The 71,870-nt window shown below is 28.7% G+C and overlaps 6 protein-coding genes across 15 annotated transcripts; 5 read left to right on the top strand and 1 right to left on the bottom strand.

Annotated features, from left to right (window-relative positions):
• The first annotated feature begins 8,116 nt into the window (after window positions 1-8,116).
• LOC114177412 (putative glycosyltransferase At5g20260) lies at window positions 8,117-11,205 on the top strand. Of its 2 annotated transcripts, none has more exons than XM_028062739.2 (4): window positions 8,117-8,554; window positions 8,644-8,807; window positions 9,824-10,175; window positions 10,270-11,205. In XM_028062739.2, exons 1-4 carry the CDS (start codon window positions 8,312-8,314, stop codon window positions 10,936-10,938), a joined length of 1,428 nt encoding a protein of 475 aa, XP_027918540.2. In that variant the 5' UTR covers window positions 8,117-8,311; the 3' UTR covers window positions 10,939-11,205. The 2 variants fall into 2 exon arrangements, with proteins under 2 accessions (XP_027918540.2, XP_027918539.2); XM_028062738.2 differs by having other exon boundaries at window positions 8,118-8,554; window positions 9,821-10,175.
• Window positions 11,206-16,227: 5,022 nt separating this feature from the next.
• On the top strand, window positions 16,228-19,278 carry LOC146887994 (uncharacterized). 3 transcript variants are annotated; one of them, XM_085671030.1, is made up of 6 exons: window positions 16,228-16,601; window positions 16,778-16,900; window positions 17,116-17,271; window positions 17,738-17,905; window positions 18,380-18,530; window positions 19,064-19,278. In XM_085671030.1, the coding sequence occupies exons 1-6, from the start codon at window positions 16,506-16,508 to the stop codon at window positions 19,111-19,113; spliced, it is 744 nt and encodes a 247-aa protein (XP_085527156.1). In that variant the 5' UTR covers window positions 16,228-16,505; the 3' UTR covers window positions 19,114-19,278. The 3 variants fall into 3 exon arrangements, with proteins under 3 accessions (XP_085527156.1, XP_085527155.1, XP_085527157.1); XM_085671029.1 differs by lacking the exon at window positions 19,064-19,278 and having other exon boundaries at window positions 18,380-18,756; XM_085671031.1 differs by lacking the exon at window positions 19,064-19,278 and having other exon boundaries at window positions 16,234-16,601; window positions 16,833-16,900; window positions 18,380-18,756.
• Window positions 19,279-21,587: 2,309 nt separating this feature from the next.
• MAK10 (MAK10 homolog) lies at window positions 21,588-31,227 on the top strand. Of its 5 annotated transcripts, XM_028064817.2 has the most exons (17): window positions 21,589-21,947; window positions 22,179-22,246; window positions 22,332-22,381; window positions 22,462-22,617; window positions 23,084-23,251; window positions 23,726-23,876; window positions 24,612-24,691; window positions 25,265-25,534; window positions 25,612-25,755; window positions 26,548-26,682; window positions 27,318-27,416; window positions 28,655-28,711; window positions 28,877-29,084; window positions 29,280-29,398; window positions 29,673-29,741; window positions 30,660-30,758; window positions 30,835-31,227. In XM_028064817.2, the coding sequence occupies exons 4-17, from the start codon at window positions 22,465-22,467 to the stop codon at window positions 31,069-31,071; spliced, it is 1,989 nt and encodes a 662-aa protein (XP_027920618.1). In that variant the 5' UTR covers window positions 21,589-21,947; window positions 22,179-22,246; window positions 22,332-22,381; window positions 22,462-22,464; the 3' UTR covers window positions 31,072-31,227. The 5 variants fall into 5 exon arrangements, with proteins under 5 accessions (XP_027920615.1, XP_027920614.1, XP_027920613.1 ...); XM_028064814.2 differs by lacking the exon at window positions 22,332-22,381 and having other exon boundaries at window positions 21,588-21,947; XM_028064813.2 differs by lacking the exon at window positions 22,332-22,381 and having other exon boundaries at window positions 21,588-21,947; window positions 22,124-22,246; window positions 28,880-29,084.
• Window positions 31,228-46,339: 15,112 nt separating this feature from the next.
• Window positions 46,340-51,731, top strand: LOC114178249 (ENTH/ANTH/VHS superfamily protein). Of its 2 annotated transcripts, none has more exons than XM_028064052.2 (16): window positions 46,340-46,579; window positions 46,974-47,084; window positions 47,173-47,242; window positions 47,402-47,499; window positions 48,012-48,153; window positions 48,248-48,348; window positions 48,534-48,617; window positions 48,764-48,814; window positions 48,898-48,963; window positions 49,041-49,106; window positions 49,189-49,269; window positions 49,358-49,435; window positions 50,052-50,210; window positions 50,355-50,430; window positions 50,756-50,871; window positions 51,039-51,731. In XM_028064052.2, exons 2-16 carry the CDS (start codon window positions 46,989-46,991, stop codon window positions 51,393-51,395), a joined length of 1,641 nt encoding a protein of 546 aa, XP_027919853.1. In that variant the 5' UTR covers window positions 46,340-46,579; window positions 46,974-46,988; the 3' UTR covers window positions 51,396-51,731. The 2 variants fall into 2 exon arrangements, with proteins under 2 accessions (XP_027919853.1, XP_027919854.1); XM_028064053.2 differs by having other exon boundaries at window positions 46,355-46,579; window positions 46,979-47,084.
• Window positions 51,732-59,115: 7,384 nt separating this feature from the next.
• LOC114178927 (BSD domain-containing protein) lies at window positions 59,116-62,660 on the top strand. Of its 2 annotated transcripts, none has more exons than XM_028065074.2 (3): window positions 59,116-59,733; window positions 61,241-61,428; window positions 62,026-62,660. In XM_028065074.2, exons 1-3 carry the CDS (start codon window positions 59,259-59,261, stop codon window positions 62,536-62,538), a joined length of 1,176 nt encoding a protein of 391 aa, XP_027920875.1. In that variant the 5' UTR covers window positions 59,116-59,258; the 3' UTR covers window positions 62,539-62,660. The 2 variants fall into 2 exon arrangements, with proteins under 2 accessions (XP_027920875.1, XP_027920876.1); XM_028065075.2 differs by having other exon boundaries at window positions 59,117-59,733; window positions 61,244-61,428.
• A 1,703-nt stretch (window positions 62,661-64,363) lies between these two features.
• On the bottom strand, window positions 64,364-65,987 carry LOC114179783 (vesicle-associated membrane protein 711-like). The gene is made up of 4 exons (XM_028066238.2): window positions 65,181-65,987; window positions 64,909-65,099; window positions 64,663-64,826; window positions 64,364-64,585 (listed from the first exon to the last, which is right to left on the bottom strand). Exons 1-4 carry the CDS (start codon window positions 65,407-65,409, stop codon window positions 64,495-64,497), a joined length of 675 nt encoding a protein of 224 aa, XP_027922039.1. The 5' UTR covers window positions 65,410-65,987; the 3' UTR covers window positions 64,364-64,494.
• Window positions 65,988-71,870: the final 5,883 nt, after the last annotated feature.

The raw sequence follows: 71,870 nt of genomic DNA, 5'->3' as shown, positions 1-71,870 counted from the left end.
ATACAACTATATGCTTTTACATTAAAATATAATCATAACAAAATCAAATAAAACAACAAAATAAAATATTATTTTTATTAAAGATTTAAATACTCATTTGGTCCATATTTTTGTTGTTTTTATTTAATTTGATCCTCATTTTAATCTCAATTAAGTCTTAATTTTAGTCAGTTTGTTGTCAGTTTAGTTCTTTTTGCTAACGGTGTTTAAATAGTTAACATCAGTGAACAATGCATGTTACGTGTCAGCTCCGAGTTTTTATTTTTTTATTTTATTTTTATTATTTCAAATAAATTTTAAAAAAATATTTCACATGTCATGTAATCATTATGTCACGGGTCAATGTTAGTGCCATATGTCAATTTCAGATTGTGTTATTTCTTTTTGTTAAATTTAGTCTATATATTTGTTATTTTTGTTCAATTCGGTCCCTATTTTAGTTATTTTTTGTTCAATTTTGTTAATTATGCTAACGATGTTTAAATAGTTAATATCATTGAACAATTAATGTCACGTGTCAACTATGGGTTTTTTCTTTTTATTTTTTTTTAAATTAAAAAATATTCCACGTGTAATGTAATCATTGTGTCATGTGCAATGTCAGTGTCACGTGTCAGTTTGAGGTTGTGTTATTTCTATTTGTTCAATTTAGTCTCTATATTTATCATTTTTGTTCAATTCATTTCATATATTTGTTATTTTTGTTCAATTTAGATCAATTTTTTGTTAAATTGAAATAATTTTGTCTGAGACCAAATTTAATTTATTTATAAATACTATACTATTTTTTTTTCTATAATTGACATTTTTATTAGTTATTTTTAAGTTTAATTATAAATTATTAGATTTATTTATAAATTAAATAAAAATATCTAAAATATTCTTTGAATATAATTATTAAATGTTGTCTCCTAATAACTATATTCTAAAATACTAATATTTTTTAAATTAAGATTTAAATATAAAATATTTTAAATTTTAGTATCTAAACACAATAAAAATATCAATTGTTTTAGACTTAAATGTTAATTTTAGAAATGTTAATATATTTTTCCAAAACATTTAATAATTATATTATAGTATTTTAAATAATTGTATTTTATTTAACAATTGAATCTAAATATTATATTCAATTTATAATTAAATTTAGCAATTTATAATTAAACTTAGTAATTTATAATTATATTTCAAAAATAATTAATAAAATGTAAATTTTAATAAAAATATTAGTATAATATTTATAAAAAATTAAAGACAAAATTGTTTCATTTTAACTTAAATTAAGGCTAAATTAAATAAAAATAATGGATATAGAAACTAAATTGAACTAAAATAACGAATAAATAGATTAAATTGAATAATAAAAAATAACAAAATCACAAAATAACATGTGATTGTCATATGAACAATTTTAATTTTTTTATAAATTAAAAAAAAAAGCTGACACATAAAATATATTATTCAATAATATTAACTATTTAAACATTATTATAAAATGTCAAATTAACAAAAATTATAACTTATTTAATTACTAAACCACAACTGAATATCAAAAGAGTACCTCCTTGTAATTATTGACTGGTATAAATCATCGTAATAATGTTATTTTCGTAATTACATACATCAACATTCAAAATATATAAAATTATTAATCACACTCACTTTTTCAACATAATATTTTATCAATCACACACACTTTTTAATAATGTCTGACATATAGTATATCTCACATGTCTTTTATTGCACAATACATAAACATTTAAATGACTACTATCATTATAAAAGTTCAAAAAATTATGATGAAATTTAACCAACGAATTTATATTCGTTGATAAATTTAATTTATCGATGTATTCTGATAATTCAATTACCGAAAATATTATTTATATCAATAAAATTCATCGATAAATTTATAGTAATATAAATTTAAATTACTAATGAAAAAAATTATCGATAAATCCATCGATAAATATTTTATTTCTGAGTTAATTAAGTGATTTATACATTTAAATTTTACTGATAAAAATAATTTTAATCAGAAAAATGATTTACCCAAATTCTTTTTTTTTTATAGTAAAGGATATTTCTCACTCAATTTCTATTGATGAAAACTTTTATTCCAAATTTTATTTCATTTATAGTATAAGATTTTTGTCAATATTAATTATCAATATTTTATTACTCTTTTAATTTTTGTGTTATATAATTAATGCATTTAAATTTTATTTTTTAAAATAATTTTAATTATAGAAAAATATTTATTTCAAATTTTGTTTCTTTTATAGCATAAGATTTTTATTACTATTAATTATTAATTATCGATATTTTTTTGTGTTGATTAATTCATTCATTCATTTAAATATTTTTGATAAAAAAATTTAATTGTAGAAAAATATTTATTTCAATTTTTTCTTTTTATAGCATAAGATATCTTTCACCAATAATTATTAATACTTTATTACTCTTTTAATTTTTGTGTTAATTAATTCATTCATTTATTTAAATTTCATTGATAAAAAAATTAATTATAGGAAAATATTTATCTCAATTTTTTCTTTTTATAGCATAAGATTTTTCTCACCCATTATTGATATCTTATTACTCTTTTTATTTTTGTGTTAATTGATTAATTCATTTAATTTTGATGCGTAAAAATAGTTTTAATTGTAGAAAATATTTATTCGGAATTTAATTTCTTTTATAAGATAAGATTTTTATTACTATTAATTACTAACTATTGATTGATAGAGTAGAAACACATTATAAACCACGAAAAGATAATCTAAAAGTGATGTAATTTAATAAAAATAAAAAGAACAAAAAATAAGAAAATTTATATTAATTTTTTTTCTACACCTTTTTTAATCCTATATTTTCTCACTAATTTATTATATAACTGGACTGAAATGTGAGTTACTTTTGTACTTATTTATGATAATCTTTAATTATTTGTTAATTTTCAACTAACATAATTTCACTTTAACTATATTTCGTTATTTAATAGTTTTTATCTCTTTTTTATTAAGGGTCTTCAATTCAGGTAGATTTTACAATGAAGGATCTTAAAGGAAACAAATCATCAAAGAAAATGAATATTTGTCATTGTTGATCGAGAACTTGTAACTCTTGAACGTCAAAATGTCATTCTTAGTGAGAAAAACAATCTAATTTGTGGAACTACTTTATCTCAATACACGAAGGAGTAAATTTTCGAGTTATTAATAACGATCAACATTACTAATAACAACTTATTTAGACAATATTTCAACAATCCCATACAAGACGTATAATGGAACGTCGATACAATATCGTTGGAATAAATTGCTTAATTATATAAATGAAGAAGCTTTATTTTGATTGATCACAAATCATATCATATCTTCTCATATACTTATTCCTAATATCTTACATTATATTTTAAAATGATTAATTATGTCATCATGAAAAATTAACTTTGTTTCTTCACACATAACATTGTTATCACTACAATCAAAGTTTGATTCAGTATACATTGGGCTTATTGGCTTCACAATTTTATATAATTTAATCATCCCAATAGTCATTAATAATCATCCAGAAAAAGAAAAAAATAATAATAATAATAATAAAAACCATGACTTTTAAAACTACTATTAAGACAAATTAATAATACCCCATGTTAATAAATTATTTACCACAAAAATATTTAATATCTAAACATGTAATTTTTAGTGTGTTATCAAATATATTGTATTATTTATTTATTATAATAATTGTTTTCTTTTAAAATTTATTTCATTAAAAATTATTTTATAAAATAAGTATAACTCGTATTTATCATTTTATATTACTTCTAATATCAATAACAATTTGATCATCTTATTTTTTAATCCATTAAAACTTATTCTTTAATCAATCATATTAGTTAAATCATCACAAACTTTCAAGAACTTTATCTTCAAAATCATTTATTTTTACCTTTTAATATCTTAGAAAAAACAAAAGTTTATCCTCATATTGATTCACTTACTTTCTCTCATATTGATCTTAAAATTAAGAGAGCATTGTTGCACTTAATTGGAAGTCATGTTCTTCTTGATTTATAACCATTGCTTCATTTGTTTCACTTGCTTGCTCCCACATAACCTTAATTACTCCCTTTCTTGTTGTCTTATTTGTGCTTGTTTACCATTATTATTATTAAATAAGAATAATGATAAGATAATAACAAAAATTACAAAGTTACAAATAATAGTAATAAAAAAGAATAAAATATTAAAAACGACAATAAATATTTAATTATAAACTAAGAAAAAGATTATTTAATTCAAAAAACGAGCTTCGACTTTTTTTTTTTCTTTCATTTTGCACTCCTTCCTCTACCTCTTTATGGAATAAGAAAGCTTTCTATACCAAATTAATTATTTTGTCTTCAAATTATTATCACAGAATCTCAAAAAAGCATTATTTCTGTCGGCCGTACGTTCGGAACCGGAAAGACAAACAAAACTTTGCCCTACTCTTTTGTACTTTCATTCCACTCATAAAACAAGTTTTTATATATATATATATATATATATATATATATATATATATATATATATATATATTCATATTCGTAAACAAAATGAAAGTTAGCTTCGAATTTAAATAAAAGATGAAAAAGAAAATAATTTTCTTTAAAGTTAATGTTTCCTTTTGACTTTTTTATAGGAAATTTGACACATGTATTTACTCCAAAACTTTAAAAAATAATGGAATTTTAATTCAACGACATTCAATTTTATTTATAAGTATCAAACGTTCTAAAACAAATTTTAAATATTGTTTGATATATAAAAAATATTTAACACAAATTGAGTTGGTTACGATAATTATATTTATTTATTTTAAAAATTTGAAAGTCAAACTGCATTAAACTTTGAAATAAAAACGGACTGTAATTTTTTGTCAAAGAAATTAAAAACATATTTCACTCATTTTATAATTAAATAAAAATGAATCACAATTCAATTTTTTTTTAAATAATCGATTTTGATTGAGTAGTTGAAAATAAATAATAATATAGTAAAATTAAAAAAATTATCAAATTGAAAAATTTGTAAATAAAGCACGAGATTAATGTATACAATTATAATATAATTTTTTTTAAAATATTTGATATCGAATAAGCAACCCTTATTTTAATATTGAATATTTGATAATATTATGTTTCCTTTACTGTAATTTTTTATTATTTTGTAAAATTTAATTAATTAATATTGAAACAATAAGAAAACGAGTATGAGTATATATCCATTATCTGGTGGGAATGAAGATGAAACAAAAATTTTATACCCGTTGAATTTGGTATGGAGATAAGGATGAATTCTTTCAATAAAGATGAATATGGGATAGTGAAATTCGTCCTCACCCCATTCTATTCCGTCATGTTACCATCTCTAATCCTAACATGGCAAAAAAATAAATACGAACTATTTTTAGTATGAAAGAAACTTTTATCTTTGTTTTTCAAAAAATAATGTTGCATTCTTTGTGCAGCTATAACCGTCTTGATCTTAGTTAAATTCACGAGGTAGTAGTACATATAAATGAAAAAAAGAAAGATAATAAATTTATAAATATAAAAATTTCAAAATCTTACTTTTTTTAAGTAAAATTCAAAATTATCTGATTTTAAGCATTTTTTTTATAAATTTTAGAATTTAAAATATTTTTTTTACCAAAATAACATATTTTATCACAAAAAAAAGTTTAAATTATTTATAATTAAATAATTTTTTTTATTGAATTTTTTTATTCAAACACATTCCTTTTTCTCATAACTAAGTTGCCTTGAAGTAAACACTAAAACAAACTTATAATATTTTGTGTACATTAGACTTAATATTGTAATATTCTAATGTATTTATTTATACAAAATATGTTTTTCAGATAATAAAAGAAGAACATGGCATATTTTATCATTATTAGTTTTTATAGAAAAAGAAATATTTTTCCATCATAAAGATAAGAAATGAAATAAAAATCATATACAAATATGTATAATAAAAGATAAAAATGGGTACCCATTAGTGCCATTAAATTAAACAAAAGTAAAGTATCAAAATAAATATTAACTCTATTTTGAAATAATTTAAAGTAATTCAAAATTTGTTGTTTCAATGGTGTCACTAGTATAGAATCATTTTTTATATATGTTTTAAAAACCATGTAGTGCCTCAAATATAAAATCATGTTTTTAAATCAGTCCTAATCAATAATAAATAAATCATGGATTTTGTTTAGAATCAATAATGTAATACTTGGCGTTTTCCAATTATGAAAATCCTCGTACCTAAAGCTCAATCCATAGCACAAAATCCAGATTTAAGATTTTGTAGAGGTTGTGGTTTGAAGCGACTTGCCTTTACGTTATTTATTTTACGTGAAAATACAAATTAAAATATGTAAACTAAATCTTACTCTTACTTTTTTATTTAAATTACTAATATTCTATAATTTGTAATTTAGACAAATTTGTAATTCAGACAATCAAAACTAATATTCATGATTGTTAAAATTTATTTGTCTTGATTACAAAATATTTAAGTAATATTTTTGTGTTTGCTTTTGTAATTTTTATAGTAAAACCTTTATAATCTAGAGAACAACAAATATTAATAAATAACTAAGGGGTTTGTCCGAACATAAACATCAAGCAAAATGACTTAATTTAAAAAAAAAAATAGTAATTACACATAATGTATGTATGTTCAAAGAGAGGTAAGTAAACAAATTCGAATTATTTGCATGAATATGAACTGTAGAAAGTAAGTTGCGGAATGCTAAATTGTACTAAAATAACTTGCATAATTGTAAATAGTACAAAAATAAATGATAAAAAACGATAAAATAACTTCTATTGAATAACTGAACAAGTGCGATTAAGAGCAATTGTAAGGTGTTAGAGAATACTAATATAAATGAAAGATTCTTAACATAATTGAGAAATAAATGGAGAATTAGTGATAATTCAGTAGTTTGTCGTATATGTTACATAGGTATATAGTGTGTGTGAAATATGATCTTATTACTAATCCTAACTTATAAATGATGCATTTATTCTTGTATTACATTAACATTTTCAATTTACTATGTGTAACATGAAGTTTTGAAACTTGACACTTATCCAATATTTGATTATTTTTCTTTTCATGTAGCTTTTTGTCAAGTGTTTTTAAACCTTTTTGGTATGATACCCAAATACAGTATCTTTTTTTGATTTCTCATTTTGAGAAATCGATCAACCTATATTTTTGCATTCACATCAATTTTTTACTTTTTTTATCAATAACAATTATCTACTAATTTTCTTTTATTTCGTGTTACATTAATTTCTCGCATCTCTATTTCTTCAAGTATATTTAATTTTCTTTTATGGTTTTTACCATTATAGAAAAATAATAAAAATATATGTTTCTATTAAGTTTCACGTTATTTAAGAATTGGGATTAAGCAACCTTTTTTCTCTTAATCCATCAAGATATTTTTAAAGAAAAACCGTGGATCTTGAATTTGATAATTCAACCAAATAATATTAAGCTTTTAGATCAAATGTATTGCTCACGAATAAACTAATCCTTCTAATGAACACAAAAATCGTGGTAAAAACGTAAAAATACAAAACAAACAATGCTGGGTTATTCAATATTTATATATGATCAATGTAAAAAATACATTAATTTGATATTTATATAAATTTAATCTAAAAAATCTGATTTTTTTCTAGTCTAGAAAAGTAATTTACAACTAAATTGCGTTCAAGAAGAAGTAGATCTAGATAAGTAAAAACTAATAACTTTAAATTTCAAAAAACAAAACGCAGAAACACACCGAAACCGAATCATAGGTCAGCACAATTAATGTTGACAACTGTTTTATTCCTTTCCTTTTACTATCCACTCACATTTTTTTTCCCACAATCAACGTATTTCTACGAGTAAATAATACATATCCTAGTATTGTATGAAATCAGAAAAATCATACATTCACCTAAAGTATACCAAAAATAAAAAAGTATACATTCAGAAAATGTTTCATTAAACTTTGACCAACTTTTGTGAACCAAAACCACAAAAGTAAGTGTGTGTTGTCTGTAATATTGTAGGTCAACTTTTTTGTTCGACATCACTCTCCTCATGCTGTGTCTCTCCTCCCATCTCTTTTCAGTACCAAATAATGTTCATAGCGTAATCATTGATCGATCATATATATGCAAGAGTGAGATCGAAGAACAATTGAAGAAGTAACCATCCATCACCAAATCCAGAAAACTGACACCACAACCACCATGCCAACGTTCAATTCATGCCTCGTCTTCTCCCTAACGTTGTTCCTTATTCTTATCCTCCTCGCCTTCTTTGCACATCAGCGAAACGACGTAGCTCCGCTTCTACCCGCCATCAACGTTTTACCGTCCGAGGAGCATCTCAAGACTCTCGACGCCGCAAAGGAACAACATAGTACTCTTTCACTCACGCCTTCGCTAGATGTTAACGCTACCATTCTCAAAGCAACACCCCTTCTCGTTAAAGTGTGTTTTTCTTCCTTTTTTTTTTCGTGAATATTTAATTTAGGTGCCTTTTTTGTTATTACTGAGTTAATCGTGTTGAATATATGTAGAAGAAGAGGAATTTGAATAACAGTTTAATGAGAATCGAAGAAGATTTGGCTGAAGCAAGAGCAGCTATCCGTAGAGCGATACAAAGAAGAAACTTCACCTCAGAAAAAGAAGAGATTTTTGTTCCCAGAGGAAACATTTACAGAAACGCTTATGCTTTTCATCAGTAAGTAACTTTCACGGTTTAGTTTAAGTTTTCCATTTGCATAACTTCTGCTTTTTTTTTTCCGCTCTCATGCATGCCTTGCACACACACCTAATTCTTGAGGGATTTGTTACATGTATATATGTAGGTTTAAAATTAATTAGGACATTTGAAGATTAATTTTTTTTTTTTTTTGCGTTAAAGTTGAAGCTAAATGGAAGTTATATTATATATACACGAGATACGGGTTTTCTTTAATAATATTTTAAAAAAATGATGACAGATCTGTACTAAAACTTTACACAAGTTGTTCATCGGTTACTTATTGGTTGTCAATGTTTTTTAGGTTATCAAGAATAAATATGTTTTCCTAACAGTAAAAAATAGCGCATAAGATAAGCATTGTAACTGATAATCAACTTACCCACAACCAAAGTAGTCATAGGTTTAAATTGATATATTATATATGTATGTTAATTTAGTGATAGTTTTATATTGCCAAAAAAAAAAGTGATATATAACACGTTATTGTAAAATGTGTAAACCCTTGTCTTTTTATGAGCTCGTTTTGTCTTTCATGATATCCAACTAAGCATATGGTAACTTGTCAAAGAAAATATAATAATCCATACATGGTTTATTAACACTTAAGACACAGATTTTCCCGTCCGCTAATTAGATAATTTGATGAGAAAAATAAGAATGTAACCAAATATATTCATTTTTTTCTTCCTTTTTCTACACTGATGGAATCGTTTTATTGAGTAACAATCTACAATTGTAAAACAAGATACAGAGTTACCCTTTCTGAGCAAATATTGTACTCTAGAGAAAACAAAAATAAAGAATTTCAACTCATAAGAATATTGACTTAAAAAGATTCTCTGATTCAATTTCGTAACCCAAAACACACTTCATTCATGTTTCTCCTTTCGTAACCCGTTACGTGAATTTTAGTTCCGCAGTAAGTGACGGTGCCATGATTAATTTCCGTTATCGTTCCTTATTTTGGCCTGATAGAAACATTGGTGCAGAAGTCACATAGAGATGTTGAAGAGATTCAAAGTATGGACCTATAGAGAAGGTGAGACACCCTTGGTCCATGTAGGGCCCATGAGTTCGATTTACGGCATCGAGGGACACGTAATAGCTGAAATGGACAACATAACAGGCCCATTCGCGGCCCGCCATCCAGATGAGGCCCACGTGTTCATGCTACCCCTAAGTGTGGCCCAAATCGTGAGGTATTTATACAACCCTCTCACCACGTACTCTCGAGACGAACTGATGCGGGTCACCATTGATTACACCAACATCATAGCCACCAGGTACCCGTACTGGAACAGAAGCACCGGTGCAGATCATTTCTTAGCTTCTTGTCATGACTGGGTAACAATTTACACACAACATAAACAATTAGATTTTGTTTAAATTAATAATGATGTTAAATGGAAAATTTTACATGTGTTTTTGTTGGTTCCAGGCTCCAGATATTTCACGAGAGGAATCTGGGCAAGAGCTTTTCAAGAACTTGATAAGAGTGTTATGCAATGCCAACACCTCTGAAGGATTCAAGCCAGAGAAAGATGTGCCAATGCCTGAAATCAACTTACAAGGTTATAATTTGAGTTCACCGATTCCTGGTCATGATCCTAGTAATCGTTCTATACTTGCTTTCTTCGCTGGAGGGGCTCATGGTAGGATCAGGGAGATGCTACTTGAACATTGGAAAGACAAAGATGAAGAAGTTCAAGTGCATGAGTATCTTCCTGAAGGCGTGGATTATCATGGTTTAATGGGACAAAGCAGGTTTTGCCTGTGCCCTAGTGGATATGAAGTGGCGAGTCCTCGACTTGTGGAATCTATCAATGCAGGATGTGTTCCGGTAATTGTTTCAGATTACTATCAACTTCCGTTTAGTGATGTTCTTGATTGGAGGAAGTTTTCGTTGCATATTCCGTCCAAAAGGATAACTGAAATCAAAACAATACTGAAAAGTGTTCCTCGTACTAAGTACTTAAAATTGCAGAAGAGAGTGATGAAAGTTCAGAGACATTTTGTGCTGAATCGACCGGCTAAGTCATTTGATGTGCTTCATATGATTCTTCATTCTATATGGCTCAGACGACTCAACATCAGACTGCTCCATTGATATTTGAAACTTCACTTTGTACAGATTAATAAAGTGTGCATTGTGTAAACCATAGAGTAGATAGATCTGGAGTAAATTTAACATAGTTTTAAGAGCAAACTTCCCTTCTTATTTTATTAGTTTTGAAGTTATTGCCAAAGGGAAACAACATTTTATCATTTACTTTGGTTATTTTTGTCTTTTGTAATCCTTGAACTGTTGCGATTCTTATATCCTGATATTGCTTTGGGTTTCTTTTCTAGAAGTAAAACTCTTGTCCTGATGTTACCATGTTATATATGTGTACGTAAGAACTATTAATCTTGCGCTTAAATTATCATTTATTTACTAGTTTGATAGGAGAAAGCTAGATGTATAATTCGATATAAATTAAAAAAAGTTATAAATTTGTAAGTTTTTGCTATTTATTTTATCCCTCAACTTATATTTTTTTTTATTTGGGTATGACAAAAATATCTCATGGATACTTGACACTCGAGTCTAATTTTTCTATTGAGTTTTTTTTTTGTGTTGTCATCTACTGAGCATTAAAAATACACCATTTTAGTATTTTAAAGATATTTTTAATATGGTTTAAATATCTTTATGGTCCTCATTTTCGTAGTGTTTGTTGCGGATAGTCCTCATTTTGACATAATGTTTAAATGGTCCTCATATTTACCGAATGTTTAAAATGGTTCTCATTTTCGCCATTTGTATTTTATTTGGTGTTTTTTTGTAACGCTGTTTAAATCATTAACGGAGCATTGACACAATTTGTATTAAGGTGTGTTACGTGTACTATACATATGGCTAATTAACGTTAATATTTTAATTTAGGGGAAATTTTGCAATTAGGGAAATTTCTTCATCTTCGTCTTTCTTGAGCTCGGATTTGCAGAGGAAGCAGCTAATACTTGCTATTTCATCATTGGATTGCAATAGCGATTGCAGTTGCGCTCTTCATTTCAATTTTTCAGTTAATCATCATCAACGAGGTAAGTGGGTTTAGGGTTTTCTGGGTTGTGTTTGCTCGTAGAAAAAAATGTAGCATATGCTGTCAGATTGGACATAACAGAAACAATTGTCCAGATAAGCTTGTGGATGAGCAGACTACAACAACTGCTGAGATTGCACCAGATGCCCAAACTGCTGAGAATGCACCAACTGTTGAGAATGCACCAACTGTTGAAACTCAAACAACTCAAACCACCAAGGAATGAAGTGGAGAGTCAATCAGCACCACTACCAACACCAGAAGAATCATATCAGCAGTTTAGGATGAAATTACAGATTAGGAGGAGGCCATGATAGCAGCTACAAACGTCTTAGTTATTTTTTGGAATTTCTGATGTAGGATTCATTATTGATGTACTGCATTTTGACTTTCTTTCAACTTCGTTCAATTTCACTTTTGTCAAACATTGATGTAGTGCATTTTGATGAGGATGAATAATGTTATGAATTTAACTTCTTCCAGACTTAGATCAATTTAATTTTTCTCAAGCTTAGATCAATATCACTTACTTCAATGCTCAGATTAAGATGTCATTTTGAACATGTTGGGACTAATATCAACATAATCAAACTAATTCATTTCTTCATTTAACAATAGTACAAAACAGATTGAACTTTAAAATAACAGTACGAATAATACAATAACAACACAAGTGAACCCTATTACTAATTGCAGTCCCTTCTCAGCAACCTTCAATGACTTCTCCAAATCATTAATCTGCATCATTTGTGTCATGATGATGACATCCTTTTCATCAACACCACCATTTCAAAAAGTTGCAGCCCACATTATTGGAACCACCACTCTGTAAATCAATAAACCAAAAATTAAAATCAATTTATTATTAACACAAAAATAAAAGCAGATTGTACCCAAAATTTTCTACCAATATTTTTTGGAGTTCTTGTCATCTTCAAAGTTGTCATCTCTCCGCAGCTAAAAATCGGGGTTAATCCATTTCGCGTTGAACCACCAACAGTGCACGAAATGATAGAACACGGTTGCCTCCAACGATTACAACCAGAGGTAAAAGGTAAAGGAAGAATATTGGAACCGTAACATACTTATATAATGGGATTGCAGGAAGAAAAAGATTGCAGCAACAACAATTGGGAATGGAGGAAAAATATTGCCAAAACTCACCAACTGCCCAAACATTCCTTACCAAAATCCTAGCTCACTTATTTATCCTCAAATATATAATTACCACACTTGTACTGTACACGTAACACACCCTAATACTAATCGTGCCACCTATACAATACTCCGTTAATGATTTAAACGGCGTTACAGAAAAGGACCAAATAAAACACGAATTGCGAAAATGAGGATCATTTTAAACATTCTATAAAAATGAGGATCATTTTAAATATTCTGTCAAAATGAGGACCATCCGCAACAAACACTACGAACATGAAGACTAAAAAGGTATTTAAGCCTTTTAATATATTTTAAAACTTCAAAATCAGTAGTTATGAATTTATTTTGAAGGCACAACAAAGGACCAACACAGGAAAATCCAGCAGAGAATCCAAATTCATTAATACTCGCAAATATTTGTTACTCGCGGGTACCAAGTATTGTAATACCTATTTATAAATGGGTTAGGTGTAGGTATCATACTATGTGTACCTACATGTACTTGCGTTACCCGCACAAAATTAAAATTTAATTTAAGTTTTATTAAGTTAAATTTAACTTATATTTTATTATATTAAATCTAATTTAAATTGAAATGTAAATTATTTAATATAATTCATATCTTATTTTATATTTTTTGTAATTTTATTTTAAACAATTACAATTTTTTTAAAAATATTTGTAGATATCCACGGGTATCCACGAATTTTCAAAATACCCGCGAGTATTTTTTAAACCAATACTCGGTAAATAAAATGGACGAATAGCGAGGAAATTTGTTGAACAATTTTATATGTAAACTTGGAGTCGTGGACTTAATTGATAAGTTATTGAAATTGTATTGTGATGATTTTGTTATGATATTAATGACTAAAAAAAAAACGAAATCCAAAATAAGCACGTTGACATTAAATACAAGTCCATAAGAAAATTTATTAAGAAAAAAATAAAGCGTGAATGAGCATGTCAACATTGGATTGGTGGTTGCTAATCATTTAAACTCAAGTCATGTCAATAAGGGTATGTTCACGTGTGAAGATTGAATTGGGAAAGTTGAAGATGATGAATTTGAGTGGAACAAAGGCTAAATTTTGTATTGTTCACTTTAAAGAATTTGAAGGTGAAAATGAGTGGATTTAAAAATAAAGTTTTTGAATATTTATGAGTAATTTGATGGATGTGATAAATTAAAAATTAAGTTTAATTAAAAAAAATATAAAATTATCAAATTGCTCTTGATGTTGAAAGTAATCCAAAATTATATTTAGATGAATTAGATTTATTTTATAAATAATATTTAATGAATAAATTAGAAAAAAGTAATTATTTTATTAAAAACATAATAAAATACAATATATTTACATATTGTAATTTAATCAAGTAAATGATTTAGAACTTTGGGACATTAAATATTGTTGTAAGTATAATTTTAAAAGTCATATTTTTACATTATTATGCTATATTATTAATGATGATTTGTGTCATGTGTCATTAATTTTCATAAATTAAGAAAAACATGCACTTGAATCGAAATAAATTAAGAAAACAAAAAAATAAAATAATGGAAGGCATTACAATTATCTTACACAAATCAGTTTCAAATATTTGCATATGAGAGAGGATGGAAAAATAATAGAATTGCTCAATTCCTTCATTTATTTCTCTCTCAAACCCCTGCAAGTGAACACCTCACTTACCTTCAAATCATTCATCTCTCATCCCTCTAAATAGTGAATACTCTCAAGTGAACATAGTGTGTAAAAGATTTTAAGGATCATGTAACATATGAGATATAGTTTCATGTTGTAATAGTCATTGTAAGTACTTTTATTTCCTTAAAACTCTTTTTCAATTTGATATTTTCTCATTTGTCTTTGAACACATTTATTTATTTTAAAGATATTATATATAATTTTGAACCTAGAATAAATATATGAATTATTCGCTAAATTAATATATTAAGAACTATTAAAAGGACTTGTCATAATTGTTCATATATTTGATTATTTATTATATAAAATAAACAAAGTAGAAAAATGTTAAGATTTTTCTTTGATTTTCTGCATGTGAATCCAAATTTTCCAAGTATTTATTTCTTTTTTGTTTTCTTACTTATGATCAAATCTTCGATCCTAATTCAAAATAATGGAGAATCATGGTTAAATATGATATAATTTGTTCACTATATTGAACTCATTGTCATATAACTCGAGATTGTATATTTAAATTTTAAGAGGAAGAATAAAATAACTTAGTGGATAGATAAAAGGAAAATAAGGGAAAAGTTGGAAGTTTGATTTCCAAGTAATAATTTGAAAAAATAAAATTAGTTTAATGAATTTAAAAGAGAGGTAAAGAATTTATCATTCAACTTTCTCTACTAACAACTAATATTTCTAAAAGAACATTCAAATTTTAAAATAGATAAAGTTATATACATACCTTTTATTTATATATATATATATATATATATATATATATATATTTATTTATTTTATGTCACTATGAAAATGAAAATTAGAAACTAGTAAAAGATAAATATAATTACGAAAAATTATTACAATTAAATAATTTACCATCATCACACAAATTTAATTTACAAATAGAAAATACGAAATGGAATGACTATGATTTAATTTACAAATAGAAAATACGAAATGGAATGACTATGGTTGTAGATGAAAATGATGTTTTGATGAAAATGCGATGTGTTGTAAATAAAAGAGAAGAAATTTATTAAATAAATTAAGAAAAAAATGAGAGTGAACTATTATGAAAAACAGTAACAGTAAAACATTTGTTTTTATACTCTACATATGAAACTGAACTATTATGAACAACTCAAACGCCAACAATTTTACAATATTAAAACAAACTATTAACATCTCTAACTCTAAAAAACTAAAAATAAGATCCATATTTTTCTCATAAACAATATCCTAAAATTTAAAACATCAATTGAACATTCTAAAAAATTAAATTATATTCATTTTCAAACTGCACGTATTCAAGCATATTTTCAGCACATGAAGTTAAATATGATTTTTTGAGTCTGTAGGTGATTTTTATGAAATGAAAACCAGCTCATGAAAAAAAAATAAAAATTAAAGAGAATAGGAAGGAGGCGAAGAAAATGCAAAGACCTTGATTGATTGGAATTTGGATCCATTTTTCATCCCATACCCTAAACTAAACCCTTCCTCACCCCTTCACCCCTCACTCGTGTGTAGCTTTTCCAAAACTCAACCAAACAAACTTCTTCACTTCACGCCACGCTCAGAGAAAAAAAAAAAAAAAAGAAGTGTTCTTTCAGTTTTCCACAAACCAAAACAAAACCGCAGCGTGAACTCAAACCACTTCCCACTCCTTTCACAATCTCATCAACACCTTCAAGCTAAGGTTTAAGAACACATGGCAGAGGATCGCGCGTATGAACCGCCCTCTATTCCTCCACGCGCCTCCATTCCCTCCGGCGACAACACCGTTTGGACCGATGTGTCCCCGCTCCTCGACGCCGCGTGCCAAGGTCACTTCTTTCACTCAATTTCCCAACATGCTGCTCCCTCCCTTTTCGTCTTTCCCTAAAACTTCATCGCCTCTTACATAACTACGCTCTCTGAATTAAATTTATTAAACTAAATGCTAGTGTGAAACTTGTTTTGTTTGCTTAGCAAATTAAATCAACAGCACCGATTGCTGTAGTGTGGTGTGTTTGACAGAGTGGGTTTTGAAGTGACTTTCCTTGTTCCATCGGCAGATCTTCAAGAGGGAGAGCTTATTCATGGAGACAACTTCAATCTTTTTGCTGCCATGTCCGCATTGGAGGTTTTATTTTCTTGTTTGGTTTAAGCTGCATTTTCCAAGAAACAGAACCATTTAATTTTCTTATGCATAATTAGTTTTGATATAGGGTTTCGAGATTCCCTTGGTTATTTATTGCTGCGTGAGAAATGTCTGGAGGTTTGTTATGCAGAGGAGCTGTTTTCTGTATTATGTATCATTGGCTTGTACAAATTGTTTATTTATTGAATTTTTTTCAGATAATGGACCCGAAGATGGATTCTGGTATTGCTTGTACATACTATTCTCTCGATGAAGCCATTGAGAATGGCGTCGCTCCTGTTCCTCTTAGTGCTGATAAAACTACTGATGTTCAATGCGTGATTGACATCATGGATCATCTACTAGCTTGTGAGGTATTCATACCATGTTGCCTGTTGCCACTGCTTTATATGTGGTTGGTTGTATGGTGGAATCGTAATTTTCTTTTGTAGAATTACTTCCAAATAGCTGAAAATGTCTTTCTCAAAAGTCAAAATACATACAGAATCATCAATATATGCATGTTAATTTTTTCGTGAGGTTCACAATGTACAACCTTGATAGGATGCTCTGTAGTCTCTATTTATTTATATACTGTAATTTATTCTTCAATTTAATTCTGCCTACATCCAAATCTTCTTTGTTTCTTAAACTTGCGTTGGGCCCCTCTACAAATAATTGTACGATATTGATCTGAAATGCATAAATTTTAGTAGAATAGAATATTAGAATCTTTATGAACTGCTGTAACATCTGTTGTGTTCAATGCTTTGCCTGTTCTTCCCAATTCTTCAGTATGCATTTTCCTTCTTTTATGTTAGTTGTCCTTTTAATTTGCAGGCGACATGGCACAAGGGTCATTCTTTGGCACAAACTGTCTATTCTTGTCTCTATCTCCTACGACCTGAGAGGACATCGTCGCATGCCCTGCTGCACTCTTACTGTAAAGTCATACGTGCAACCTGCAAAGCAATCCTTTCAGCCGTCTCTGAAGCTCGAACACATGAAGTAAATTATTCCAACAGCACTTATTTTCACCTCCGTTATATGCCTATATTTTCTTGGTGCCTTAAATTCTTAATTTCTCCGTTGGTCTAATAAATAACGTTTTTTTTTTCTTCTTTTGGAAGATTGTGATTACAAGTCGTCTAGTTGCCACTCATTAAATTACTTTAGGATGAAAAGGAGGGGATAAAATGTTAGGATTTACAATTCTCGATGGTCAATATTTATTTATTTGTGTGGATCACCCTTTATAGATTAAACTTTGTGATGATTATGTCACTTCACTTGAACACACATCGTCATAATTGTTTGTTTTTGTAGCACATGCTTTACATATATTCTATACGTATAGTTTTTATAAGATTTGCATTTCTGTGAACATACGCCCATAAAGTATTTGTCCTTCTATTTTTAAGGTCTTATTCTTGCATATAGCTTTTTTTTGCTATTAAAATTTGTCATATTTATTCATTTCAGGAAGAGGATCTATTTACCATGGCATATGGCCTGCCCTTGAGTGGAGATGGAGATGAAAAGTGTTTATCACTGCTAAATGCTGTCGAAGAAACAATATCTCGTCAATTGCGTTCTTGTAAGGCTTCATCATCAAAGAGAAGAGTATCAGAAGGTAATTGTTTGTTTTTAGATGTGCTGTTACTGGTGTGTTCAGAGCTTTTGTTTCTAACTTTTTTATTGTAATACCCTAGCATATTTTATGCTATGCTCCTTCTTATAGTATAATAGTATATTTGATTTATACTACAATAATATATTTGACATATAGTATAACAATATATTTGACTTTTCCTATCAAAGAAACAAAGAGAAGGTAAGTGCTTTTTGAAACATAAAAAGGTTACCTTTTGTTTTGTTGGTGAAGTCTCATCAAAATTTTTGTAAGTTTCTAATAGTTTTGCGGAAGGGATTGAGGATGCCAGTTAGTAATGATGTTCTAGAGGAAAAACCTTAACCTCAAATTTAATACCCCTTGAAGATTGTCACTATTCTTCTGTTTAAAATGTTGTATGTACCTGTTTGCTTTATGCCATTCTTTAATTCTATGTAGTGTAATTGAGATATGAATGCCGTTTTGAATGTTTGATCATTTTCTTATATTTCTCTTCGAAAATTGTTTTGCTATGTGTACAATGGTGAAATCAGTGAACAATGATATATCGAAGTTTGGAGTTCAATGGCACAGGAAATTATGATTCCCATTTATTGCTCATAAGGTCCAAAATGCTAGTACAACCAATACTCGGTAAATAAAATGGACGAATAGCGAGGAAATTTGTTGAACAATTTTATATGTAAACTTGGAGTCGTGGACTTAATTGATAAGTTATTGAAATTGTATTGTGATGATTTTGTTATGATATTAATGACTAAAAAAAAAACGAAATCCAAAATAAGCACGTTGACATTAAATACAAGTCCATAAGAAAATTTATTAAGAAAAAAATAAAGCGTGAATGAGCATGTCAACATTGGATTGGTGGTTGCTAATCATTTAAACTCAAGTCATGTCAATAAGGGTATGTTCACGTGTGAAGATTGAATTGGGAAAGTTGAAGATGATGAATTTGAGTGGAACAAAGGCTAAATTTTGTATTGTTCACTTTAAAGAATTTGAAGGTGAAAATGAGTGGATTTAAAAATAAAGTTTTTGAATATTTATGAGTAATTTGATGGATGTGATAAATTAAAAATTAAGTTTAATTAAAAAAAATATAAAATTATCAAATTGCTCTTGATGTTGAAAGTAATCCAAAATTATATTTAGATGAATTAGATTTATTTTATAAATAATATTTAATGAATAAATTAGAAAAAAGTAATTATTTTATTAAAAACATAATAAAATACAATATATTTACATATTGTAATTTAATCAAGTAAATGATTTAGAACTTTGGGACATTAAATATTGTTGTAAGTATAATTTTAAAAGTCATATTTTTACATTATTATGCTATATTATTAATGATGATTTGTGTCATGTGTCATTAATTTTCATAAATTAAGAAAAACATGCACTTGAATCGAAATAAATTAAGAAAACAAAAAAATAAAATAATGGAAGGCATTACAATTATCTTACACAAATCAGTTTCAAATATTTGCATATGAGAGAGGATGGAAAAATAATAGAATTGCTCAATTCCTTCATTTATTTCTCTCTCAAACCCCTGCAAGTGAACACCTCACTTACCTTCAAATCATTCATCTCTCATCCCTCTAAATAGTGAATACTCTCAAGTGAACATAGTGTGTAAAAGATTTTAAGGATCATGTAACATATGAGATATAGTTTCATGTTGTAATAGTCATTGTAAGTACTTTTATTTCCTTAAAACTCTTTTTCAATTTGATATTTTCTCATTTGTCTTTGAACACATTTATTTATTTTAAAGATATTATATATAATTTTGAACCTAGAATAAATATATGAATTATTCGCTAAATTAATATATTAAGAACTATTAAAAGGACTTGTCATAATTGTTCATATATTTGATTATTTATTATATAAAATAAACAAAGTAGAAAAATGTTAAGATTTTTCTTTGATTTTCTGCATGTGAATCCAAATTTTCCAAGTATTTATTTCTTTTTTGTTTTCTTACTTATGATCAAATCTTCGATCCTAATTCAAAATAATGGAGAATCATGGTTAAATATGATATAATTTGTTCACTATATTGAACTCATTGTCATATAACTCGAGATTGTATATTTAAATTTTAAGAGGAAGAATAAAATAACTTAGTGGATAGATAAAAGGAAAATAAGGGAAAAGTTGGAAGTTTGATTTCCAAGTAATAATTTGAAAAAATAAAATTAGTTTAATGAATTTAAAAGAGAGGTAAAGAATTTATCATTCAACTTTCTCTACTAACAACTAATATTTCTAAAAGAACATTCAAATTTTAAAATAGATAAAGTTATATACATACCTTTTATTTATATATATATATATATATATATATATATATATATATATTTATTTATTTTATGTCACTATGAAAATGAAAATTAGAAACTAGTAAAAGATAAATATAATTACGAAAAATTATTACAATTAAATAATTTACCATCATCACACAAATTTAATTTACAAATAGAAAATACGAAATGGAATGACTATGATTTAATTTACAAATAGAAAATACGAAATGGAATGACTATGGTTGTAGATGAAAATGATGTTTTGATGAAAATGCGATGTGTTGTAAATAAAAGAGAAGAAATTTATTAAATAAATTAAGAAAAAAATGAGAGTGAACTATTATGAAAAACAGTAACAGTAAAACATTTGTTTTTATACTCTACATATGAAACTGAACTATTATGAACAACTCAAACGCCAACAATTTTACAATATTAAAACAAACTATTAACATCTCTAACTCTAAAAAACTAAAAATAAGATCCATATTTTTCTCATAAACAATATCCTAAAATTTAAAACATCAATTGAACATTCTAAAAAATTAAATTATATTCATTTTCAAACTGCACGTATTCAAGCATATTTTCAGCACATGAAGTTAAATATGATTTTTTGAGTCTGTAGGTGATTTTTATGAAATGAAAACCAGCTCATGAAAAAAAAATAAAAATTAAAGAGAATAGGAAGGAGGCGAAGAAAATGCAAAGACCTTGATTGATTGGAATTTGGATCCATTTTTCATCCCATACCCTAAACTAAACCCTTCCTCACCCCTTCACCCCTCACTCGTGTGTAGCTTTTCCAAAACTCAACCAAACAAACTTCTTCACTTCACGCCACGCTCAGAGAAAAAAAAAAAAAAAAGAAGTGTTCTTTCAGTTTTCCACAAACCAAAACAAAACCGCAGCGTGAACTCAAACCACTTCCCACTCCTTTCACAATCTCATCAACACCTTCAAGCTAAGGTTTAAGAACACATGGCAGAGGATCGCGCGTATGAACCGCCCTCTATTCCTCCACGCGCCTCCATTCCCTCCGGCGACAACACCGTTTGGACCGATGTGTCCCCGCTCCTCGACGCCGCGTGCCAAGGTCACTTCTTTCACTCAATTTCCCAACATGCTGCTCCCTCCCTTTTCGTCTTTCCCTAAAACTTCATCGCCTCTTACATAACTACGCTCTCTGAATTAAATTTATTAAACTAAATGCTAGTGTGAAACTTGTTTTGTTTGCTTAGCAAATTAAATCAACAGCACCGATTGCTGTAGTGTGGTGTGTTTGACAGAGTGGGTTTTGAAGTGACTTTCCTTGTTCCATCGGCAGATCTTCAAGAGGGAGAGCTTATTCATGGAGACAACTTCAATCTTTTTGCTGCCATGTCCGCATTGGAGGTTTTATTTTCTTGTTTGGTTTAAGCTGCATTTTCCAAGAAACAGAACCATTTAATTTTCTTATGCATAATTAGTTTTGATATAGGGTTTCGAGATTCCCTTGGTTATTTATTGCTGCGTGAGAAATGTCTGGAGGTTTGTTATGCAGAGGAGCTGTTTTCTGTATTATGTATCATTGGCTTGTACAAATTGTTTATTTATTGAATTTTTTTCAGATAATGGACCCGAAGATGGATTCTGGTATTGCTTGTACATACTATTCTCTCGATGAAGCCATTGAGAATGGCGTCGCTCCTGTTCCTCTTAGTGCTGATAAAACTACTGATGTTCAATGCGTGATTGACATCATGGATCATCTACTAGCTTGTGAGGTATTCATACCATGTTGCCTGTTGCCACTGCTTTATATGTGGTTGGTTGTATGGTGGAATCGTAATTTTCTTTTGTAGAATTACTTCCAAATAGCTGAAAATGTCTTTCTCAAAAGTCAAAATACATACAGAATCATCAATATATGCATGTTAATTTTTTCGTGAGGTTCACAATGTACAACCTTGATAGGATGCTCTGTAGTCTCTATTTATTTATATACTGTAATTTATTCTTCAATTTAATTCTGCCTACATCCAAATCTTCTTTGTTTCTTAAACTTGCGTTGGGCCCCTCTACAAATAATTGTACGATATTGATCTGAAATGCATAAATTTTAGTAGAATAGAATATTAGAATCTTTATGAACTGCTGTAACATCTGTTGTGTTCAATGCTTTGCCTGTTCTTCCCAATTCTTCAGTATGCATTTTCCTTCTTTTATGTTAGTTGTCCTTTTAATTTGCAGGCGACATGGCACAAGGGTCATTCTTTGGCACAAACTGTCTATTCTTGTCTCTATCTCCTACGACCTGAGAGGACATCGTCGCATGCCCTGCTGCACTCTTACTGTAAAGTCATACGTGCAACCTGCAAAGCAATCCTTTCAGCCGTCTCTGAAGCTCGAACACATGAAGTAAATTATTCCAACAGCACTTATTTTCACCTCCGTTATATGCCTATATTTTCTTGGTGCCTTAAATTCTTAATTTCTCCGTTGGTCTAATAAATAACGTTTTTTTTTTCTTCTTTTGGAAGATTGTGATTACAAGTCGTCTAGTTGCCACTCATTAAATTACTTTAGGATGAAAAGGAGGGGATAAAATGTTAGGATTTACAATTCTCGATGGTCAATATTTATTTATTTGTGTGGATCACCCTTTATAGATTAAACTTTGTGATGATTATGTCACTTCACTTGAACACACATCGTCATAATTGTTTGTTTTTGTAGCACATGCTTTACATATATTCTATACGTATAGTTTTTATAAGATTTGCATTTCTGTGAACATACGCCCATAAAGTATTTGTCCTTCTATTTTTAAGGTCTTATTCTTGCATATAGCTTTTTTTTGCTATTAAAATTTGTCATATTTATTCATTTCAGGAAGAGGATCTATTTACCATGGCATATGGCCTGCCCTTGAGTGGAGATGGAGATGAAAAGTGTTTATCACTGCTAAATGCTGTCGAAGAAACAATATCTCGTCAATTGCGTTCTTGTAAGGCTTCATCATCAAAGAGAAGAGTATCAGAAGGTAATTGTTTGTTTTTAGATGTGCTGTTACTGGTGTGTTCAGAGCTTTTGTTTCTAACTTTTTTATTGTAATACCCTAGCATATTTTATGCTATGCTCCTTCTTATAGTATAATAGTATATTTGATTTATACTACAATAATATATTTGACATATAGTATAACAATATATTTGACTTTTCCTATCAAAGAAACAAAGAGAAGGTAAGTGCTTTTTGAAACATAAAAAGGTTACCTTTTGTTTTGTTGGTGAAGTCTCATCAAAATTTTTGTAAGTTTCTAATAGTTTTGCGGAAGGGATTGAGGATGCCAGTTAGTAATGATGTTCTAGAGGAAAAACCTTAACCTCAAATTTAATACCCCTTGAAGATTGTCACTATTCTTCTGTTTAAAATGTTGTATGTACCTGTTTGCTTTATGCCATTCTTTAATTCTATGTAGTGTAATTGAGATATGAATGCCGTTTTGAATGTTTGATCATTTTCTTATATTTCTCTTCGAAAATTGTTTTGCTATGTGTACAATGGTGAAATCAGTGAACAATGATATATCGAAGTTTGGAGTTCAATGGCACAGGAAATTATGATTCCCATTTATTGCTCATAAGGTCCAAAATGCTAGTACAGTCTCTAAGTTTCATAATGCCAAAATCAGTCATTCTAACTTTTCCCTCAATCAAAAAAAAGGAGTGCAACATATACTTGTACCTTTTAATTTAGTTGATCTATTTGGTTGCAGATATTGAGCCACTTCAAAATAATCCTGATCTGGAAGAAGGCTACTGCAAAGCGCTGTTGTGTCGATTACGTTTTCGTAAGGTTTTATCCTATGTTTATTCTCTTCTAAGTTATGCAAATAATGCAGAATTATAGCTGTACATAATTTATTAGATTGACATATGTTGTGTCGATTAGTAAATAAACACACTTTTTGTGATGTATTTAATCAATCTACACATGTTGAATCGAAGATAAGATGATATGCACTGTAAAATTATCATGCAGCCTTTTTTAGAACTTCCCATGATTAGCATAGTTTTTGTAAATAAAAGAAGTTGAGGATGTCCCTACTCCTTATGTCCATATCCTCTACGTTAGGCTTTAGGCTTTAAAACTTGGGCACCCATACTTGGAACCTTTTGTATTCCATAGATATATCATTATTCTGGTCACAGTGGCTACTTGGAGGTTCAAATTTCCAAATCCCCCAAGTCTCGCTGCAAATACCCTAATCCTAGTGGTTTTCTTTGATGGTACTTTTATTTGTTGTTTATCTAGTGTATTTCTGCTTCTATCTTGTGATAATTCAGATGTCATTTCAATTTCAATTCTTTCTTATCAATTAAACACACTCTTCTTTGACTAAAATTTTATGACATGATTTTCTTTCAGCATTTTTACCATCTTTTGATGTCTATGAAACGACCCCAAGGACGAGGTTTGGAGCTGGCAAGGAAACACATAGCAACATGCATTTCAGAGATTGATTACATTAAAAAATCTTCGGATTTTCTTAGAGGTAATGCTCATGGAATGTCTAAGCAAAACTTAGAGAATACAACTGCATCAGGTTGTCAACCAATTGGCTTTGATGCTAATTTAAACAGTAGATTATCTGCCCCAACACCACCAAGGTCTATCAAAATTCTTTGTTGGGAAAAGGTAAGTGTTTACAGGACTGCTTTTAATACGTGAAACTTAATTCAATTGTTATAATATTTCCAGTTTATCTTTTCCAGGCCCTTGAATATTTCATGAAACTCCTTCAAGACCTAGATGTTATATGTTCCTATACATTGGCCCCATCGTTGGAAGCTGCTTTACTTTTTGTGGTTAAATTCCAGAAAGCCAAACCTGATTTGGTTGCTAGAGCCCATCTTCAGGTGGATATTCAAATGTTCCTTGATTCTCCTTGATTTGATGAGGATTTTCTTGTCTTGTTATAGATACTTCAATGAATCTTCTATGTATGTAATTAAATTAAATATTTTTCAATTAGAATTTTTCTTTTTTACATGCTTCCTTCCTCTTAGGAGTCAACCACGAAGAGCAATATATATTGTATTGTATGAACATTAGAACTTTTTCCTAGCTATTGAAAATGTAAATTTGTTTTCTACTTTTGTGTTGAGGAATCAGACTCTTGGAAGGCTGCCTGCTATAGACCATGTTGGTCTGACCTTTCTCTTAACCTTGACTATAGTGGGAGCTTTGTAGCTTAGGGCTTCCCCTTGTTTATATGTGATAGAGTTGGCTGATAAACATGTAGTATTTCTAACCTGATTATATTACACTGTTAATGAGTATTATAATACATTTTCTCAGTTGTTACTTTGTTGAACGGAATATTAGGGAGTTACATCACTATAGAGCTTACATCTATTGTCAAAATATTTAAGGAACTATTATCCATGGCGAAGCACAACACCTGATTTGTTGTAACACTCGTACTTTTGGTAGAACCTGGTATGGGCTGATTGAGACGTACAAAGTAACACTTATGACATCTTCGTGCTTCTTATTGGAATGTTGATGCATGTCTTTGTGCTATTGGTTATCGTGTCACTCCATCCTTACCTGTAAAGGCATACTAGATATGCATGGTTGTAGAATTTTAGTTACTACTATTGTTTTGTTCTTTGTTCTCCAACCTCACCATTAAAACTTGTTATCAGCTTCTGCTGGTCCAGGATGGGAAACTCTATGGTCGAGATCCTATTTTTTCTATGATCACTAGAGCTACTGGATTACCTGAAGTTGCAGAGATGCATGACATTCAGAAAAATGAATTTATGGTGCAACTAGGACAGGTAATTCAATTATAGCCGTTGATATGGCATACTATTAATGATCTAACATAACATAACACCTTTAGGAGTGGGCAAAATGAACTGCATTAAACTGAACTGTTAAAAACTGGTGTGAACCAAAAAGTAGTTTGCCTGAACTGAAAATTAGTTTAGACAAACTGAAGTGAACTATTTTTTGTTCTACTAAACTATACTGCAATGAACTGCACTCTGAACTGTAATATGAATTGAACCTTAAGCTGTTTCTGAACTGCACTATTTTTGAACCAAATTGTTTGTGAACTGCTTTTGAATTGTATTGAATTTTTTTAAAAACCTTGAAGAAAAGAGAAAAGTTAACATCCAATGGTCAAATTCGGCCAACTACTGAATTCTGTCAAATTTTCGCTTGGGCTAACTGGGGTTGAACTCGTATAGACATGAATACTTTTGATGATCATCATCATCTTTTTACCTGGAGTTATAAAGGTTCAATTGATGCCTTCTGTTTAATTTTGTTAGTTTTTATAATCAATCTAATTTTTTTACTCAAGGACAGTATTATTCCTGTATAAATTCTTTTCCTTCAAAGAAATGGTCGCACATCATTTGTTGAATTAGACGTTGTATAATCTCTACAAATTTTATGCATGCAGTTAGTGATAAATTTACTCAAAATTCTTTGTACAAACGCTGCATGGCAAAGGCGCAAGCTAGGGAAAATGTTACAAGACTGGCGCGTCACCTATGTGCAGGTGTGTCCTTTGCTTGTTTTTCAGAGTATACTACTAACTAAACCCTACCCTTTCTCTTTACTATGCCGAAAAATCTGCTTGAATATGTTTATTATGCCTTTAAATTTTAAGAGTTCATTTTTCTTCTTTCTAGTGTATCATGTATTTATTGCAAGAAACTGAAATGAATAGGGTACAAAAAGGAAAATACAAGAAGTCGCACTCCAAATTTTGCTGCATTCAGTTTCATTTAACATACTCTATTTTCCTTAAGAAATTGAGTTAAATCTTACGAAGATTTTCCTGGGCGATTCATAATTTCTTCTCTGGTACAAGCGACTGACATACAATTTTTAGAATTTTCTTTTAACTGCCATTATCTTACTCTGAAACTTTTTTTCTTTTCGAGGATTGGAATTTTTTAATTTTTTGAGTTATTAGTACTCGTTTTTCTTATTTGACAGCAAAAAATACCCCCATCCTCCTCTAAAAACATGTATAAAATGCAAAAGGAATACAATTTAAATTTGGTGTAGGGGAGGAAATTAAATGGTCAAGATATCCCAGTAGTTGGTTGGGATTTAACTTCTATGGTTAATGTAATTACTTATATTTTATGACACCTCATCCTCTGAAAAACACCAAAGAAGTACAAAATGCAAAAATAATACAATAGAAATTTGGTACAGGGGAAGAGACTAAATAAATGCTCGAGCTATCCCAGCATTTGGTGTAGGATTCAACTTCTATGGTTGATGTAAATACATATATTTTATGTCATCCCCATAGTAGATAATGAAAACGAATAAAATTGAAATTTGGTGTAGGGGGAAGAGATTAAAAAGGCTCTAAGATATCACAGCATTTGGTGTATGATTCAGCTTCTTTGGTTAATGCAAATATTTATATTTTGACGCCCCCATAAAAATCTCCAAAGAAGTAGAAAATGCAAAAGAATAAAATTGAAATTTGTTACAGGGGAAGAGACTAAATAAATGCTCGAGCTATCCCAGCATTTGGTGTAGGATTCAACTTCTATGGTTGATGTAAATACATATATTTTATGTCATCCCCATAGTAGATAATGAAAACGAATAAAATTGAAATTTGGTGTAGGGGGAAGAGATTAAAAAGGCTCTAAGATATCCCAGCATTTGGTGTATGATTCAGCTTCTTTGGTTAATGCAAATATTTATATCTTATGATTGCTGGAAGTTCATTTTAAGCTGATCTTGATTTAATCTTGCATTACTCTGAAGCTGGAGATGGCTTTTAAAGGAGAGTTTGAAGAAGCCTCAAAAACTTCAAACAATAAGGTCTGTTGCTTGTTGGTTTACCATTTACTTGCATGGATGTAAATTTTCTTGTGGCATTGCAGCACACATACTTCTTAATAAGACTTTATTGATTGATTTTCTTTTAGCTGTTTTCACTAAAACTACAATAGACATCTGTTAATTTTTAATATTGCTCTGTTCTAGCAGAAAGTATGTTTCAAAATATACCAACACATTCTCGCATGGGTAGAAGAGCAAACTTATTGGATAGCTTTTCGGTTTCTCAATTTGGGATTTGAACTGGAACTCTACTCTGTTCATGATTATTGCATGGTATACTGGTATACTTATGTTGTGTTGATAAAGCTTGCGGAGAAAAAACATCTCCGGATGTCAATGAGCAGTGACTCTGGTATGTGACAGTAATTCATCCAGAATTTTTATTATTAAAAGTGATTTATATGTGGGAAGAGGGAATACTCTGCTTTATGTTTGCCAACAGTTTAGTGGCTCTCACAGTAGTATGATTAAGAGTTTTTGTATTAGTGCATTTGGTTATCAGAAAAAAAAAACTGACTTCATTATGTACTTGTGTCCTGTTGACCAGCTAAGAAAAAGACAAAGAAAAAAAGGGATTCTTTCAAAGATGGAGAAATGGATAATCAGATCTCTGCTGCTGTTTTGTTTCTTCAAAGCCAGATATATCTATCTGAAGGGCTAAGCATGGTAATTCTGTATATATATTGTCAATGGCGATATCTTGCATTATTTCGTCTAGGAATGGACATGTAAGACAGAAACATTAGTGGCTTGAAATTTCCTCCCAGATCTTTAGGACCCAGAATTTAGTAGTCTGTATGTGAAAATTGAGAAGACTGTTTTCCCAAATGGACTAGATCATATTTTGTTACCTGTATACGATAATTTACTTAAGTAGAGTATTTTTCTTGATCCAAGTTTAGAGGACTTACATTCTGCAGCAATCAAATTATTTTTGTAGATGTTCGCTGCTCTGAGGAATGAGCACAGAATAGTTCCGCCGCAAAGCCCGTTCAACACAGAACATGAGGTAAGGTTTTCTGTTTCCCCATATACAATTTTCATGTGTATTCAAAAATGACTCGTCTTTGGTGAAACTAAGGGTGTCTTTTGGCGAAAACTAGCGGGTAGCCAACAAGTTACTAGCTAATACTCTCCTAGCAGATAAGATAACTTATTGGAATAAAAGTGTTTTAGAACTAACTGAAGTTGATCAATGTAAAATAACATGAAAGGACCCAACAACGCAAGTTTTATCATAAATCAAATTCATGTTTTATAGACAAAAATATATTATTATGTAAACTTTTATATATTTTTAAAAGACAATTAAATTATTATTAAACTTTTTTTGTGTCTATTTATTTTTTAAAAGTTGTATATGCTCTTTTAATTTGAACAAATCATTCTATTTAAACTAGTTGATCTAATGCGTATTAATTAAATTAAAGTAAATTTTTTTTCATAATTTTTTTTCTTGTGCAATATAAATTATTGTAACATTGAATTTCTTTTTTACAATCTTCATTGTATGTAATTGTATAGGTAAGAAGAGACTAAAGTCAATAAGAGAATATATTAAAATATAGGGGAAGTAATGGAAGAAAATTAAATAAAGTAGAGCTAGTTGAAGTAGCTTGTAGTGCAACTTATAAGCTAGAAATTCCTAAAGCTACCTACTTTTCAATTAGTTTATTGTTGTCGTAAGTTATTCACTAATTTCAATTTTGTCATGTAATCTAGCCTCACTAAATTTCAAATATTTCATTACCAAAGTGCTATGTGATTGAGTTTTCAGACGGGTCCTTAATCTTAGTCCTATCTTTTGTTTAATCATGGCCGGGATTCAGGGTTTGTGAATCCAACCAATCCAAGGGCTTGTTAGTAGTGTGCTTTATGAATCAAACTTTCCATTTGCAACTTAATTCACGAACAAACTCTTTTTCAGATATTTATTCAGCAATTCGAGCTTTTACAGAAAGCTTGCGTTCCTGATCACGTCTCATATGCGACGTTCAAAGAGTCCACGGTCCATGCTAATTTCGATGTGAGTATTGGTTTGAATAAGTATTAGGAGTGTTTGGTCTTAGATACAGTTTTTCACTCATTTGTTTATCCTCCAGACCCTAGCTATATGTGATTACTTCAAGGAAGCTCAGAAGATAGCAAAAGAGGTGAAAAGTAGTTTTTCGAATGACCCTGACACAATGGCTGAGCTGCGCAGAATAGAGCAAGTAGCAGAACGCAACAGCATTGCCTTGAATGTTTGCAGGGCAGGAGCTCTTGACCCGAAATTGAAGGTTTCTTTTGCATTTTCTCACCATCCTTTCTATGCTACTGCTACTGTGAAGAGATCATGATACTCATTCATTCAACCAATTTTGAATCATATTTAGATTGTTAGGAGCATGAGTTGTAACACTAATATATTCAAACAATTTTGTGGTTCACATATTAGATTGAAATTGTAATTTTTTTCATAAGGAAATAAAAAATATTTATGTTAATTTTTCTTATGTGACTGCACAGAGAAAACATATTCTTATACGTTTCTTGACAGAACAGCTTAAGTAATTGAAGGAGACATTTTTCTTTTAATTATATGTCTATTTGGACTTCAAATGAATATAGGGGAATTAATCTATTTTCTGACTGAGTAATCAGTGTTGATGTTATGTTTATTTGTTTAATAACTCTTGATTTCGTAGCTTTTAAAAGAATATTTCAAAATTGTATTGGTACACTAATTTTTTTTTTTTAAAATGGTTTATATAGTATTACTTTTAATTTTAGAATAGTGAGAAAAATGTTTTTTTAGTGACTTATTTACTTTTATACATCTTAAATCAACATTTTTAATAGAGATTATGTGGGATTCTTGAAAATATGTTTTTATGTAATTTTAGCCATTAGAAGATTTAAGACTTATTTTAATATGTTGTTGAAGAAAAAAATTACTATAATTCCTATATTGGATGATTGACACGGCAATTTAGAAGATAGTACACCTAGCTGAAATGAAACCTCTTGACATTTACTTCAAAAAGATGAGAAAAATGAAGTATAAAACTATACGTAACCTGAAATTTTATAAAAGCGACGAAACCTTTCATCTTTTGGCGCATCCCAAATAACATGGGTAAATCCGAAGGTTGCAGAAACTTTATTCCAAGTTTCATTCTACCAAATCAAATACAACCATATTTCAATTTAACAAGATTATGGAGTAAACAACAAAACACAGACAAATGGACATAAAATATAAAATATAAAATATAGAATATAAGATATGAAGAATTTTTATTTTTATTTTTATTTTTATTTTTTTACGTAAGATATGAAATATGAAGGTTTGAATCGGTAAGTTGGTTAATTTCACTGTCGGTGGGAGACCCCTGAACAACCCATTTTAGTTGTACATCTCACCCACTCCACTCAACTCTTCTGTAACACTAACACATACTATTCATTCGGATTTTATGAACACAAAAATTAGCTTTATTTTATAGGTAAGGTTGTTCATTGAATTTTATGAGCCAATATAAAATTAATTCAATCTTTCCATTTGTAAGTAAATTTATTTTTAATTTTAATTTATAAAACTGCTGGTTTCAATGTTTTTGTTTTATTTTATTTTAAAATAAAATATCAAAAGCTGATCCAGTAGTTTTAAAAGTTTTAAACATGATTTTTTTCATAAAACCTAAATAATTTGTTATTAGCATATTCTGGTTTAAGTTATTCTTAGTTAAGGAGATAGAAAATTTTGCACCATTTGTTCATGTTGTTAATTTTATGGTGTGAATCAATTAAAAATTATCTTATATTTCAAATAATAACTACAATGAAAAATAACATTTTTTTTAATTGAAGGAGAAAAACATCCCTCATATATCAATTAATATTAATGAGAGATATATCATAGAACTTAGATAAATGTTAAAAGCCCCACATAGATGAGTGATAAGGCTAGTTTATAGTAATAAGGGAGTGTAAACTTCACCTTATTATTTTGTAATGTTGAATTACACTTAAAATTTACTTCTTAACATGATATTAGAGCATAGATATATTAGATAAAAGAAGTTGTTATATATAAATGATTATATATAATAAAATGTAACAGAATATAAAATATTTACAATTTACAATATTTCAATTTTAATTTCATAATTCTAAAATAATAACTAATGAAATATTTCTCACAAAATATTTTAAATAAAAAGATATTAAGTAAATATGAGTTAGACTTAAAAATAATTTAAAATATACAAGTTAAGTTAGACTTAAAATTTATTTTTGAAAATAAATTATCAGAACTAAAGAATTACATGGAAAAATAAAATAATAAATCCTCAAGTTTTCGATCAAAGATATTCTATTAATACCCTCAAATATAATTTTTTACATATTAATTTGCGAAAAGATTAAGAAGTTACTGGGGAAAAGTTCATAAAATTTTCATCTGCATGACCAACAACTTATTTTTCAATAAAATAGAGGGTTTTCTTTAGGGGATTTCACCATGCATCTCATACATAATGTTTTTCTTTTCCTCAAACAGTTATTATTTTATAAAAATTATTTTAAAAATGAACTAACAGGCCGGGACAAACTAATCTGTATTTTGATTTATTAAATTGACAGATTAAATAGGACGGGCCAAAACAGATTGATGAGTCAAAATCTTCAACTCAACCTATCTCTTTTAATACAGGTTGATAGACTAATCCTTTTTACTACTTCTAATTAAAAGTTTCATACAAGTAAAAGAAAAGATATAAATAAATGTGAGATGATAAAGAAAACCAAAATTAAAATTAAGAGAACTAATCATATAATGATTTTCAGGTTTGTGGAACAAGATAGAAACACTATTCAAATGACTCAAATTTTACCAATAATAAAAGAAAGATGACTAAGAATGCAGTTAGTTTAATAATCAATGAAACTTATTTTGACATGGCCCTTAGTGAAAAAAATATTAAATTACTTAAAGGTGCACTTAATTCCTAAGTGAATTATGTCAAGTAACTAACATAAGATGCAAAATTACAACTAACTTTATAGTTCCTACCTTTTTCTCAAATATAGTATGTTGCATACTAATTTTTACCTAGATTTTAATATGTGAAAGAATTTCTGAACTGCAATTAAAACTATGAAATTGTAATTTAACTAGACAAAAATAAAACTCTATTAAGAATAAATTCGACAAATATTTGTGTATTTTTTCCTGTAAATTTTGACCAAATTATTTTCATCTTCTTGAAAAAATAAACAAAAATGTAAAATTACGATAAAAATAATAATTTTAAACTAAAAATGATTAAAAAAATAATATAAGTGTGTTAAAATATAAAAAAATGAAATAAAATCAAAATATATTAATATTAAGCATTTATTACTTGACTTATAATTACTTTTGCATAACTAAAAAAGTATTTTATGACTTATCCAACAAAGTATGATAATATTAACTCAATTATTCTCATAACAATTCGACGGACTTTATTTTTATTGTTGAAAGAGATGATTTTGAGCCCCAATTTTTTTAAATATATATAAATAAAAATATATTTTTTCTAATTTTGATTTTTTGTATACATTTGACATCTTCAAATTTTTATACATCTATGATTTTTTTTTAACATTAAAAAATATCTTCTAAAGATTCATCATTCGATATAAAACCCATTATTACATAATTTATCCATTATTTCTACTATCAACTATCTAAAATATCTAAAATAAAAACCTGTTATCAAATAAAAATAAGATAAGCAAATATATGTGTAATTTCAAAAGGAAAATATTTAAATTACGGAAGAAATAAATAAAGACATGTGGGATGTTAATTGTATTCCTTAGCCAGAGCATTGCTTGGGTATGGTTTAAATTGAATTGTTTAAAATAGAAAAGAGAATATTATATATATGCAGATGCGTGTTATTGTCCATTAACACAACATAGTGGTTTGGTTGGATGTTCAGAAATGATAAAGTAAGTTAAAAGGAATATTTGAACAAATATATATACAAACACAAAGTAGTGGGTATATTCTTATTCTTTCTTCCATAATTCGCAACTTGGAGAGATAACATATCCAACAAATCAAACTCATATAATAAATATTTAAACGTGCTTCTACTTATACTTTATCCCCTTTTAAATTAATCCTTTTATTTCCACTTCAAATTTTATTTGTTCCTATATTCCCTTCAAATTAATGATGCTCATATCATCACTCAGGATAAATAAATTCACTCCTTTTTAGTAGATCAATTATTTATCTCTAATTTTTTAAATTATTGGATGCGATGATAAAGGAAATGTGTATATCATTTCATTTAAAATTATTAAAACATTTTTAAAGAGTAAAAAACATTTTGTATGATGAAATTATGTATATATTGAATTGAGGGTCCGGGAGGAGAACACTTTTGCCAACACTTCAATATCGAACGAGATGACATCGAATGTCCGCGTTAAATAATAAGATATTAAGGTAATTAATCACATATAATATATTCTCTTTATTGTAATATTTACTACTTGTCTCGACACATTATTAATTTAAGTGTCCGAGTATCTTAGTAGAACTTCTACAATCATGAGAATAGAATATACAAACAAGTATGCCCAGAGTTACATAAGCTTGGAGAAACAGAAGAGTGTAAGCACTACAATAAAATTTATAAATTATGCCTAGCTTTAATGGCAAAAAATAATTAGTAACTATAGTGACATATTTATTTTTGGAAATCTAAGTGTGAGTCTAAATCCCACACATTGAGTAAAGATGAGAAAGTCGAGCACTATATAAAGATGAAGACTCATAAACTCATTGTCTTAAGATTTTGGGTTATGAATAGTGTCAATCCCTTATGTGAGTTGAACTCATGTGTCTCATTGGTGTTATATCTTCGTAGTGATCCTTTCTTGAAAGACCCAACAGTGGTATCTTGCTCCACTTGTTAAATCTTTAGAGTGAGAGGTTCAGTGAGGAGATAGAGAGAGTGAAAAAGAAGTGTTGTAAGTGCCTCTGGTGAGAGAGAGAGTGTAAAAGAAGTAAAGAGCAATCAATTTATCCTATGTAAGCCTGTGCAGAGAGAAACTATCTTTTGTTGGTTCCTCCATTATTTGTTTTATGCATTTTACTATTTTACATATTATTTATTTAGGGAATATTTGATTTGGGTTTGTTTATGCTTGTTTATCGGTTAATCTTGAGATCTTTTCTTTCCAACAACATTTATAAACTAAAAATTATTAGTAACTAAAATAATTTCTATTATGGATGAAAAATTATAATTAGTCTCTAAATTGGTAACTAATAAAGTTTTTATTATGAATTGATCTCTAACTTAGTTAGTAATATTAGCTTTCAAAGTTTTAGTTATCAAAAAAATTGATCTCTAATTAAAAATTTGGTGTTTAAACATTTTTTATCACTAAAATTAATCATTATTTAAGAATTTTATTGTAATGAATATATATATTTTTTAAGAACATCATGCAAATTAGGTTTTAAATGTGTTATTTGATGCATTTCACTTGGTGGAATTAAAGAATGTCTTAATTTGAAATTGAAATTGATTTTGAAAAAAACTACAAAGTAATCAATTGGCATGATTCGTTCATACGAATTTCATGTAAGGAGCCAACTTTATTTTTAGACTTGATTTAGTCAACCAATGAAAATTTGTCCAGATGTTGACCAAAAAGTAATAAAATAACCTAATATTTTAATCTGTTCAGTAACCCGCTCAACACTTTATCTTTATTTAAAAATGTTATGTTTGATTTAATTTAAATGAATTTAAATAATTAAAACGGTATGACTAAATGTTAAAATTAGAAAGTTTGAATAACATACGTTAGTCTATTTATTATCCTACTTTATGATTTGTATTACTGAATGCAAAAACCTACAATTGAAAGAAGACATACCTTATCACTTTGAATCAGATTTTAGTTATATGAGTATTTCAGGATATCTTATTTGATATTTTTCTTTTTTAATCTTGTATTCATTTTATGCCTTATATATAAAAAATGTTTTAAAAAATCTCTTGGATGTGTGTTGTAATTAAATTATAATTAATAGAAATATTTATCTTATTCTCTATAATTGACTTTTTCTATATAATTATTGTATGGCTTTTATTCTTGTTATACTTTATGAGTAGATAATTTTATATAGGTCTAATAAACACATTTATACAGATATTTAATACTTTATTTTTTATGTTGATGTATATATATCTTTTTGAATTACTTATGTTTCTATATCCGGATACTTATTGAGTATATTTATGCTATTTTTTAATTGGACGTACTTTTAATTTGTCATTTATGTAATAAAATTAGATTATTAATATTAGTTGTTTAAAAAGGATGATTTCTGAGTTTAAAAGTCTATAATACATTGCCAAAGCCACTTTCTTTTAAAAGAAAAAGCTGTAGCTACAGTTTTATATTTTTCGTTTTTTAAAGAACGTGATTTCAAAGTCTCATTTTGATAGCCAAAACAAAAAAGTTTATATTTTAAAAAAGGTGTGCCTATAATATATAACTTTTTCCTTTTCTTTTTTAAGTGCGGCTTCAACTTTCAATTTCTTTTTTTCGCTAAGATCCTTTACTTAAGAATAATTATTTATGTTAAGTGAACATTCACTATTTTAATTTTGAAAATTTAATGTAGATTTATAAAATTTTAAGAAATGATGTTAAAAATTATATAATTACAATATAAAATATTATGAGTGTCGAAAATTTTTAGAGATTGTGAAGATGCGAACCATATAATATATATGATAAATATAAGAGATATGTTACGAGGAACTTGTTATTTTTTTTTTATTCATATAATTTTCTCTCCCTTAACTCAAGAATTTTCATTTTCTAAATGCGGATTTAAACGGAATGTGAATTTAAACGAAATATGAACTTAAATGAATGCAGATTTAAGTAAATTTTTACTGTATCAACTTACAAATATATCCAATAATTTTTCATGTATAATTATGAAAAACTCTATACAAATAATGATCATGTAATCGATGATACTTTGATCTTGTCCTAATTTATGCATATCTCAATTTGTATTGCTATATTCTGTTAAACTATTATTTGCTTTAGATATAAAAAATAGCGACTGTTTAATATATATTTAGTTATCCGTCTTACTTTTTATAGTAAAAAAACAATGCTTCTAATTTTATTATTTTTTTATTAGTTCTTCTAATTATTATCTTTTATTTATTTTTGGTTTCTATTAAGCTCTTATAACTTTATCTCATTCTCTTAATGATGTTCATTTCAAGAAAATGTACTTCAATCAAACAATACTTCGAAGTTGCACATATAAAAAAAGTATAAAAAATGTAAATACATATACTATTTGTATCAGAAATATAACATTATATGTTAGGAATTTAAGTGTGAATCTAAATCCCACATTGATCAGAATTGAGAAAGTAGAACACTATATAAGAATCAAGACCCATAAATCCATTGCCTTAAGGTTTTGGGTTGAGAGTGGTGTCAGTATCTTATGTGGTTAAGCTCAGATCTTATTGGTATCGGTCCTAGTATTGAACTAAATTAAAATATTTATTTTGAAAAAGTATGTTCTCATAGTAAATCTTTAAACCCGGTTGAAGAATTATATCAACCATAGCTATAGATGGTAGAAATTCCCCTTTAGTTACTTTATACTTAATATGTTTTTAATTTTTTACATATTTTTCTGTCCACAATTTGCTCTGTTTTCAGTTAAAAGCCAAAAGCCAAATTCTTAAAGAACAAAGCGTATCTTATGTTCTCCATATAATTTTGGAGTACCCTCTTAAAAATATTTAAAGCATATAATAAAATTTAAATTTAATTGCATAATAATACAAATTGTACTATTATATAAATTTTATATAATTATTAAAACATGGTGTCATCACCACACTAATACAATGTTTATCGATAAAATTACATTAATTGTTTGTCTTCTTCTTTTACATGTCAATTTGTGATCGGAAACATCATAGTTGTCGCTTACTATTAGAGTTGTAAAAACTAATCTGGTTTAATAATCCAATAAATCGAATTGGGACAAACTTATAAAATTATAACTTAGACGAAATGGGGTTAATCTAACTCGATTCAATAATTTAAATAGGCCAAGTTGAGTATGAAAACCACAAAATTCAAAGTAATAGGATATTTAAGTTAAATTGAATCAATTCACTTTATCAATCTGTTTACGTAACTCATTTTAACAATTCTGATAGCACCATATAAAAAGAATTAAAATATCAAAAGATTCAAAATCTCCTACTTAGAGTACTAAAGTTACTTTTGGTGGGCCTTACTTTTTTCTACTTCATTAGAAATTACTTTTTCTACTTCATTAGAAACAAACGCCAAAAGATTGAAAACAAGTTATAAAAGTGGGAGTGTTTGAGAAGCAAAGAAGGAAGAAAAGGATTGAGAATGAGGTTTTAAAAAAACAAAGGTTAGGAAAGAGGGGAAAGGTAGGTTTTATAGATTGTTTGTATTATTATAATAATGTAATTTTAGTGTTTCAATTTTCTATTGCATTACTGGGATAATCAAGTATTAAAAATGTGTCAGTTTAGTTTTAAATGTTTCTTGTGTTAATTAAATCTTTCAAGTATTGAATTTAGTGATTTTAATTTTTTTCTTTTAAACATTTTATCAATCAATACCTCATGAACAAATTTCAATTAAAACGGAATAAATATCATGATTATAATAATCGAAATGCCCTATCAAATATAATTATATAGTTGATACAGTTAAAATCTAAAAGAGGAAAAATGGATAATTACATTATCTTAAAGAAAAATACAATTAAACTAATTATTATAAAGGTATGATAAGTTGTTTATAAGTGAACTTTAAGTTTAACTCAACTCCACAAAACTTTTTTATAAGGTGAGGTTTGCACCCCACTTATATATTATGAAATCGTCTTATCTCTAGTAGATATGGAACTTCCGACATAAGTTTGAGCAAACAAGTCTTAACATATAAAAAAAGCTAATAAAATTCTAATAGTATCATAGGATAGATAACTTGGTTGTGAATGTGATGTGGTTATAATATGTAATTTTTTGCAAGAATTATGTATTATTTGAATATATAAAAATTGTTTGAATCTTAAGATGAATGTTGATCATATATTATATATTTTAGTACTACCGAGAAGTTATCATATTTCAATTGAGTAATATCAGTTCAATTTCATATTACTTTGTAACAAAATGATCCATGTTAGTATAAAAAATAAGAAATTTTTTTATTTGAACCAATTTCATCCCTCTATATTATGTAGAATTACTTAATTATGCAGTGTTGTTAGGTGAGCAAAATTCTCACAGAATGAAATTCATTTAATTAAAAGTATGAGAGGTTTGTTCCTTGAGCGAGCCAAATTCAATGGGTACTTATGCCTTTGGTTGCCCAAGCAAAATGCTCATTTTGAGTGAATTGCAAAATACACCTAATTTGTTGGATGAGAGCGAGTTAAACTGAGTAAGATAGTGTTTCCTAAACTTTTAAAAAAACTTTTTAATATTTATAAACACTACAAATATTTATCATTTAGTGTATTTCTATACTTGAGATATATAATATATGATGAATTGTAAATATTGAAATCACAATAAGGTGGTGAGACTTGAATGAGGTTCCTATGATATAGTTTGTGATGTGAACAATAATTGTGTCTGATAGGTCATAGGAATTTTTCCTGTGTCACATAAAAAAGATGTTTCTTTTATGTAGTTTTGTTATTATGATAGGTACAAATCTTCAAATTTAATTCAACACACAACGTCTTTTGAAAATAAAGTCAAATATATCTAGTGGCTATATGATTTAGTCAATAATGATTTTGTTAGACACTTAGTTAATGTTAATTAAATAAATTAAATAAATGAATTGAATTTGTATTTATTAGAGTACATGAATGAGATATGATTGAAATTTGTGTGATTATATCAGTTGTAATGATAATATGTTATACCACATTAGATTATCTTGTAAGAAAATAGTAATAACAACATAAAAATAAACAAAAAATTTATATTTTTTGTAGTTATTATTTTTTTCTTTATATATATATATAATATGAGAAAAAAAAATAATATGTGATAATTAATATATCCCTCAAAAAGAGAATGTTACAATTATTAATTAAATTTATTTTAGTGGAAACATCATATTTTTTATATTGCTAATTGATATTAGTTATTATGATTGACACTTTGGTTTGGTTGCAGAAAAAAAGAAGCATCATAAATCAAAATCAATTTAGGATTGTCTTAACATAGGTTTTGGAGATTAACATAGGTCTTGGAGATGTTAGAGTGTCAATTTTAAGGTTATACTAAGTATAAGATGCTAGTTTTTATTTTTATTATCACAATGTGCAAGAAATACTTTTTATATTATAAATTTTTTGTTGGAAACTATAAAATGTCGAGTTTCGATAAATAGAAAGAGATGTTTACCCATTTGTTTTCCAGTAATGAATATTTTAAATACATCAAAAGTGTTCTGTTAGAATGTTTTTCTGTTCATATATTAATTCATGGTCATTTGATATAATAAAAATAAAGAAAAATGTTTGATAAACAATTTTTGTAGAGATAAATGTTATTCCATTTTATACGTTATATGCTTAAATTGAGTGTGTATGTATAATGAAAGAAATAAAAAAAAATTTATATTATGCAGAAAATGTTTCTTTTTTCTTGATCTAATTAGAATCATATAAGTAAGAGGAGAGTTTATTGGAGATAAAAAATTGTGGCAGTAACTTGCTTCAATGAGTTTGTTTTTTTTTTTTTTTTTTTTTGTAACGTCCTAATTACATTCTTTTATAGTCTATATTATATACTTTTATACTTAATAAATTGTATTAATTTTTACCAGAGCCAAAGGTCCTAATTTCAACATTTTACAGCAGGAGATTATATACTTCGACTCTTTAAGTTTCACGTGCAAATAAGTTACGTAATTAAGTGAGTTTAATTAGTTAGATAGTACTCACTCTTGTTTAGATGTATTAGTTTGATACTTATTTTTAAAAATGTGTTGATTACGTTCCAACTTTTTAAAAGTGTCTTAATAAGTTTTTTTTTAAAAAAATTATTAAACGACGTGTCATATGTCAATATCTGTTTTTTTTTTTAAATTTTTTTAATTGTTTTATTGTTATCCCATGTTAGGTCCCTGGTGTGACATGTGACACACTGTCAGTGTCACATGACAAGGTATTTTCTCGTGACAAAGTACTATCACGTGTTAGTGTTACTATCAAATGTCATTATTTTGATTTCAATCTAATATCCACATATATCTATTAACTGTGTTAATATAATTATTTTCTGAAAAGGAACTTAATTGAGACACTTATTTAAAAGTTGAGATGCAATTGATACCTCCTTAAAAATGGATATCAAACTCAGGTGTCCAAAGAAAAGCAAATACTATTCAACTAATTAAACCCAATTAAGTACTTAAGGTCATTGATTACCTCCGAAACTCTTTAAACACCAAGTACAATTCAAGGTTTAAGACTAATGCAGACCATCATTGGTAATTCGAAGCCACGAGGAAAAAGGCAATGAAGTTTCTATTCAACTCCATGCTTGCACGGTTGCACCTCATCAACCTTATTGCTGATAATCCCTGCCATAAAAAATGAGTTTAAATGTCCCCATTATTGGAGGTTGGTTGTGACATGTCTCCTGGTATAGTTGGTTAGCAGATTATATCAATCAACTCCATAATTTTGTACTTTCATAGCATTTTCGGTTCCTTTCCAATTAAGAGAACCATTTGCTTTACATAAATATCATAAGTACTTTATTGCCTAATTAGATTCCGTTAAGGATAAGAACCGAAATTTAAATCTAACTTAATATTACAAAATTGGTTTGTAAAATAAAATTTGCACTCACATATATTTTAAATTGGTCTCATCTTTTGTTGATGTGAAACTTCTAACATACACCCTTTAAATTGAGTTGAAATATATACCGTTCGAACGTAAGACTACATTAATAAGTGGTCCCATAATGACCTGATAGCAAATCAAATGATAGACTCAACAAATACAAATCTCACAAATCTCGCTATATTATAGGTTTTAAACCTGATTTTGATACCAAAAAGTAGATTCTAAACCTAATTCAATTTTACAAAATTGATTTGTAAAATGAAGTTTATATATATTTATATATTTTAAATTGACTTTATATCTAGTTGGTGAGAAACTTTCGACGTATTTACCCTTAATATTCATATATCGAATCAAGATTATTTCAAACATTTGGTCCATAAGTGCAACAATTCATTTTCTTAATTCATGCTCATTGTTGCATGCATGCATATTCCTAAGCTATTGACAAACTATGTCAACAACCTTTTACCAGTGCTGGTTATGTACGTTGTTGACAGCAGAATTATGTAATCATGGTTGTTGGTTTCATTTTTCTATCCATGGTTATTGGTTTTATCGATTATAATTGTGACGAGCATCCTCCAATCATTGTCTTTGCTAGCTAGCACTCTTTGATCACTATTTTCTTTGCTAGCCTTCCATATAATGCCTTTGCTGGCATCCTCTTGTCATTGTCACTGTCGGTATTCTTTAATTGCCATCCTTTGCCTTTGCTATCGCCAATTAAGGGGTGGATGACTCGGATTTACATAACAGGGAACAACCAAAAACCTTCAATTTTATCCCATTCATGTATTCCTCAAAATTTTCGGAAATATTTTTAAATTTTAACTGTGTTATCACTCTTCTTTTTTTTTTTTAAATATTAGTATAGAATTACACAAGATAAAATTTACTTTCAAAATTTCACTTTTTCCATACCTTTTATAAAATTATTATCAAAATCCTACGACAATAAAAATAAAACGAATTTACACTATATAAATAAACATTACTAACCTGCCAATTTTATTTTAACAATTTTTTCGTAAGAAATAGGTACAAATTTTGTTACGAAAATTTTTTTGCAAAAAATTGTTATCAAATTTTTTATAAAATATTATGTATAAAATACTTTTAAAAAGAAGTTGTAAAAAATATTTATAAATTTTATAATTTTGTAAAAAATAATTATGTACACATGACATGATAATTAAAACTTTTAAAGAAAATGACAATAAAAGTCCTTTTTACAAAATTTTTCAACAAATTTGTAACAAAAATTCAATATATAATATAAAAATTTGTAGTAGTAAAATGTAAATTTTATCACATAAATTAATTAAATTTAAAATCTAATTGTAATATAATTTTTAGAATTACCCAAAACTATTTGAATAAAACCTTTTATTTATTGGATGGGTTGAAGATCTAATATCAAAGATAAAATTAATTTAAAATTAATTTTAAAGGATCGAAGTAGATTAAAGTGTACTCCTTACAAATTTATAATAAAATTACAAAAATACTAGTCAACAATCATCGAACAGAATTTACACGTTGAATGCATTTGTTTGTGTGCCAATAGTGATTGTCATGAAACACGATCACGTACCTCACAGCCCATATCAGAAATACACTAGTTTCTCAATGTCCAAAAGCAATAATATATATATATATATATATATATATATATATATATATATATATATATATATATATATAGTATGAATTTTGTTAAGAAGGAGAAATGTTTACACATGTCTCCAAACTTAATAAAAAAATAATTGACATTTTTTTATTAGTTATACTCAAAACCATATTCTTTGAAAATGATAATTAAATAAATCTAAACAGACATAGTTATATTGTTCTAACAAGATATCTCATTTATGTCTACGAGGACAACGTGCTTGAGAAAATAAATTCTATTAAAGATAAAGTATACTTGTTGACAAGTAAATGTGTATTTATATTTATAATATATCATATTATATATATATATATATATATATATATATATATATATATATATATATATATATATATATAATCTCCCTGCCAACAGGGCATTAGGTAGTAGAGACACATTTCAATAAAGTATGAGACCATCCCTAAATAAAAAAGCGTAAACCATCAAAGGAAATTCTGACATAGCTCTCTATATATATTGTAAATAAGATTAGTGGTATAGACATTATATTAGTCAATTTTATTTAGATCTTAATTAAAAATTCATTATAGATAAAAACAATGTAATCAGTTAGATTTTTCATTTGTACAGATACTAATTATCAGCTAAACAAATAGACCTTCTACATTTATATATAACGCGGTAAAAAACTTACATTAGGAATAACTTAAAATTGTATAGTTTCTAATTTAAAATTATTTATTTATTTTTTAAATAATAAACCGCTAATTCTATTTTTTATATAATTTAATACCCTTTTTCTTTGAAAACAAATTAAATTTTGTAGTGATTTCCAATCCTTTAAAAATAATTACAATTAAAGCACCACCTTATAATTATAAATTTATTTAGCTAATGATTATAACGATAAGTAAGATAATAATCTTTTAGGAAATAAAGAAAAAAAAACGCTAGTTGCAACACGCTTTAACTAGATCAGGTTTGACAAAACTAGGCAATAAAAAATTATAGCTAGTTGAAAGATAAAAACTTAGTAACATATATTCTATGAATTAGTAAATAAGTTTATAAGCATTGAAGCTTAGTCAAAATCAAGCATTTTCAACCATAGATAAAATTTTGTTTGAAAAAACAATCATTTATTAAATTGTTGTTTTACTTTGATCATAACTACAGAACCGACTATACCACTTGAAACCAGGCAACCCTCCATCCTCTCAAATTTCAAGCTCCTTGTTATGTTAAACAAAAAATAACTAAAAATAGCTGAAAAATTACGTTGAAGTTAAATGCATTTTCTTGAAGAGAAATTAAATAAAAGATAAGAAAAAATAATAATGGAAAAAAATAACAAGTACAATAATTTCTCTATTATAACAATTATTTACTTTTTTTTCCTCTGAATCAAACGACTCAACTAAATCCAGCAATGAAAAAAAAAAGAAAAAAGAACTTACCTAAATATCATATCGTTATCATTTTTCTTTCCATTTTTAGTAGGGAGGATTTTTTTTTATTAGAATATTATTTCTAAAAAGAATTGTTTGAATGGGATTGTGATAATGCTTTTGATTCAAATTATATATATATGGAAAATGGACGGTTTAAAAAGTTACTAGAAACAATCCAAATTTCTATTTTCTAATTTAGTTATTAAATAAAATAGTGAAGTTGTTAATATAATAACGGTCTAAGAATTTTGAAGAGTTAAAAAAACGCATGAAACAGTGGGGGGCGGTGGTTGAAGGCGGTGAGGTGGCAGAAGAGACCAAGAAGAGCGAGGGTAGAGACAAAAGCAGGGGATCAAATCCCAATTTAACCAAGGAGCAGTACAACTTCTTACACTACCGTATTTCTGACAGCAAGATTAAGCCAAACAAAAATGCTAATCCTTAATTTTTTGTTGGGCTTCTTTTTCTTCCTTCTAACACCAACAATAATAAAATAAAATAAAAAAACAATATCATATAATATTATTAATAATATATTTAAAAAATTAACATCAGACGCCGACGACCAACCAAACCAAGCCTATATTGTCTGTCGACTTTTCTATCTCTCTCTCTGGTCTCAGGCACACAACTTACTCTCTCTTTCTCTCTCTGATTCGGCTTGTTCAGCTTCAGAGAAATCTAGTTCTAACCGTAGATCGTGCTTTTGTTTTTGTGCCGAAGAAGCCACTTCTCTACTTGCGGTTCTTCTTCTTCCTCAATTTTATTCGATTCGCTTGTTGCAAAATTCTGTGAGCCCACCTTTTCCCGACAATGCCTTACTTTTTTTTTTTTAGTTTTTAAAATAACTGTAAGGCCGTGTTTGGCTGTTATGTCTCTGTTCTTCTTTATTTTCTTTGTTTGATTTTGAAGCTTGTTCTGTTATTGTCTGATTCTCGAAGTTATTCAGAGGTTTGTGGTTATTTTGTTGTCGGTGAGGGTTTTGTCCTTAGTTGGATCTGAGTTCAGTGATATAATAATTGTGTTGTCGAGTTAAATTTAAGAGATATTCGTTACTTACACTTGATTGATTATTGATGAACCGTCTTTGGTTGGTGTCAGATTAGTTGATTTTTGGATGGAAAGAGTGGGGTTTAGGAATGAATAACTGAGATCTTAATTTTGAGTTTTGGCTGAATTTTTTAGTTAAGTGGGGAGAGGATGTCTGGTGGCACGCAGAAGAGTCTGAGAAAGGCACTTGGGGCACTTAAGGACACCACAACAGTCTCATTGGCTAAGGTCAACAGCGATTACAAGGTAGACTTATTTGGACACAGATTCTGTTGGATGGGATCTCTGGATCAGGTGTTTTGTCTTGGTTCTCAATGGCTTTAATGTGTTCCAGGAATTGGACATTTCTATTGTTAGAGCCACAAACCATGTTGAACGTCCAGCCAAGGAAAAACACATAAGAGGTTTGTTTTCTCCCTCTCCTTATTATTCTTTGCACAGAAATGATTAATGCGGTGAATCTACTGTTCATTTTATGTTTAGCTATTTGTATTTTGAAGGAAGAATAATTGTTGGACAAGTAAAGGTTTTGATTCCTCTTGTTTCTATGCTCTCTCTTGCAGCTATTTTTGCAGCTATCTCAGCTACAAGACCTAGAGCCGATGTTGCCTATTGCATCCATGCTCTTGCCCGGCGATTATCAAAGACACATAACTGGGCAGTATGTGCACAATATCTTAGATCTTGTGCTAAATATGACTGTTTTTTTTATATGAACATGAATTATTGTCAGTATATTCACTTAAAGACCTGGAATGCCGGATGAAGCTTTTATGAATTCATTATCGGTTGCTTTCATGAAACATTGCATTCACGTGATTTTTTTTGTCAATTATCATGTGTTCCTCACTTCTGGAGTCTTGCTATGATTTTTACATGTGACCTTGAATAAACGTGGGACAAAGAACAATATCAAGATAGCAAATCTTGATGAAAGATCACCAAGAATGTGTTTAATGACTATGACTATCACCATTGTTGCAAAAACTAGATAATTTCATCTAGTTCTAATGCTACATTATTTGTTTGCACTATATTTGCATGATAACTTCTGCCTTTCTCAGCTAATTCCTCAGTTTCCTATGCTACTTCTGTGGTTCTCATGTAAATCACCAGTGAGCATGTGTTTTATTTTGCTTATATTTGGTTGATTGACAAGTGTTTTAACTCTAGGTTGCTTTGAAAACTTTAATTGTTATTCACCGTGCTCTAAGGGAAGTGGATCCTACATTTCATGAAGAACTCATTAATTATGGGAGAAGTAGAAGTCATATGCTCAATATGGCTCATTTTAAAGATGATTCCAGTCCAAATGGTGACACTGTCTTTCTCTCCTTATTGATTTTAGTTTCATTTTCATTATTATGTTTATTGACTTTATAGATGTCAATCATTGTTTCATTGCACAGCATGGGATTATTCTGCATGGGTGCGCACTTATGCATTATTTTTGGAGGAGAGGCTGGAATGTTTTCGTGTGTTGAAGTATGACATTGAGGCAGACCGCCCTGTAAGTAAATTTTTATTTTATTTTCATAGTCTTTCCGTTTTACAATTCAGATTGTTCTCTTCAAAATGAGTAGTTGATGGGTATTATTCAGTAATTACATGATGGTAGAAAGCCTTCACTTTTCATTGCTATCTCATTGCATACATAAATCTAAATTAGGAAACTTCTTTTGTGAATTTCGTCAGAGGACCAAAGATTTGGATACTGCAGAATTATTAGAGCAGTTGCCAGCTTTACAACAACTTCTTAATCGAGTTATTGGCTGCCAGGTAAGCTTTTGAATTAATTAGTTCAAGATAGATGGATTTTTTACCCAAACACTTCACAGGTGGTGTGGGCTTGATTGAAGGAACAATTTTTACAACGCTGGCAGCATAATAATTGTTCAACTTGTTTTAACTTTTATGTGGTGCAGCCACACGGGGCAGCTGTACATAACTTTGTCATTCAGTTAGCACTCTCAATGGTAGGTCAATTATATCACCATACTATATTCTTTAGTCGTTTTTTCTTTTCCTCCTCTCTGAATGTACTTTATATTGCATATAGGTTGCTTCAGAAAGCATTAAAATTTATCAAGCTATTAGTGATGGCACAGTCAATATGGTTGACAAGGTATATTTGGTAATTATATTCATCGATTTGAAGCTTGATGTTCAACTTTCTATGTATTTATGAGACTATTGTAACAGTTTTTTGAGATGCAACGCCATGATGCTCTGAAAGCTCTTGATATATACAGGAGGGTTGGGCAGCAGGTATTTGCAATGGTGTACTTTTCTTTTTCTATTTTTAACTTCATCTATACAGTTACGCTAAAGATCTTTCATACAAATCTAGGCTGAGAGACTGTCAGAGTTTTATGAAATATGCCGTAATCTTGATATTGGGCGTGGAGAGAAGTTTATTAAAGTCGAACAGGTTTTGCTTTATGTTTGACATTTTGGCTTCATTTTTCAATTGTTCTTCTGGAAAACATATACTGAATTTATTGGTTGATGATATGAAGCCCCCTTCATCATTTCTGCAAGCTATGGAAGAGTACGTCAAAGATGCTCCCCAGGGACCAATAGTTCGTAAGGATCAGGTATTGATAGACGTTGCATAACTCTGTTTCATTCTATGGATGTCTCTGTGGATTTATGTTAAGGATGCAATCATAAAAGGCAAGTGTGTTGTTATTTAATACACATCTAGTTGACACATAAGGCACACACCAGGGAAGACCCTGTTGGCTGTATACTACATAAGTAAGATCAATGATTTATTTGTTTCTGAAAACTTTATTTTCTTTTAAGAAAAGTGGTTCAACCATTATTGCAACTTGGCTAGTAACTGAAAAATAAAAATTAATACATTACGATTGTTCTTTGATGTATGTTATTCCGTTCAACAACAGAACATTTTGGAAATCTTTTCCATTACCTTAAGAAAAATTCCATGTTGATTTTACACGCACTAATTTTTGTACAATACTTTTTGTCTTTCAGCAATGAATTTTCATATATTTGTAGAAACAACAATATTAGTATTTTAGCTTTATGTTTGTCATCAACATACTTTTTCTCCTTTCATTTATTGCAAGAAGCTCTGTGTCGTTGCAATACTTTCAAAATTCTTCTACTCAGTAAAATGCATTGTTATATATAGGCCATATAAATATGTTTTACCAACCAGTGGTTCCATACTCTGATTGAAAGCAGGCTATTGAAAACAAAGAAGTTTTAGCTATTGAAGATAAAAAGACAACAGAAGTGCAAGAGGAACGCCCACCCTCACCTTCACCCTCACCTCCTCCACCTCCTCCTGCTGAACCTGTGAAAGTGGAAGCACCACCAGTGCAACCACCACCTGATCTGTTGGTAATTAATTTTGCTTTTAGTGCGTCTACTAGCCCTGTTTTTGATATAATTCGGATTGCTGACTGGTTGTACTAGTAATGCTTTACCCAGAAGAACGTTGCCTTAGCTGCACTAACAACTTTTACTTTTTTTTTTACTAATTAGAATATGGAGGATCCGGTTCCAGCTGCTTTAGAGTTGGAAGAGAAAAATGCATTGGCTTTGGCCATTGTTCCCATTGGTAATTTCTTGTTCCTTGTCTTCCATTTTGGTTAATTAATACATTGAATAAAAGCACTTGCGAACCTTAAAAAATAATTGACAGTAATAATTGGCTCATAGCATCTGACTGAACTCTTTTTATTTCAATATTTCAAATTATGAGGATTAAGCCTCTTAATCTTAGTAGTGACTAGTCATGTGAGTTGCACTCCCGCATTGTTTTCCTTTTCCTGCACTTGGCAGTTAAGACTAGACCGTTCTATTTGATATCTACTATTTAGAATATATGTAGGCATATGTCTTGTGGTAAATGTATATGATGTCTTGTTGATGGTGGTTTTCAGCCGTTGAACAACAGCCTTCTGCTGTTTCAAATCCAGCAAATGGAACTACAGGATGGGAATTGGCACTTGTTACTGCTCCTAGTTCAAATGAGAGTGCTGCGGCAGCTAGCAAACTGGTAGGCTCTCTGCTACTATGAATTTACAGTTCATTCAGTTCACATGATTAGTGGATACAAATCTGTCCCAATATTTAATGTTTCTCAAGCATAAGCACACACGCACAAACTCTTTGCATGAACACGTTTCTGTTCTTCTGACTGAGTGATGACCTACTTGGTATCAGGCTGGAGGTTTGGACAAGCTTACTTTAGACAGCCTTTACGATGATGCACTCAGGAGAAACAACCAAAATGTCAGCTATAATCCATGGGATTCAGCACCAGGGGGAAACACAATGCAACCAACAATGCATGATCCATTTTTTGCCTCTAATTCTGTTGCTGCTCCACATTCTGTTCAGATGGCTGCTATGTCCAACCAGCAACAAGCTTTCATGTATCAGCAGCAGCAGCAAATGATGATGATGGCCCCTCAACAACAATCAGGGAATCCTTTCGGAAATCCTTATGGAGCCACTGTTCACCCCTATGGCTCAGGTATGCCTGTTCAATCATACAATCCATATACAGGTCTCATCTAGGCATTTCCTGTGGAAAAGAAAAACAAATCCTTAATAAGCTCGAGGAAGAAAAGGAATGGGTACTCTGATTACTCAGCTTTCGGTTGGGAAAGAAGAATAGACTTGTATCATACGTTGTGTGTGGCATAGTTAGCTAGAGTGAAAATTCTTTTTGAATAATTAGCAGAGGGAGGGTTTTGATTATATGATTTTTTATGTACAAGGTAAATTGATGATAATGAGCTTTGACTAAAACCACTTAGTTTCTTTTGTCCCTGATTGATCACTTCAACGCTTTAGCAGAAAATTTGTTCTTCATATATTGGAATATATTGTTCTCAGTTGCCATTTCCTGTATACGGTGGAAGTATATTCATTATGTGATTGTGATACAATTTGTTCAATGAAATTACAAGTCTAATAAACATATTTTGGTTTGGGAGGAGCAATGTTTTTCCTTATAGCCATGTGCAATGTTATATTCTGTAAGACGTTTATATAAATATTAATTTGTAATCATTTTTTCCTCGAAGGGTGAACTATAGTTAATGTGTTTCGTTCGAAAAGTCAAAATTTCAGGTTTGGGTGCTTAATGTTCTTATAGCCTTGTGGAAATCGTAGTTAAAGAAATCATGTCTAAAACATTAAAAAAAAAAAAAAAACTAATCAATTGTGTCATGGTTTAACACAATTAAGCTGTAGTCTTTTTCAGGTGTGTTGTTTGTTGACAGCTACAGTGGCTTTTCTTGATAAAGTCTTCGCTATAATCATTGCTGTTTATATCTCTTTAAAGTGAGACAGTGAAGGCTTCCTCACCAAACATTGATTTGATATAAGATTAAGCTTTAGACATCTTAATTTAAATTAAAGTTGGATAAATATTTACCTTTTTATATAACAAGTTTTTTCAAGGAGAAATTACGATATTTACATATAATGTTTTTAAAATTATAATGCACTTCTTCGGTAATAAGTTATTCTAACACAGTACTTTTGTCTGGAAACAAAATTGCTGCTTGTAATGCATTAAAAGGAAATTATATTATAATTAAACAAAATTCATGAATTGAAATGTAAAAGTAATATAAAGTATTATGTTAAAAAAATATAAGCATCTATGAAATTTTTTTTTATAAGGTGTAATGTTAGAAGTTAATTAGTTAATTAAAATAATATATCAAAAGCAATCGAAACAACCTAAATAGTATATACTAAAAACTAAAAAGAAAATATAAAAATAAATGTATGTAATTACCTTGTACATATACATGTGTATGTGTGTGTTATAGAGTAAATACATTACTTAAGAAGTACTATAAAATTTAGTTTTTTAATTATCTTGATTATATTATTAATAAATACTGAAAAAGAACATTAAGAAAATATGAAGAAATAAAATTTTATTAAACCTAAAATTAGACAAAACTTTATTTACACACACATTCGTCAATGATTATCCTACTAATTAAAACATTATTAGTTATGTATTAAACATAAACAGTTATATACACATAATAATGTATTTACAACCCTATAAAGAAAATAAAGAAAAATTTTACTAATTTAAAATAAAATACAATCATATATATATATATATATATATATATATATATATATTAAGTAGTTTTGCTGTTTTTCATCTTTCTCATTTGCAGATCTTTTAATGGGGTATAATATATAATCATAGCATATGAACAAATAACAAATAAAAGAACAAATAAAAGGATAAGTTAGTGTAATTATAATGTTAATAAAGACATATATTATCTCATAAGAGAAGCAATTCTCATCGTCACAATTATTCAAAATTTTAAAAAGAATTATATATCAACATAACATATAAAACCTTAACTTGCATGACTTCACTTACAGAAGACAAGTGTATTGAGTAAATTCATAGATTTTTCACTTGCCATGCTATCTCACACTCTCACATAGCTCATTCTCCTAGGACAATGAACTAGGACCAATGTCCCCCTTAGGTAAATTTCTTATACTTATGTGACTCGATCTTATTTCATACGGAAGCACTGGATGGTAGGAACCTTTTTTGACTCTCATAACTAGATATCTTCTTTTACATGAGTTGAATACTAGTAGAGTTACCTGACGTCTAATGCCTTGACCCTGTAGCTCTCTGGAATTAAATTTTCATATGATGTCCAATGGTCCCCAACAATTGTTGAGCATCACTAGAGCTCTCTGTAATTTATTTTCTATATAGTGTCCAATGATTATAAAGTCCCGTCCAGTTTCGTATCTAAATTTCAAGGTCTGATATAGTATCAAATTAGTCCATTTTTTTTAACTCAAAATAAATATAATTTAACTCAAAATACTCTCATATAGTACCAATTAACCAATTGGATATATTATAACTCATATGCCAAACATTCACAGTGCAAAACATATATTCATTATTACATCAATTTAAAATCAATATTTTAACTCAGTAGTTTAATCGATAATTTACTAAAAATAATTCAATTCATATGCAAACATTAGATGACTCCACGATCCAATCAAACATTTATTATATATTATAGTTTAATCACCTTCAATTAAGTACTTTAATCATTATTGTAAAATACTAGCCTCCTATACCTGAAAAGACGCCCCTAAACTCAAAAGGTGTTGTACACTAAATCAACTCTCACAATCTCTACTAGTTCTACCTCACGGAGACTATTCCTACCATCCTAACTGAAAAGAGATTAATCTTATATCCTTTATTGCCGCATGCAAACACTTTAACACCTTAATGTAAGCAGATATCTTGAAAAATCAAAAGAAGGAAAAAATATGAACTTTCTCTCGTTAGGAAACCAACAAATTAGGATTGTAAGCTTCAATATTAGAAGTAATTTTAAAGAAACAAGAATCTTTCATAAACTAAAATTTGATTAATTGATGATTTTATTTATAAACTTGACTTTTACTAATAAAATAATCCAACTTATTTTTAAAATAGCACTTTTATTTTCAATTATTTTCTAAATTCTTCTATTGGAACATGTTTATCCCTTATTATCATGTGAAAATATTAACTAAATTTCTTAAAATTATAAGTAGTTCTTAAATTCACTGCCCTATGTAAAGATTTATTATTATAGATGAAATGCTATGTAAAGGTTTATTACTATAAATGAAAATGCTGCCAATGAAAAATTGAACTTTCAAATGTGTTTTTAAGTTTAAGACAAACATTTAAAAATACCAAAAGTTAAAACAATCCAATCTCATATAACTTGACTCGATTTTTTTTCTATCTATCATTCTATTAACAATAAAGTTACTAATGTTACCAAATGTTTTTAAATATTTTGCATAATACTCTATGGAGTAACATGTCTACCGTATCTATTCACAACTAAAATATATCTTAAAAGAATAACTTTACTTTACTATTTGAACATTTCATATCATATCATATTATATATATATATATATATATATATATATATATATATATATATATATATATATAAGTAAATCAAACTTGAAAAGACAATCCATTCATGATTCTCTCTTTGTTGCATTGCACAATCAACATTCCATAATCAATAAATGGGACTCCTTGTTTTGTTGGTTGTTTTTATATAAATATTTTATAAGAGGAGAAAACTAAGTCTGTTTGGCACATCATATAGGGAGAAAAAACGTAATATAACACTAACATTTCAAATAAATACCAAAATCAAGTACAAATATATAAATTTCAGTTTTTAAATTTACGAAAATCTTGACTAAGTAACATCAAAATATTTGACATAAAAGGCTTAAAGTTTCTTTTAAAAAAATCCAAATCTGATTCAATTTAAAATAATGCATGAAAATAAAAAATAAAACAGTAACAAACATTAAAATGATTATTTTTCCAAAAGAAAAAAAATAAAAAATAGAGTCCACGGGTCAATAAAGCTTCCTTGATCCTATCTTGAATCTGTGATTAAAAACTGTTAAATTACATGAAAGATTTTGTTATTTTTTTCTGTTAATTTAGCTACACGGTTGTTAAGTGTAGACCAGATTATTATTTTGTCATATCTTGAAATTATTGTTACATATAATTTTATTATTTTAAAATTTTATAAATTATAAATATATAATTTATAATTTTATAAAATATTTCATCATCATTTATATATATATATATATATATATATATATATATATATATATATATAAATTAAATTTTGTACTTTCAAATCTTATATGTTCAACTTTTGTATATTTAAATTTTGAAAATAACAGGAAATATAATAATCAAGCTAACCAATTAAAAATCATAACATTAACTTAACAGAAAAAATTAATCCAAACATTCGGTTGAAAATTTTAAATTAAACATAAAAAGTTATTACAAAATTAACTATTAGTTTTCAAATTTATCTTAAATATAATTAAATATAAAAAGTAAGGTATACAAATTTATAATTTTTAACTAATTTTCGATAACTCAGAATCTTAACGGCTTTTTTAGTTAGTTTTGTAAGATAGACATCAAATTAATTTTCATATTTTTTTAACTAATTGGCACGTAATCTGAATTAAGATTCATTCGAAGTAAATTAAAAACAAGTATTCCTAATAAACTAATATTATATAACAAAAACTCTATTTTTTTGCATAACTAAAGTCAACCTTTAAAACAGTTAGAAATTAATGAAAGACATTGGGTCAAACATAGAGGAGAAGAGGCTGTGAAAAAGCAATTGCAGTTGTGCAAGATTTATGTCTGTACTTATTTGCATTAAAGGATTTATCTAATCTTAATTTATTATTCTACATAAATAAATTATTTTTCTTACTTTAGGTAGAACCCTACATAGGGATGGCAACGGGGCAGGGTGGGTACGGGTATCATGATCCCATCCCCATCCCCATAATAAAAATTCATTCCCATCCCCAAACCCAACGGGTATACAACTTTTGATCCATTCCCATCCCCACCGGGTAACGAGTATTTTCTTATACCCATACCCATACCCATTTTTTTATTGTTCCATATATCAATTAAATATTTTTTATAAAAAAAATTTAAAAATCACACCAACGGAATCATGATACTATCAAAATATTCAATATTAAAATAACATACTCTTTTTGATTTTCATGATGTCAAATATTAAGAAAAATATTATAATAGTATAAATCTCAAATTAAAGTATCAAATAACAACTAAATAAAATTCAAATAATTATATAAAAGCTAAAAAATTACACATTACTAAAATTTTATAATAACCAAAATATTTATTAATTTTACAAATGATCAGTGGTTTCATTTGCATTCGATCCACCTACACATAGAAAAAAAAATGAAAAATTAGATATGATATAATAATTGAAATTGAAAATTTTAATTACTAGAATATAATGTACCTTCTTCATCAGATTCATTTTCACTCATGAGAACATCTTTTCCTTTTAATTTTTTAACACCTACAAACACCAAATGTAGAATATTAGATGAGAATTCACAAAAAATACTAACAAAAAATATTAATAAATTTGAGTAACTTACCTAGATGGTTTGAGTTCCATATCCAACTTCTTGTACACATCAAAGCCTCTATAGTAATATGATGAAGTCGACTACGGTGAGAAGTTAATATCTGACCACCAGTACTAAAAGCAGATTCAGAAGCTATAGTTGTTATTGGAATAGCTAAAACATCCCTTGCAATTGCTTGAAGGGTTGGAAACTTTAACCCATTTGTTTTCCACCATGATAGGATATCAATTTCTTGTGTAACCGGCAAATTATCTTCTTCCAAGTAATAATCCAACTCTGTTTTCATAACTGTAGTTCTAGATTTTTTCTTTTTTGCCATAAACTCTAAAAATTCATTCGCATCATTATCAACATCCTTTCCCAACTCCAATGATGTAGCTCTATAAGAAGAAGTTTCATTCTTTTTTGATTGATATTCCAAAACCAAATCATAGCACATTTGACGAATCCTACTAAGTTTCAGATCAAAATCATTACCATACAATTTATAAAAATAATATTCTAACATGTCCATCTTGTACCTTGGATCTAAAACTGAAGCAATTGCCAATATGTTATATAACAAAAAACAAAGAGAATGAGAAATATGTTATATATATATATATATATATATATATATATATATTATATTATATTATATTATATATTATATTACTATGTATATATATATTATATGTGTGGATATCTTATGTTTATATATATATATATATATATAATTATTTATATATATTATATTATATTATATATTATATTATTATTACTATGTATATATATTATATGTGTGGATATCTTATGTTTATATATATATATATATATATATATATATATATATATATATATATTTATATATATATATATATATTTTTTTTTTATAGATATATATTTATTTTAAGTATATATTATATTATATTATATAATAATATATATTATATTATTATGTATATATATTATATGTATATGCGTAGATATTTTATGCTTTTATATATATATATATATATATATATATATATATATATATATATATATATATATATATTTCTTTTAAATTTTTATAAATTTGTTTATAAAAGATCTCACTAGTTAAATGATTAATTTGTTTTATACGTATATATTATATATATTATATTATATTATTATGTATATATATTATATGTATATTATATTATATTATATTATATTATATTACATGTATATGTGTAAATATATATATATATATATATATATATATAAAAGTATATTTTATTTATATGTATATATACTATATTATATTATATTATATTATATTATATTATATTTTATGTGTAAATATATTATTTATTTATATATATTTTTTAGATTATTTAATAAATTATAAATAGTTTAGTAATTTAAGCGGGGACGGGTATTTGGGCGGGTATATATATATCCCCATCCCCATCCCCAGTTGAAAATTTCGGGTATTACCCATATCCATATCCATACCCAGTCAAAGCGGGGATTCCCCGTCAAAACGGGGATGGGTTCGGGTGATACCCACGGGCACGGGTTTATTTGCCATCTCTAACCCTACATCCTAAATTAACAAATTTATTTTCGAATTTATATTTTTAATTAAAATTTGTATGTGGTGGATCCAAATAAAACTATATTTTTTTTTTAATTAAATTGATTCATTTTATCAATATAATAGTGTAAATAGATTATCATACAATTAAAAATATTCTTTCTGAGAAGATTAGTATAGCTAATTGCATCTGATAGAGTTCTTTTGAAGATTTTGAAAATATTGTCAGGTGTTATTTTTTCAACAAGAATATTTTAAAATATTTTTTTTTTACATTTTTTAATCAAATTTAATATTTAAAAAACACGTAAAAAATAAAAAAAAATTATGTTAATTATTTTTGGCAAATAAAAATATAATTTACACATTTAAATATTTATATTGAATATTAGATAATCCAAATATTAGTAACTTTATTATCAATTTTAATATAATATAATTTATATATTTAAGCATATCTACTTCATTATTAGAATTTTTTAAAGAAACATATTTAAATTTTATGCATATTATCTTTTATCTAACAAATCATTATCATGATGCTCTAATAGTAATATCAAGCAAGTAGTTTTTATATGGGTGTTGGATTAATAAATGAAATTTAATTGAACTGAAAATCTTTTTTAATCAAATATATATAATTTCATCTGGTGAAACACAAGATGCTTATAGCCAACAAGTTTAAAAGGTTGATGTTGTGTCAGTAGTTATGTTCTTTTGAAATCGATTTCAACTCTTCAACTCAGCTATTTCCTCTGAATCCCAAAACTAATTATCCAGATACTCATCTTGCTTGCACGAGCAGAGAAGCAAAACAAAAAAAAATGTCTTGGTTCTTCAAGTCCAACCACCCTGACCCCGAATCTTCTCAATTCAACGACCGCACCGTTACCCAATCCTCTTCTCCGCCGCTTCCCGCCGCCGATCGCCACGGCGTCAAGGACGACATATCGCATATTTTCCGCGGCGTGGCCAACTTCCTCGCTCCGCCGCCGTCATCCTGGTCTTCCGCTTCTTCCTCCTCTTCCTCCTCATCTTCTTCCTCACAAGCTCTGACCGGAATCCGGAACGATCTCGTGGAGATCGGTGGAAGCTTCAAGAACTCTCTCTCGCTAATTTCCACGAACAAAGCCGTCACCGGAATCTCCAAGTTCGCTTCTCAGTTGTTGCAGTTGGAGTCTGATCAGCAACGAAGTAACGACGCAGTGCCTGGAACGACGGATGATGTTGTGCGTTTCGTGAAGGAGATTTCTGTGCGGCCTCAGTGCTGGACCGAATTCCCCTTACCGCTCCATAATGGTATTTTCGAGTTTGCTTGGATTATAATACATGCTATTTGTTAATTGTTTTGATCATGCTTATCTGTTTTTTCAATTAAATATTATCAGTGAAATATGAGAGAGTTTGTAATTTAACCGTGTGGTCATGCAGTTTTTGCGGTGGAGCCTCTCTGGCTAATTGGCTAGATCTCATGAGTCTGTTGGTCATTTTATAAGCTTATAATTGCTATTTTAACTAACGAGTTATCTCATTCATGCATGCATCACACGCAAAGGAAGATTGAAATTGGTATAGCTTATGGTTTTGTGTGATTTCATAAATAAACACGAAGAATCCTGAGTAAGTTAAGTTAAGTAGAGAAAATAGAGATTGCAAGTGATGTATGGTTTGTCATGCTCTGCTGGAAAGTACTCTTGTCTTTACCAAGCTTGGTAGGAATGCATGATACATCAAATCCTATTGACAGTAATCAATGCAGGTGGCCATGCTCTTGAAGTATGAAGTAATAGGTAGCTATGTTTGAATTTCAAGTCTATTGTTGAAAAAATGCAGCCAATAACGTTTCGGTAGGATCAGGATATCAACAAAAACAACTCTCTTGAGAGCCCCTTAGATAAGTTTAGAGAATATTACATTTCCAGAACTTCTTCTGTGCCTTGCAGGGTAATAATGGTGGAGGAGATGGGCTTACAGTCAATTCAAAAACTATACGAGGATAAATGGGATGCCAATTAAAATAGTTTATATTTGTCCTTTTGAGTGTCTTACAAAATTTGTTACTTCAGAAAATTGAATATTAATCACTAGTTTTTCAGTAATACCCTCATTTACTTCAATCTCATAACATGGGTCGGAGAATAGTTTGTCAAAGAAATTTACTTTATATAATAAATAGTGCAATAATTTCTAATTGATCCGTGTCATCTTAAAAGATGTAATATGGGTCGGATGGAATATTGAAGCTGTGAATTGCAATGATAATTTCATAAGTCAGGAGGTTAATAGGGAAGGTTTTCATGATTTTGAGAAAGAATGGAAGCTTTATCTCACTCATTTTGTGAAAATTCTAACTTTTGCTTGTTTACATATTTTGTGTGTTGTGATCAAGTTTACCATGAAGGTGTTGGTGCTGTGTAACTAAGTACTGTTTATTTATCAAATATTGGAGGCATGTCATCTGAGTTGCGTGTCATTTTATTTTACTTCCAATATTTGAATTAACCTCTTAAGTATGTTGAAGGTGAGTTCAACCACTTCTTCGGCATTTCTGATTTTGCAGAAATTAATCTTGTAATGATGCTAGTTCACACTCCCAGTCATAACAAAATCCAAACACTTGTGTCCAGCTCAGAATATCTCTTTTTTAAGTCTGGAAAATGTTCTTTTAGTAAAGTGGTTTTTTAATTTTTTACTTTTGAGATAGCATGAGTCCAAGAAACCAAAACCACTCATTTTCCTTTATTTATTCTACCCGAATTTATATCGAGATTGATGAACCTTAATACTGAAATTTGACTTGTTGCAGCAGATTTTAGCATGTCCAATTTTCAGAGAGAACATGCATTGGCTATAGAACGGCTGGTACCTGAATTCGTTGCTCTAAGACTGAATCTTTGCAGTTACATGAACGTGGAGAAGTTTTGGATGATCTATTTTTTGCTAATACTCCCAAGACTAAATCAGCATGATTATGAGTGCCTATCAACCCCCAAGGCAAGCCTTTTTTACCCAATATTGCCGTATTTAAGTTTCCTTACAACTTATATTTATGTGAATTATTCGTGCATGCTGGTCAGATCAGTCAATATACTCTAGGAAACAATGTTATTTTTGAATTACAGAAACACACGTTATTCCATGCTGAACTTCTATAGAACTTATCGGCAGTAAAAAATTGTTGTAGCCAAGAGAATACAGAGCACTAATACAAGCTATACTTTATTCTATTTCTATATGCTTAATTGAATTGATCCTCTAGTCTCTCCCCACCCCCTTTGATTATACAACTTGTATACGATACATAAGTCAATAGCAGACCACTATCTGCTGCCACTCCCACCTTAAATATTTTGGATAAATTATATGTCTTGGCCTGAAGTTTTTGCATTTGTCTTTGTTTATTTTATGACTTTCTCTCCAAATGTGTTGGTTCTATAAACAATTTTTCAGATTGTCGTTTATTGCACCCAACAACTATGTGATTGAAGATAAAGTCATAGATAATTATCTCTTCTATTCTTTGTACAAGTTTGGGTAACAACAATCTCTAAGTGATCGCTATATCATGTTTTTCCGTTTTTCTCTTTGTAGATTGTTGACGCAAGAGATGAGCTTCTCCAGAAACTTGGAGAGAGGAAGAATTTGCAAGCTGAAGAAAGTGAAAAACCTGGGACTGTGGATTCACATCAAGAAGTTAGGGAGGACTGTGAAAGAGAAAGTATCTCATTTGAGCAAGACCAGGTTTTGACTGAGGTCACAAATGCAGTAGAGGGTTTAGAAGTTGGTGACACGGTTAGTACTGAAAAATGGTTAGAAGATACTGATATTGATGCTAGTTCATTTGCTTCCTGTACAAAACTTCAACAGGAAGAGGATGTGTCATTCAGTGACCTAGAGGATGATGGGAGTTATAGCTCCGATAAATTATCAAGCCACAGGGAGACGCATGACATCAGGGGCTCATCCCCTGAAGGTGCTACCAGTGACTGGGTTCGGCTGCATGAAACTTCTCAGAGAGATGGCAGGAAGAAGGCTATTCGTTTAAAAGGTAAGGATTCAGAAGATGAGTCAAATGATTGGCTCTCAGTTGATGATTTTAATTAGTTAGGCTTTCCTTGATTCACCAACTTGTAAAGGTTCAATATTTTTCACTTCTCAATGGCTCAGTATACCATTATATAAATTAAACTATTTACTTTCTTATTCAAACGTGCATATTTCTCGTCTGTACTGTTGTGCATTTGGTGAAACATCGTTCATTTGTTGAAAGTGTACAATGCAAACAAATCAAAGATTTCAAGAATAATTTTAATTTGGAAGTTTATGTTAGTTGATCAGTAACACAGAACGTTGACGTCTAACTGTTCATAAAAAAACGTTTTTGGATTTAATTGCTATGGGTGTTGTCCCTTTTCAAACATTCTGTCGTTATAAAAAGTTTAGATGTCATAGAGAATGAATTCTTTAACGTATGATTGAATAATACAGTAAAAACGTATGATTGAATAATACACTACTATGAATTTTACCACGAATATGACGACTTGTGTTTAGTGATTAGGGAGTTATTGCAATAAAGAAATTTTAGGAAAAGTGCAGTTTAAGTCATGTTGTCTGTACTTTAAGTGTTATATTTTCTACTTATGGAGTCCCTCACCATATTATGATTGAGATAGAAAGAAAAGTAGAGAGAAAGCAATAATAGCATATTGGAAGTTGTAAAATACACATCTACGCAGATCTGAAGCATAAAGAATGGGGTTTGGTTTGAGTGTGGTAGATTGCTTAAATAGAAAGGCCACTACAGAGAAACATTATGGGAAATCTGGCCCCAACATGTTTATAACTTTATAACCATAATCCCAAAACTTCACCAACTAGAATGCCATAAACTATAAACCGAGTCAATGCTTCCCAAAACCAAGGCTTCTTCTTCCTAAAGAACAAACCAGATACATTTTTGAAATTCGAGTTTGGTCCTCTTCATCTTTTTCCCAGATTTGACCGATTACTACTCAACTCTGATTTTCGTTTATTTGTAAGCTTGGTATCTATAATGTTTATAAAAAAAAAAATGGGAGGCCAAAAATTCAAATTTTGGTGATATTACAAGAACATAAAAGATGCAACCAAGCTTGAATTTTGAATTCGGATTCTCTAGTGCGCATCTGCTGAGTTGCTGAAACAAAAATGGGTTCTATTGTAATAATAGATGACAATCATTTTTATGAAATCGTTTTCATTATTCAATGAAGTCCGATTTTCTCGTCTAGTGCTAACACAATGCTCTGCTGTTATGATAAAACCCATAATAATGACACATTTTTCTTGTAATTTAAAATAACATAATTAAAGAAAAACATATGGCCAATAATTTTAAAGTATTTTATTAAAGTAACATAATTCAAAATAGAAATAATTTATTGAACTAATCACAAGGTATTGAAATAATTCAAAAAAATTGTGTAAGTTTTTAAATTTAAATCTAGCTGTCACTATTCTACACAAAAAATAAAATAAAAATCATAAGGTATGCCTTTAAATATGGAAACAGTCATTAATAATAAATACCAAATAAAATAATCCCTAAAATAAAAGTGAATAGGATGTTAAATCTCCGTATAAAAGCAAAATATATATCACTTAAGTGACACATTTTGCTTAAGTGAAAAATCACCATCACTTTAATGATATTATAAAAATTTGAATTAAATTCTATCGAAAAAGAATTGTTTTGACTATATCTTTGTTATTGCGATTTAGGTTCCAAAAATTTCATCCAAGATTATATCTTTTCTTCATAAAGCTGTTACCCATGTGCCTGGTTTGATAGAATTAATGCAAAGGATATTCAAAAAAGCAATTACACGAACAATCTTTCACAACGCAAGTCTTAATTACTTTCTAAAACATGCAGAAGCCATTGATAAATGATTGCAAAGCAAAAAAAAAAAATTATATATATTCCTTCTTTGATTGACCCAATATTATTATTCTGAAGACGTTAATAAGTAGTACAATGACTCAAAATAATATCCCCTTTTGGGTTGCCTTCACAGCTTATCTCAAGCAATTAGTCAACAAGGGACCACGGCAGAGGAAGGCGAGTATAATGTAAGATACAATGACGAATACTATGATAAGTGCAACCCTGCATCATAAGACATTCATGAAATCAATTATATATGCAAATTAAGGTATATATGATGAATTTAATGTAGTACTTACGTTAACCTAAGGTTACTCCACCACAAGTTATTTTTATAACGACGGGAGTGTTTTCTGAAACGAATTGAATTGTTATTCATTGCTGAGGTTTTCTCTACCAACAGTTCCAACCTCCCACCTCTCTCCAGTACTTTTTCAATGTTGTCCACCATCACAGTTCTCACCTATTATCATCACATGCATCATCAATATTCAAATAACTACGATCTTTGAGAATAGAGAATTAATGTGTTCACTTAAACTTGCCTGAGTCATTTCACCTTTGAGACGGTTCAATCTATCAGCATTTGGGTCATTGGAGTAATAATCCATCTGCTGGCTCAGGATCCTTGAGAACTCCTCATTCATGGCGTACGCAGGAGATGAAAGAATCGCACGCCCATATGTCTTCACAATTTTTTTATGAATATCTTCAAGAAATGCAAAAGGGATCATTCCTGCAGTGAATCCATTCAAAAACATTGCTTCATGATTGGATAATCAATCAGATTCAAAAGAAAGAAAAAAAAAAACATTACTTCCGAATGCATCATCAGCCATGCAAAGAAGAGTGAGGCCATCTGTGGTCTTGACATGAAAAACATAGCGATCATGGGAAAATGAAACATTGCTGTCTTTGTTGTTGTCGTCCCCGACATTGATCTTGCCGAGTATCTGTTTGGCTACGACACTGGCATTACTCTGGGTGGCGCTGAACTCAGCCAGAACCACCTGTCCCCTTGCCACCATTCCATACAGAATCCCCATTAATTTTTCACTGAAAGGTGGAAAAGCTTTGCCAAGATCAAGATCAAGAAGGGTAATTTCTTGTTTTTGGTGTGGCTAAAAATGTGTAACGAAATTGGTTTTGATTTTGGTTTTGGAGGTGCAGTTACACCGTAACCAAGACAAGAATGAAGAGAAAACAAAGTGGCCATTTGATTTGATCTGGAGTCCAAAAATGGGGTAAACGACATCTGGAAATTTAAAAGGAAACTCTGCCTCTACCCTTTTTCATGCCTACCATGGCTTTTTCGGTGCCACCAAAATTGCCGAAAAACATGGACAACAAAATCATCCTTCTAACTTTTAACAAACAAAACAAATATACCTATCCAATCAAAATTAAACACAATATATATATAATAATCACAATTTATTCTCTTCACTTGTAAATTAAACAAAATCTTAATTTCTCTCATTCATAAAATAATTCTACTCTTTTTTTTCTCCTCCGAATCCGATCACTTCCTTCTTTTTCTTCTTCCTTACACTAAATAGTGTATAGCAGAAAGCGAGTGAAGAAGCATGTGTATGAGTGAATCTTGATATCTAGCTGGTACACGTTGAATATTTCAATTGAAGGTATACGAAGGATATTTTGACAACTTTTTATTATAGTACGAAATATTATTTTTTAAATAATTTTGAAATATTAAAAAAAAATTAACATTTAAAATTATAAGAAAAAAATGTTAAAATTTAATAGTCAAAAGATATTTTAGTATAATGAAAGGGGACATGAATAGGGTTTCTTTATGAACTAAGGAACAGGAACACATCATGATGCACAGGGAGGGCTAAGGCGAGAGGGGACACGTACACGTTGATTTCAAGGGTAAAAGATGAGTGAATGATTAGCAGTTATGGGCAGTAGGTTAGGGTGCCCTTTACATTTAAGGACATCACATCACCTGGCTCTAGAATGGCACTTATATGCCCCACACGAAACCTAATATTCATTGAATCAGGGATATAAGATAATATAGTTTTGTTTGTGGTAATCAAACATACATTTTTTTTTCGATAATTATTTTTATTCATTTTTAATTTATCACTTTGATTTAATTATTTATTTTGAATTTTTTAATAATATAATATGATAATCTAAAAGAGATTGAAATAATAAATAAATAAAAAAAATAAGTTAAACTATCATTATTTATTTCAAAAATCCCTTTTGAACAAGATCATGTCCGTCCATAATGTGAACGTGACTAAAACGCTTTTAAATTGTGTTTTAATATCTTACATAAGCAAATTCAATAGTGTGAAAATAAGTTGGACATCTTAGTTTTTTCCTTAACCATACAAACATAAAGTATAATTTCTTATTTTACTATTTTTGAAAGAACTCTTTCTTCGTTAGAATTTACAATTTAACTCACGAAATGCAAGTATTACATATCAATATGGGACAAATTAAATTTTAATAAGAACATTTAGTATTCGTTTTAGTATTTTAAAAAAAATCAGCCACAAATAAAAAGGTTTTTCTCTTTTTTAAATCGTTCATTAAGAACTCATAAATCATTTTTGTCAAGGTCAATTTATCTTTAACAACTTATTTTATTTAGCACTGGATATGCTATATTTTATTGGATGATCCTTAAGTAATAATTTGTTAACAAGTATGAGAACATCTTTAGCTTAATTATTTGTCTTAAGCATCTCTGGTTTAACTTCTCTGAAACATCTTTAACTTGGTTTTCACACCTTCAGCATCTTTGACTTGGTTCTACAACTAAAACATTTTTAGTTTGACTGTTTAAGTATTTCCAAACCTGCAACTTCTAAGAACATTTTTTATTTCACTTTGTGTTGGATCAAGGTTCAAAATTTAAAATTTATTTTTTATAAAAGAAATATAAATTGAATTTTCTAAAACTTATGTTCTTAACACGATACAATTCGATTATAGCTATCAATTTGGCCAAACTCACAAAGTTGGGCCCTGAACCACACGGACCTTGACCCACAGGACAAAAAAGCCCTCATTAAAGAAGCCCATAGAACCAAAAACTACACAGAAGCCTTGTGGGTCAAGGCCTGCTAATAAACTTTTTTTTTAAACATGAAAAATATATTATTTTTTAAAATATATTATTAAAATTTCTGTCGTCCAAGTTGTCAGACCAAGCCAAATCCACCTGTCTAGATTGTCGAGCTGGTCTTATCTATTTGACTTGTCATGCCAGGCTAACATGATCAATTCGTCGTGACATGTTAGGGTCGTCTGGCCTGAGGCACTTCTTAGTCACCAATTTAGGATGCCACAATCTCCAAAAACATACATAGGCTATAATCATGTTACTTAGCCTATTTATAGTGTATCACATGTATTACTTTCTAATAAGTTAAATTAGTTATGTTAAGCATCACTATCCAACAAATTCTTCCCATCTTCTAACCTGTTTTTTTAAATGTCGAATTGATTATTGACTCAGTCAAAGTTAAGATATTATGTTAAAAAATTATTAATCCAGTAAATCAATTCACTGATGCTTAGTCTCTTAATTTTTATCTATTAAAGAAAGTAATATTACAACTTAATTTTTAAAATTCATTTTACTTAAGAAAAAAAATGAATATATATTTATCTAATTTTAAATTTTACGATATTAGATAGATCATAATTAATTATGTAACTTAGCATCACAAATTTTTCTCCTTCTTATTTCAGCACGCATCTCTTCCTCTTTTCACCCTTTTCGCTGAAACCCTAGTATAAATTATAGATATCATGATATTTATATAAACAAATAAATAAATAAAATATTTATACTCAATATCCGTGAAAAAAGTTTGTTAAAAATACGCATCTTTTACCATTATGAATTTTATCAATAGATACTGAGTTCACAATATTTTTCAACCCTAGCTACTCATAGGCTCATACTAGTTAGTCGTTCCATCCATTCATTGTTTTTATATACAACATTCAAAAGAGAAAAAACAATAAAAACCAGAAGGAAAAAAAAAAACTTATAACACAAGTGCACTTCATCCTTCACCAACTATTATTATAAAGAGTGAGTGCTTCAATACTACATTCATATGAAATTCTATTGTAAAGAATCCAATGAGAGCTACAAAAAACTGAATTTGATTTTAAACTTCCTTCAATCAATATTGCCATTCTCATGGGTTCAACAATCCAGCTAAAATTTTAAAACTTTGCTTACAACCACTCAATGAATCACCTAGGATGTTGTGCAACCCCACCCAAACATTACAACAATTAAACACCACATTTCTAATCCTTCACGAAAAATAAGCATAATCATTATATATATTCATAAATATTAATTGAAAACTACAACTCTACACTTCTACTGATCTTTAACAAAAACAAATCATAATTTATATTTCTATTAATAGAATTAAAATCATATATATGAAACATAATATCTTATCATATAAAAAAATCTAATATATATCATCATAAAACTAATATCTGTTAATAATAAAAAAAATAAAATAAATGATATTTTTATCATAGAATTAAAATCAGGAAATGTATGATATCTTCATAATTTTTTCAAATACTATGAATGAATCAATTACCCGCTTTCCTCTTTCCAACCAAACAAAGCATGAGAAAAATGAAAAGCATAAATTAATCTCTGCAACTACAATGTTGTTATGCAAATACGAAAGAGAAGTGTATTGAGAGTTGGATATATAATTGGGCCAGAGGAACCTGTGTGTTAATTCAGAATTCAGAAGACAAGATCATATCACACATACTATGGTTGTCTGAAAGAAGATGAGGTACCTTTCTTTAGTGGGGCCATATAATTCAGATATATATATGCCAAATATATACACCCATTCTATCATAAACTTCACTCTAACATTTTGCCTCATGACTCTTGCAGATCAATAATTTTTATAGCAAAATATAGTATTATATTAATCATCTCTTACCCACTTGCAAGTTGCACCCCATCACCAAAAAATAAAAATGAATTTTGGCTGTACTTAACCCAATTGCATGCATGCTCATTGGTTACCATCGAATCAATTCCACACTGTGTACATGGCAGTACGTAGGCTCACTCGCAAACCATTGGTTTCAGGGAAAACACCACAGCCACTACTTTTTGCTGCAAATTTAGCATTTTTATATTTCCATGTTATTACTCTTCTCACCATGGAGGGTCTTTGACAACACAGACGACAAATGCCATTTAATACCTATTCAATTCAATGTCTTTCTTCTGTCAGTGTGTGCTCAGAAAACAAATTTAGATTTTGTAGACGCGCAGAAAACTTTCAACATCTTACTTCATTTTCAGATAAAATTAATTATATAAAATACAAGTATACAAAATAGTGAAGGTTTATAACAGAGAGAAAATAGGGTGAGAAGAGAAGAGAAGAGAAAGAGATGAGAGGAAAGAAAAGAAAGGTGATTCACGGATGCAGAAAGTTACAAAAACTAAAAGGTTTTAGAAGAAGCGAATCCCATCACGGACAGGCAAAGAGAGCAGCATTACACATCCCCATCAGGGACTCTCTCTCTCTCTCTTCATCTCAATCATCATTTTCATTCTCAATCCATCCCACTCTTCTCACATGGCTGCCAAGCTGTACTGTTTCCCATTACCACTTTTCCCACACCACTCTGTAACCTACTTCTCATCAATATTATATATGTTTTCCGTTCTCTTACAATGTCACAATGTTTGCTCTTTCGAGAGAGATTGATTGATTTAACGAGAAGATATATCGTCTATAAGACATGAGTCAAGTCTATACAAGAAGGATTGATATCACTCTTAATCCAAAACTTTAAGATATTTATGCCTCTTTATTTTTATATTATATTTGGTATTCAAATTTCTCATTTTTACTCAATATAAGACTTAGTTTTATGATTACATTATGAACATACAAAATCATGACCAATCCACATTTTCGACACTCCATTGTCATCAACATTCAACACACAAATGTAACGTTATAAAGAGAAGAAGCATACAATGAAAGAAAAAAATTGAAGTTGAAAAACTTTGTTTTCCTATTATTTTTTAATTTACATGACATTCACAAACCTCATCAGTAATACTAATGTTTTAGTATTTGTGGAATTGTAAATTTCTTCTTGCTTTGTTGTTATATTGATAAAGGAATGTTTATATCATGTTTTTGGAAAAAATGAACAAAGAAGATAGTGATTCAATCGGATGTTTTTTTTTTCAAGAATCAAAACCAAAATAAAAATAAATAAATGGATTATTTGTTTTTCTTTACTTATTAATGATGTTATTTATTATGTCAAGTGGTGATTTGTTCAAGTAATGCATTTTTCCTCGGGTAAAATTTTAAGTTTTTTTATCAGCATTATGTAGAGAACAAATTTGTTTAAATCTGCATTTTGATCTTGAGAGTTTGATGCGGACTTAATTAGGATATATAGTTATGAAATTTTAAGAGTCATATTACAATATGAAATATTACAGATCATATAATTATAATATGAAATATTATAGATGTTTGAAATTTTTAAGGATTGTGAAAATATGAGAGATAGATATATGATAGTATAAGAGATATGTTGAGGAACTTGTTATTTTATTTTATTCATTTGGACGAAGTTGAAGTTAAAGTTGATCAACACGATGTTATCTTCAAATCATCAGTGGGTATTATCAACATTGATGTCAATGTGAGTGAGTTGAAAGATTCCCTTTATGTATCATCGGATCAGTTAAATCAAGCTAATGGTGTGTTTTGTACGCTTTGTTGCATTTTACAAAATGGTCAATCGATAATCATACGTGAACGAATTAAAAATAGTCATCAAATGACTCTACGTGATTTTTTTTAAATAAAGTCGCACTATTATTGATCCGAAAATTTCCCATTTTCAATGCGGATTTATGTGGGATACGAACTTAAATGAGTGCGTACTTAAACGAATGTCTATTGTATATGTAATTAGCTATCTCGAATTGAATAAAAGATAAATTATTTGATTTCTAGAAAATAAAAGTAAGGTTATTAATTTCAATAATGGATAGAAAAAAAAAGACGCTATTGTTGGTATTCTAATGCATTCAAAATTTATTATATATGTATATAATATCAATTATTAACTTTTTTAGTCAATAATTAAAATTAATTTATTTTCTGGATTACTAGTCTGAGAGAAATGGAGTTCTTGAATAATCGTCCCTCCTTATATAAATTCACGTCCTTGTCGGCAGGCATTTTCGAGAAAAAAAAAAAAAACTTCCGAAGTGAGAACCCGAAATTTGTGGGCAGAGTTCATACTCAAAACGTTATTAATTACTAAATATTTTCCCCTCTTTACTTAAACCACAAAACTGATTAGTCAATTTCAATTTATATTTGGCTTAGGACAAAACAAAATATTAAATAGTATAATTACTCAATTTTTTGCTATTAAAAAAATCCTCAATTACAAAATATTTGAAACA

The sequence above is a fragment of the Vigna unguiculata genome, chromosome 3 (assembly GCF_037176805.1).
Source record: "Vigna unguiculata cultivar grain cowpea cultivar isolate G323 ecotype 2 chromosome 3, ASM3717680v1, whole genome shotgun sequence".
In the NCBI taxonomy this organism is placed as follows: Eukaryota; Viridiplantae; Streptophyta; class Magnoliopsida; order Fabales; family Fabaceae; genus Vigna; species Vigna unguiculata.
The sequence above is the reverse complement of the archived record's forward strand: the minus strand, read 5'-3'. Positions and strand labels throughout refer to the sequence as shown.

Bases quoted from the DNA above. Each gene is read 5' to 3' on its own strand.
- LOC114178249 (XM_028064052.2), top strand. From the start codon at position 46,989: ATGTCTGGTGGCACGCAGAAGAGTCTGAGAAAGGCACTTGGGGCACTT. The intron at 47,085-47,172 runs GTAGACTTATTT...AATGTGTTCCAG, and splicing joins AGGTCAACAGCGATTACAAG to GAATTGGACATTTCTATTGT. The intron at 47,243-47,401 runs GTTTGTTTTCTC...TCTCTCTTGCAG, and splicing joins CAAGGAAAAACACATAAGAG to CTATTTTTGCAGCTATCTCA.
- MAK10 (XM_028064812.2), top strand. From the start codon at position 21,852: ATGAACCGCCCTCTATTCCTCCACGCGCCTCCATTCCCTCCGGCGACA. The intron at 22,247-22,461 runs GTTTTATTTTCT...AATTTTTTTCAG, and splicing joins CTGCCATGTCCGCATTGGAG to ATAATGGACCCGAAGATGGA. The intron at 22,618-23,083 runs GTATTCATACCA...TTTAATTTGCAG, and splicing joins ATCATCTACTAGCTTGTGAG to GCGACATGGCACAAGGGTCA.
- LOC114178927 (XM_028065074.2), top strand. From the start codon at position 59,259: ATGTCTTGGTTCTTCAAGTCCAACCACCCTGACCCCGAATCTTCTCAA. The intron at 59,734-61,240 runs GTATTTTCGAGT...GACTTGTTGCAG, and splicing joins CCCCTTACCGCTCCATAATG to CAGATTTTAGCATGTCCAAT. The intron at 61,429-62,025 runs GCAAGCCTTTTT...TTCTCTTTGTAG, and splicing joins AGTGCCTATCAACCCCCAAG to ATTGTTGACGCAAGAGATGA.
- LOC114177412 (XM_028062738.2), top strand. From the start codon at position 8,312: ATGCCAACGTTCAATTCATGCCTCGTCTTCTCCCTAACGTTGTTCCTT. The intron at 8,555-8,643 runs GTGTGTTTTTCT...GAATATATGTAG, and splicing joins CAACACCCCTTCTCGTTAAA to AAGAAGAGGAATTTGAATAA. The intron at 10,176-10,269 runs GTAACAATTTAC...TGTTGGTTCCAG, and splicing joins TAGCTTCTTGTCATGACTGG to GCTCCAGATATTTCACGAGA.
- LOC114179783 (XM_028066238.2), bottom strand. From the start codon at position 65,409: ATGGGGATTCTGTATGGAATGGTGGCAAGGGGACAGGTGGTTCTGGCT. The intron at 65,100-65,180 runs GTAATGTTTTTT...GATTCACTGCAG, and splicing joins GGCTGATGATGCATTCGGAA to GAATGATCCCTTTTGCATTT. The intron at 64,586-64,662 runs GTAAGTACTACA...CTTATGATGCAG, and splicing joins TGGAGTAACCTTAGGTTAAC to GGTTGCACTTATCATAGTAT.
- LOC146887994 (XM_085671029.1), top strand. From the start codon at position 16,506: ATGAACCGCCCTCTATTCCTCCACGCGCCTCCATTCCCTCCGGCGACA. The intron at 16,901-17,115 runs GTTTTATTTTCT...AATTTTTTTCAG, and splicing joins CTGCCATGTCCGCATTGGAG to ATAATGGACCCGAAGATGGA. The intron at 17,906-18,379 runs GTAAATTATTCC...TATTCATTTCAG, and splicing joins CTGAAGCTCGAACACATGAA to GAAGAGGATCTATTTACCAT.